The sequence below is a fragment of the Lactuca sativa genome, chromosome 7, assembly GCF_002870075.4.
Source record: "Lactuca sativa cultivar Salinas chromosome 7, Lsat_Salinas_v11, whole genome shotgun sequence".
In the NCBI taxonomy this organism is placed as follows: Eukaryota; Viridiplantae; Streptophyta; class Magnoliopsida; order Asterales; family Asteraceae; genus Lactuca; species Lactuca sativa.
The window spans coordinates 3,192,467-3,264,555 of record NC_056629.2 but is presented as its reverse complement, the minus strand read 5'-3'; the positions used below and the strand labels follow the sequence as shown (position 1 = coordinate 3,264,555).

Below are 72,089 nucleotides of genomic sequence, written 5' to 3'. Positions count from 1 at the left end.
TAAACGAACGAACATGAACAATGTAATTTGTTAAACGAATGAACATGAACAATAAAATCTCGTTCGTTTATCCGTTCGTGTTCATTTGTTGTTCGGCTAACTTAAACGAACGAACATGAACAGACCCTTGTTCGTGTTCGTTTGGTTCGTTTACAGCCCTAATTCCGGTCTATCCATGCACAACAACCAAGATTACTTTTATATTTAAGTCATACATATGAAAAGGAGATGATGATATTAGCAGTTTTTGTAGGAGGTGCACCAATCTTCTTGAAAGTTTTTTCATTTCTTGTCAACCATATGTTCCAAACGAGGCAATAGATCACCGTAGTTAGAATAGATTTCTTTTTTTAGGTAGTTCCCCAAGCAACCGCGAAGTCAATGAGTTCCCTTACGGATGTGAATCTCCTATTTGTAATCTCACACCATTTGAATATTCAATCCTGTACCACCTGAGAATATTCGCATGTAATAAAAATATGATCAATTGTTTCAGTCGCTTTGTTGCATAGCGAACATGTAGTATTTGTTATGTTAACTCCTTTTCTTGTTAGAGTGTCCGCCACCGGGATCCTACCCATTGAAGCTCTCCAGACAAAGCATCTAACTTTTAGAGGAATTATCTTGGACCAACAAATAGATTGCTCGTTGAATAAAAATGAATTTTAATTCAATTAACCTCCTCATGGCGTTAATAGTGTAGTCCCCTTTGGAGTTCAAGTTAAAGCTAAAGCCATACATGGAGGTGCCCTCTGTGTTCATTAAACCAATCTCTTTATAAATTTGGAGAAGTTCATGTAATTTTGTTAGGTCCATTGGTTCATATCTCCACATCCAAGAAAAGCCATTATTTGAGAGGCGATCTTCCAGTAGGCAACACTTAACCGACTCTAGTGAATACAAATGGGGGAATTTTGTTTGAAATGGCACATTACCACACCAAGCATCTTTCCGAAAAAATATTTTAACTCCATAGCTAGGAATAAAGTTAAAATCTCCTTACTATCTATATTTAGCTTAGAAATGGAATTTACAGCCTTGGATATATTGCACCATACTCCACTAGAAGATTTCCTTGCCATGTAGGATGCCGATTTTTTATGTAGAATATGAATACTTTCAATGACTTCTTTCCATAAACTTCCTCTGTCGTTCATCAATCCCCACGATCACTTTTTTAATAGAGTTGTGTTTTGTGTGAGTATAGTGCCAACCCCTAAGCCACCGACTGATTTTGGTGCGATGACTCTTGACCAATCCACCCAATGAATCTTCTTTTTTAGATCACCATCACCGCCCCATAAAAAACTCTGTCTGATCTTTTCAAATTCATCAATGGTTCCTTGTGGGGATTTAAAAAATAGCATATAGTAGGTTGGTAAGGAACCGAAAACCGATTTGACGAGGGTGAGATTCCCACCAAATGATAGCGATTTTGCTTTCCACATCAATAGTTTGGAACAGAGTCTGTTTAGGATCGGCTTCCAGTTTTTTTAAGTGCCATGTTTTCCCTCGACTAGAATGCCTAAGTATTTGAACAAAATGTTGCCTTTCAAAAAATCAAGAACACGAGTTGTTTCATGTAATTATGCGTTCGAGACTCGACTCCAAAGATACGAGATTTAAGGAAGTTCACTTTTAATCTGGACGACCTATGAAAGCATTTAAGAATATGACATAGAGTTCTATGCTTGAATAATCTCATTTCCAAGTGAAGATCGCATAGTGAACATAGAATATTTAATTCCTTAATGCAATAATGAATAGACATGGTGATAGTGGATCTCGCTGTTTCACCCCTTTCAATATATGAAATTACTCCGTCGGTGTGCCATTTACGAGAACTGATGATCTCGAAGAGGAAAGACAACCCATGATCTAACGTCTCCACTTGCTCCCAAATTGCATTTGTTCCATAACAGAGTCCAAGTAACCCCAATTAACCGATTCAAACGCTTTTTCAAAATCAACTTTGAATAAAAATATATTTTTCTTGCATTGCTTAACCCACAAGAAGATTTCATTCATTACCAATGGTCAATCGAGAATGTTTATTTCATGACTATAGGCTAATTGGACCTTATCCACAACCAATCCAATCACATGATTTAATCTAGTTGCAAGCAACTTGGTCACCGTTTTTTACATACATCTAATGAGGCAAAGAGGACGATAGTCGCCAAGCGACAACAGATCAAGTACTTTCGGAACGAAGGTGATGAACAATGAATTACAACATAGTGCAAGAGTGTCAGATACTTCAAAGTAGTTGAAAATTTTATGATATCGCCTTTCATAATGCCCCATTTCTCTTTTATGAGTTTGAATGTAAATCCGTCAAGTCCAAGCACTTTTTCTCCACCACAGCTCCAAACAACCGCCTTTATTTCTTGAATTGTGAATTCGGATACCAAGTAATTAACTTGGATCAAAGAAAGTTGCTTAAGGTTGGGATTGATGAGTTTTGGCCTGCAAGGTCACTATTCCAAGATTTTGGACGCAAAAATTTATGTACTTCCTACTTTATTGCTTTAGGATCAGAGGTCCAGTCATTGTTTATGTTGAGCCCATGGATTTTATTTTTCCGATTCTTGTGTTTGAGGGTGCCATGGAAGAACCCAAAATTTTCATCTCCATTCGAAATCCATTTGATTTTTACCCTATATTGTAAGTCTAGTTTAGCAAATCGTTCGGGCTCAATAATTTTAAGTTTGTTTTCACATCTGGTAATTTGTTCCAACTCAGATAAAATTGGAGATTCTGCAATCATTTCCAAACTCTCCACATTTTTTTTAAGTTATAAGTGTAGCCCGCTCCTTGGATGATTCCAATTGTCTCCAATTACATCTGGAGTTTTTAACATATTTTAGTTTGGTAGTAAAAAATTCGCCTGGTGCACCAAGCCTCGAAAGGATTCCCAGACATTATAGAAGATCATGTTGAAATCATCTCTCAATAACCACAAGATGAAGAGAGGGAATGGTGAGGGGCCAAAGTTGGCGACGGATGGTTTTAAGATTAAAGAGGAGTGATATGAGAAATCACTAAGGAGAGTTCTAATTGATATTATTAGGACAAGACATGATGATTTTTTTTATTAAGTTTTGACATATGTTGGACTGAGTTTGTAATTGATATTATTATGACTAATTTGTCAAAAATTGTAGTTTTAAAAATCATCGGAAACAAATAAATCTACAAATGAGTCATGATTATCTTGTCTAAACGATTGTTATGATTTTGTTATGCAAGCGTTTAGTATAAATTGTTGGAAATTTAAGAGGTTAATTTATAGGTTGGTAAATTACCTTTATACCATATATGTGAGAGGAATAATGTTTTGTGGCTTATAAAACTTTTCTAACCTTAAGCATTCAAATGTTTTAGTGAAGGTTAAGGATGGTTCAATTCTATATGTCCACATAGCTGAGCAGCGGATGTGGGGTTCACACTTTGAACGCCAAATCAGTCGTTGGGAGTCGATGAACTTTTATTTTTAACAGGGTCCGGGTAAGATCAATTTGCACCAACCCAATCAATGTTTGCCCTCTTTTTTCCTTTTGGATAAACACCAAGAAGCTTATAAACCTTCAAGATAGTGTGTTTCTTGGAGAGAAAGGCGAGATGGATAAAAATTAACTAAGTTAAGTCAATCTATTTGACACTTGGCAAGCCCTATTAAGGTTGTTGTTGACACAATTCCATGTTGTTAAGAGACTCCTATTTCTTTTTTTAATTAAAAATAAAGGGGGCTCCACTCTAAACCCCTATCCCAACCACCCCATCCCCACATACACGATTATTTATTTTTTTTATATTTAATATCTTAACTTTAAATCATCAAGAACTCAACAACCGCCACATATCATGTTCGCACATGCCCCCACTAAGCATAATCGTAACATTTCCAGCAAGCATAACCAGGCAACTGTTGACCTCCTATTCCTTATATCTTGATCTGAAAGTCAACAACTGCCAAACGAGCTTAGTCAGATCTGAGCACCCCCCCCCCCCCCAATCAAAACCCTCATAAACACTATTGATGAACATAAACTCTCCCTATTCTCTCATCTACCTTAAGATATAAAGCCTAAAATACATATGCATAATACATACTACCGTCATCATATGTACACATTCTCTCTCTCTCTCTCTCTCTATATATATATATATATATATATATATATATATATATATATATATCATTCTCATCTCGTATATGCCGAAAGCCAATTTTGAGTTTGATTTACTGGTTCTGATTTTTTTGTTTGATTTTTGGTTTAAATGGATTAGAATCTAGTTTGAATATGTTGATTTTCTAGTTTTGATTTGTGGTTCGAATTTTTGATTTTTGATTTACTGTTTGGATTTTTGGATTTAATTTTAAGTTTGAATGGATGTTAGATTTAATTTATGGGTTTGAAGTGTTTTTTCAATTGCAAAGGTAATAGTAATTATGCAGATATGGTTGTGATATACTCTGGTATCGGTGACCAATGGTTGTAGTCGGGTATTTGAACAATGAAGGGTGGGGGCGGGGTAAGATTGGTGAGTCCTAACTAGGAATGTTCCGAATGAATAACAAAATACATGGATGAAATTCTTAAATTGGGCAAATCACATGGACAAATTGTATATTTACTTTTAAAGAAATATTTAAATTGTACGTGTTAACTAGTGAAAAGTTGAAAAGTTTTGTATTGAAAGAATTTAATATCGGGAAATTGAGTAAACTAACCACTTTTTAATATTATTTTTGTTAAAAAATATGATCAAATAACACGTTACATTATAGATAAATAAAGACATAAGAATAAAGAGAAATTTTATTCCAATATTTGTGATGAAATCATCAAACTTTACAATAAATAATATTCACTATTTATGCTAGAGAAAGAAGATGAAAGGTGATGTATGATATGAATGCTCATTATAGTGGTGCATAATTACAATCATAAAACTCATAATAATGTTTGCTATTATGTTCACTAATCATGGAATATGGAGAATCCAATAGTCATTCAATAAATAATAATTCATAACACTCCCCCTTGAATGATGATTGTATCATGCCTCGTTAAAACCTTAATTGGTAAAACCACATGGGAAAAACCCTTTATTTAGGAAAAAGAGTACATGATTAATAATAGATATTGGAAACAATTGTCTCGTTAAAAACCTTTCTAAGAAAACCTAGTGGGAAAAACATAGCTAAGGAAAAGAGTACAATATGTTTCCAACTCCCCCTGATTAACACATCACTTGATTTTCTTGAAGCGCCGCATAGCAATTTTTCGTACCATCTTTTGAAATTTTGATGTAGGAATTGCTTTAGTAAACCAATCAGGAAAGTTGTTACTGGATTGAATTTTCTAGATGTTGATGCCACACTCCTTTTAAAGATCACGAGTGAAAAAAACTTTGGTGATATATGCTTGATTCTGTCTCCTTTGATAAATCCTTCCTTGAATAGAGTTATACAAGTTGTATTATCTTCATATAGTATGGTTGGAACATCCCTGATAGAAGTTAGACCACAATTCTTGCGAATGTGGCGAGTTAACTTTCTTAACCAAATACATTCATGACTTGCCTTATGAATTGCTATAATCTGTACATGGTTAGAATAAGCAGCAACTAAAGTTTGGTTAACATAATGTCAAGAAATTTTCTTACCTCCATAACTGAATAAATAACCTTTTTGAGTTCGAGCTTTATATGGATCAGGTAAATATCCAACATCTGCATAACCAATTAACTTTGCATTTGATGAATTTGATTAGTATAAATTCATATCCATTGTACCTCGAAGATACCAAAGAATATGTTTGACTCAACTCCAGTGTCTTCTTGTTGGACAATAACTATGTATTGTTAATAAGTTTACGATAAAAGATATATCAGGTCTTGTATTAATAATAATATATATTAGTGCACCAATAGTACTAAGATATGGTTCTTCGGGAACAAGAAGATTTTCATTTTTTTTTATGATGCTAAAATTGGTCCCTTTGGCATCTAAGTGTCTTACCACTATCGAGTTACTCATGGATGTGAGTTATTCATATAAAACCTTTTAAACACCTTTTCTAGAAAGTAATGTACAAAAACTCCAATTTTATGTGCTTAATTTGAAGACCCAAATAGAATTTAAACTTACCAAGATCATTCATTTCAAAATTTTCTTTCAAACAAGAAGTGACTTTTTCTAATTCTCTAGGAGTTCCAATTATGTTCAAATCATCTACAATAACATCAATCAGGGGCGTAGCTACCTTATGCTAAGGTAGGTCCTAGGACCTACCTTTTTTTGCTTTTTTAATACAATAATTATATATAAAAATACATAAGGAACTACCTTATTTTTTTTCCAAAAGACCTATATTTTCATACTTTTTCCGTTTCATTAATATAAGGAACCACTTTGATTTTAGTTTTAGATTCGCTACTGACATCAATGATGACTAATTCTTATTCGGATCTTTTATGAATACACATGGGCTTATGGATTATTTTTGTAGCCCCTTTTCAACAAAATGTACTTAAACAATTGGACAACATATAGCTAGATTGTTTCAATCCATACAAAGATTTATTTAATTTTACCGGATATACTTCTTGAAAGTTAGAAGTTTGTGCTTATGGCACCTTAAACCGTTCTGGGATTTACATATAAATATCATTCTGATGTAAGCCATATAAATAGGCGGTAACTACATCCATCAGATGCATCTCCAGTTTTGCATATGTTGTCAAACCTATTAGATAACAGAATGTAATTACATCAACCACAAGAGAGTACGTTTCTTCATAATCAATTCCAGGTCTTTGGGTAAGATCTTGTCCAACAAGTCTTTCTTTATATCTCACAACTTCATTTTTCTCATTTCTTTTCGCACAAATACCCATTTCGTGTCCCATTGTTCTTACTTTGTTTGGTGTACGGACTAAAGGTCCAAAAACTTTTCGTTGAGTAAGAGAATTAAGCTCTCTATTTATTTCATCTTTCCATTTTGGCCAATATTTTCAATTCATACATATCTCAATAGATTTAGGTTCAAGATCGTTATTTTCTTTATAATCGCGCACGGAACATGATATGAAAAATTATCGTCGACGTCTGTCTTATGTTGGTTCCATCTTATTCCTGTCATGACATAGTTTATTGAGATCTCATCATTTTCATTTTTTTCAGGTAACTTATATTCTTTTGTTATGTCATTGGGCTCTTCTATAGCTTCATTAATCTTTTCAAAAGATTTTGTTTTCTCTTTTGGACCATTAATTGTATTCGATCCATTTCATTTTCGAGGATTTTTATCTTTGGAACCAGATGATCTTCCACGCTTCAGGCATGCCTAAGATTCATTTGCAGTTGTAATTTTTTTCTTTTGGGATATCAATTCTAACTGGAGTATGTATAGCTGGTACATTAGACTTTGTTACTCACTTAGGGCCAGTAAATGTTTCTGGGAATTAATTTGCTACATTTTGTAAATGAATTATATTTTTTATTTCAAGTTCACATTGACTTGAACGAGGATCTAAAACTGAAAGTGATAATTCCTTTCAAGAGCTTTTATTTTCCAGCTTCTTTATTTCTCCCCCTAATGTTGGAAAATATGATTCATCAAAATAATTATCATCAAATATAGCTGTAAATAAATCTCCATTTGATGATTTTAAATATTTTACTATAGATGGAGATTCATATCCAACATATATTCTCATTCTTCTCGAGGACCCATTTTTGTGAAGTGAGGTGGAGATTTGGGTACATAAATTGTACATCCAAACATCCTTAGATGGGAAATATCTGGTTTCTGACAGCAAACCAGTTGAATAGGGGAGAACTTATGATAACTAGTTGGCATGATGCGTATAAGTGATGTTGCATCTAAAATTTCATATCCCCATGTCGATGTAAGAAGTTTAGAATGCATAAGTAATGGTTTTGCAATTAATTGAAGGCATTTGATTAACGACTCGGCTAAACCATTTTGTGTATGAATATATGCAACAAGATATTCAATAGTTATCCCAATCGACATGCAATAGTCATTAGAATCTTGTGATTTAAATTCTCCAACCTTTCAAGTTGAATTTTCTTAATTAGGTAATCGGGACAATGTGTCGTTAGGCGGACTATTTGTGCAAGTAATCTTGAAAAATCCAAATTACGACTAGAGAACAATCACACATGTGACCATCTAGTTGACATGTCAATTAAAACCATAAAATATCTAAATGGTCCACATGGTGGATAAATTGGTCCACATATATACCCTTTAATTCTTTCTAAGAAAATAGTACTTTCAATGATGGATGGGAAATTAATTTTCCAAGAGAGCATGCAACACAATACAATTCATTAGCTTGAAAAATCTTTTGGTTTTTCAAAGAATGACCACTTGAAATTTCAATTATTTTGCGCATCATAATTGATCCGGGGTGGTCCAACCGGTCATGCCAAACTTTGAAGTTGTTATCATACCTTCTATTTTTAATAACATGAGATTCGATCATTCTAGTATTTGTATAGTACAATCCGGAGGATAATACGAGTAATTTTTCAAAAAACACTTTTTTTACCCTAGATAATTTTTATAATATTGATATAATCTATATCAACAACATCAGTTGTTTCAACATGATATCCGTTGGACCGAATATCCTTAAAACTTAATAAATTTGTTGGTGAGTTTGATGAAAATAATGCATCACCAATAGTAATTATTGTACCTTGTGGTAATATTATATTCGCTCTTCCGGAGCCTTCGATAATTTTTGCATTACGTAATATTATATTCGCTCTTTCGGAGCCTTCAATCATTTTTACATTACCTATTATTGTATTTAAATTTGCTTCTCCAATTGATAAATAAGCAAAATATTTTTCATTATTAAAATTTCTCGTAAAAGAAATAAATAAAACATAAGAAACATTCGACTTAGAGAAATAAAGTCATATTTTATTAATTTGGGAAGATTGTGACGACATCATTTCTCATGAAACGAATATGACATAAAAACATAATAAGTGCCATGAAACAGAACAAAACATTATTATTCAATCATCATCCATATCACTACTTGTCCCTTCTGGGTAGACAAGAAAACCGGCAACGTCCAAATGTGTCATTTATGGTTGATCTTCATGAATATCATTTTGAATAAAATTTGTTTAGATACTTTTATTTATATTTTAGAGAAGCTTGATAAAGATCAACAAAATTTTTGGTAAGCGGCATGTACAAGACCAACGATCCGTCATTCCACATCAATGACAAACATTTTCAACTTTTTTTTTCCTTGACCACTTTTATCATTAGGATGTGGAATTTTGCTATTTTCCAACTTCTAGTGGTTACTTGTAATCTTGTTATTTTTATGATAATTATGATAACCTCCACGACCTCGGTTAGACCCACGACTATTATGATTATATGATGTTGCATTCACTTCAGGGAATGCACTAGAACCGGTCAGGATTGATCGGTGATTTTTCATCAATAACTCGTTGTTTTGTTTAGCCACAAGAAGACATGAGATTAATTCATATTCTTTTTTTTAAACCCTTCTCACGATATTGCTGCAGCAGGAGCATGTTGGTGGCATGGGAAGTAGAGAAAGTTTTCTCTAGCATAACATAGTTTTCCATAGTGAAAATACTAATCAAAATAAATACTTTTATGTTAAGGAATTTTTAGTCAAGAAATTCCATAAAATAAGTTGTAAGCATTGTACATGTAAACTTATAAAAAATACATATCTGAAAATGACAAGAACAATAAGGAGTTAGAGCTCTATGGTAGAGTTGTGTTGATAACGTGTTATAAAATATGATCAAATAACAAGATACATTATAGGTAAATAAAGACATAAGAATAAAGAGAACTTTTATTCCAATATTTGTGATGAAATCATCAAACTTTACAATACATAATATTCACTATTTATGCTAGAGAAAGAAGATGAAAGGTGATGTATTATATGAATGCTCATTATAGTGGTGCATAATTACACTCATAAAACTCATAATAATGTTTGCTATTATGTTCACTAATTATGGAAAGTAATTGGGGGAGTATGGAGAATCCATCAGTTATTCACTAAATAATAATTCATAACAATTTTAATAATAATAACCAGTGTTGTAAAAATCCTGACTAGGTCATGATTAATCTCTGATTAATCCCTAGGCGCTACTGACCGATTAGAGGGCGCCTAGTGATTAATCCATGCATACACAATGAGTGAACTCGTAGAACTCAATGAAATTTTAACACTTTGAAGAAGTTATATCTTAATAGAAACTATTTAAAGTATGATTAGTCTTTTATTAATCATATTAACCTATTTTGTTATGATATTAGTGGTATTTATGAACTTTTATATGATAGTAGTCATATTTAATTTTTTAAAATTCAACTAATTAGCAATTAATGGTCACCGATTAATCCCCCGATTAATCTCCGCCTAGCCGATTAATCCCTTAATCCCAGTCCACCGACTAGCTAATGTCAAACAATTTTTACAACCTTGATAATAACCCTTTTTGTTGTAACACCCCATTTATTAAATAAATAAATAGACGAATTAATAAATGAATAATATCCCTAAAAGCGGAATAGTGTAGCAAGGAGTTAGTTTTCGGGGTTAAGAAGTTATAATTGAAAGTTTAGGGGTTAAAAGTGTATGTTGCGGATGGGTTTCGTAAATAATTATGAAGGAAGGGGCTACTTGGTAAATTATTAGGACATAGTTTGAAGATATTTTGGAGGCTTAGGGGCTGTTTGGTAACTGTTGGACCTAATATGAGAGGAATTGTGGGAGTCGGGGTCTAAAAGGTAAGATTTGGGTTTAACTTGGAAAAAATCTGGTGGGGAGGGGCCGATATTGTTAAAAGGGACAAAAGTTTGGTGAAATACGGGTTACACCCATCACCCCCCTCATGCAGCCTCCATATATATATATTGGTGCACCAGAAAACCGTAACCCTAATCTGGGTAGCTGCCACCTCATGCTCCAGCCGCCACCATCAAGCTCGACCGCCATCATCTCGACTGACAAACGATACATTCCCCTCTACTAGAGCGCTACGGTCAGAAAAATGAACCAGGGGATATCGCACCACTGTCTCCTTTGTGGTGGCCGGTTGTTGCGAAATCGAGCAGCCATCGACTCGCTACTATCGTTGTTGTCACTTCAGGCGAGAAGAGAATTTGGGTAAGGGAATTAGAGTTGGGTGTTGCGGGATGTTTTTGTTGCTTTCGTTTCACAAAAAAAGAAGTACATTATGTGACTCCTTCCCTTTTCCTTCATGTGCGAAACAATGACAACTGCCAGTTGTCGCTGCTCGCCGCCGCTGTTGAGTGTTCCTGTATGTTGGGATTAATCAGGTTTATTTTAGACTATTTTAGTTTTTGGATTTAAATTGAACAAGCTTTTCTTCAAGGGCCTTAATGGACTCTGCATGGCAGGAACTTGAAGATCAAATGCATTTTTTATTAGGTTTATTTAGTAGTTTATTTAATTGGTGGTATGTGTTGTGTCATATTGCACCACGTGATATTAGGTAAAAGTAGTCAAATAGGACCTATTCTTTTGGCTAGTCTTTTGGTTCACAGGTTGTCACTGAAGAGGCTATTTATACCCATTAGTTTAATAAGTAAATGTAGCTTTTTTGTGTATCTCACTTCGTATACTCTCTATAATTGTTTATTGAAGCTTTTCCATTTTGCTTGCAACGTTAGTCTCACATACATAATACGTGAGTAGTGTGTGTTGTGTGTGTGTTTCTAAAGGACCTGATCCAACATTTGGTATTAGAGCGGAGATCGATTGAAGAGGGGATGATTTCATATCAGTAGGTTTTTCTGTGCTAGGGATCTAAAGGGTAGCGGAGACGAGTCGTGATTCCAGCCAAAATCAGCGGGCTTGTTAACCCAGTTTGATCAAAGAACAAAGCAGGAGGATCAAGAGCAATAGAAAGTGTTTATCAAAGGTTTAAAAAACAGACGTTGAAAGGCAACAAAAGGTGTTTGCAGGTAGCACTTTCAAGCAGTGTTTTTAGTTGATTATCAAACTTTGGTAGTGCAGAAATCGCAAGAATGGCTCCACCAAAGGATCAAACAGCGGTTGTTGTCAAGGAGAGCAACACCGTGACTCTTCAATGTCCGGTATTATCATCAAAAAATTACACAATATGAGCTATGAGGATGCAGTCTATCTTCAATGTTCATAGGGTGTGGGAGGCAATTGATCCGGGAGTTAATGGGGATGCCAAGAAGAACAACATAGCAATTGCACTTTTGTTTAAAGACATAACGGAGGAGAAAACTTTGTTAATAGGGAATCTCGGAACCGCAAAGGAGATGTGGGATGTTCTCAAAACCCGTCGTTTAGGTGCGGATCGAATTCGGGAGGCGAGAGTTCAAACTCTAATGGGAGAGTTTGAAAATCTAAAAATGAAGGACCAAGAGGTGATAGAAAACTTTGCTAATAAGCTGTCCGCATATGCTTCTCGAGCCGCCTCACTTGGGTCGGTTATGGAAGAAACAAAATTGGTTAAGAAATTTCTTAATGGGTTACCAAAACGTTTCATTCATATGGTAGCTTCTATAGAATAGGTTGTAGACTTGAAGACCATCGGTTATGATGATGTTGTGGGCCGACTTAAAGCTTATGAAGAAAGGATCAAAGTTGAGGAGATCCAACCCGAGCAAAATCAGGTTTTGCTTGCAAATTCTGATGAAAAAACAAAAGAAAAAGAGCATAGGTGTGAGCATTGTGGTTGTGGAAACTCGAATCGGGAAGACTATGGGCGTGGCCGAGGTGGAGGTCGGGGGTCCGAGAAAGGTCGAGGAGATGGTCGAGTACAACGGGACAAGAGCCACGTGAAGTGTTACAAGTGTAATGAGATCGGGCATTACATATCAGAGTGTCCAATGTGGAAGAAAAAGGAAGAACTCAACTTGAACTGGTATGAGGATGATGAGCCGACATTGCTCTAATCAAATAATATACATGATTAAGGGGGTGATTGTTGGGATTAATCAGGTTTATTTTAGACTTGTTTAGTTTTTGGATTTAAATAGAATAAGCTTTGCTTCAAGGGCCTTAATGGATTCTGCATGGCAGGAACTTGAAGATCAAATGCATTTTTTTATTAGGTTTATTTTGTAGTTTATTTAATTGGTGGTATGTGTTGTGTCATATTGCATCACGTGATATTAGGTAAAAGTAGTCAAATAGGACCTATTCTTTTGGCTAGTCTTCTGGTTCCCAGGTTGTCACTGAAGAGACTATTTATACCCATTAGTTTAATAAGTAAATGTAGCTTTTTTATGTATCTCACTTCGTATACTCTCTGTAATTGTTTATTGAAGCTTTTCCATTTTGCATGCAACGTTAGTCTCACATACATAATACGTGAGTAGTGTGTGTTGTGTGTGTGTTTCTAAAGGACCTGATCCAACATTTGGTATCAGAGCGGAGATCGATTGAAGAGGGGCTGATTTCATATCAGTAGGTTTTTTGTGCTAGGGATCTAAAGGGTAGCGGAGACGAGTCGTGATTCCAGCCAAAATCAGCGGGCTTGTTAACCCAGTTTGATCAAAGAACAAAGAAGGAGGATCAAGAGCAACAGAAAGTGTTTATCGAAGGTTTAAAAAACAGTCGTTGAAAGGCAACAAAAGGTGTTTGCAGGTAGCACTTTCAAGCAGTGTTTTTAGTTGATTATCAAACTTTGGTAGTGCAGAAATCGCAAGAATGGCTCCACCAAAGGATCAAACAACGGTTGTTGTCAAGGAGAGCAACACCGTGACTCTTCAATGTCCGGTATTATCATCAAAAAATTACACAATATGAGCTATGAGGATGCAGTCTATCTTCAATGTTCATAGGGTGTGGGAGGCAATTGATCCGGGAGTTAATGGGGATGCCAAGAAGAACAACATAGCAACTGCACTTTTGTTTAAAGCCATAATGGAGGAGAAAACTTTGTTAATAGGGAATCTCGGAACCGCAAAGGAGATGTGGGATGTTCTCAAAACCCGTCGTTTAGGTGTGGATCGAATTCGGGAGGCGAGAGTTCAAACTCTAATGGGAGAGTTTGAAAATCTAAAAATGAAGGACCAAGAGGTGATAGAAAACTTTGCTAATAAGCTTTCCGCATATGCTTCTCGAGCCGCCTCACTTGGGTCGGTTATGGAAGAAACAAAATTGGTTAAGATATTTCTTAATGGGTTGCCAAAATGTTTCATTCATATGGTGGCTTCTATAGAACAGGTTGTAGACTTGAAGACCATCGGTTATGATGATGTTGTGGGCCGACTTAAAGCTTATGAAGAAAGGATCAAAGCTGAGGAGATCCAACCCGAGCAAAATCAGGTTTTGCTTGCAAATTTTGATGAAAAAACAAAAGAAAAAGAGCATAGGTGTGAGTATTGTGGTTGTGGAAACTCGAATCGGGAAGACTATGGGCGTGGCCGAGGTGGACGTCGGGGGGTCCGAGAAAGGTCGAGGAGATGGTCGAGTACAACGGGACAAGAGCCACATGAAGTGTTACAAGTGTAATGAGATCGGGCATTACATATCAGAGTGTCCAATGTGGGAGAAAAAGGAAGAACTCAACTTGAACCGGTATGAGGATGATGAGCCGACATTGCTGTAATCAAATAATATACATGATTAAGGGGGTGATTGTTGGGATTAATCAGGTTTATTTTAGACTTGTTTAGTTTTTGGATTTAAATTGAATAAGCTTTGCTTCAAAGGCCTTAATGGATTATGCATGGAAGGAACTTGAAGATCAAATGCATTTTTTATTAGGTTTATTTTGTAGTTTATTTAATTGGTGGTATGTGCTGTGTCATATTACACCACGTGATATTTGTCACACCCCAAAACCGATGACGGCGGAATATGTTTCGGGGTGGAGGACGTCATGTACAGTATCATCACAAATGCATAATAGTAAAAACAAGAAACATACAACCATTGCATTACATAGTGAGTTTAATTACAAGTGTATTTTGTAATGTTTAGCAAACACCAAAAGTAATACAAAAATAAGAGATGGATCTCGTATGCTCCACCTTCTCCAAAATGTTGCACCTGTACCTGTCTATCTTTGACCTGAGGATACAAGTTATTTTGAAAACGAGTATCAGCATAAAGCTGGTGAGTTCATAAGAGTTTAATGTGAGTTTTTGTATAAAAAGCATTAGAACCGATAGTATGAAAAACTGCAATTTACATTCATAAGTAGTAGAAAAACCTAGAAAATCCTATATTTTCCAGAAATACATTGTAAGTGAAAACCTTTAAGAAACATGTAATTTTCATCATTGAAAAACCATTTATTGTAAAAGTATAATAGTGAATTTCCAATAAGTAATGCAATATGGTAGGTTATGCTTGAAGTCAATAATAGTGGTGCAAACTTCCTTTAGTGATAGATACTTGTTTACTTCGGGATATTAACTTAGCCTTTAGTTTAGTGTTTTAGTGTGGTTATAGTGTATTCCTTGTATGTTACCAATGGTGTGTATGATAGAGGACCCCATGACCTTCCCGGTCATGCATAGTGTAGTGAAGTAGCGACATCCCTGGGCCTGCACGACTCGGACTGAAATTAACAGTCGAGATGTAATAGTGTCTGCCCCGTATAGATCTATACATGTAGCGTCGCTCTCCTGTCGGAAAACTATGGGCGTAGTGTGTAGCGAATAGAGTATCTCATAGTGAGTTAGTGTGTTATCTTCGGGTTAGTACTTTCTCTTGTATTATAGTGTAGTAGTCTTTTGTATAGCTCATAGTGTGTTCTCTTATTAGTGTATAGTCTCGTAATAGTGTGTATTATAGTGTGTAGAGTAGTAGCTATAGCGAGTAGTAGTGGCCTTAACTATACCTATTATAGTTAACTTAGTGTGTATGGTTCTTGTCAATTTAGTGGTTTAAGCATCGGGAGAAATGAAATCCTCGTATCCAACACTAATATACATGATATATAACTAAGAAATCAACGACAGTCGGACGGATAACAACTACCCTAAGCCCACAATCAAACAAGAACAGGAAATAAGGCGAGTTATCGGTCCTAAGTCCTTCAAGTCTTACTTATATAAATATATTAGTGTGGTCACATTTTGTAAGAAAAATTTATTTAATAAAAATTCTTTTCAAAAGGAAACATTTAGAAATTTGTTTATTTATCCAAAATAGTTTTGAATGCGAAAATCCTTTTATAAAGCATAGTGGTAAATCACATGTGATTTGAACTACGGATAGTGAATCACATGTGATTAATTTCCAAAAACATGTATAATTGACTTGTATCCCCCCTAAAACATATAAAAACATTTGAAAGGTTCATTAAAGGGGTATGAACTCACCTGAAACCGAGTAAATCGGGTAAATCAGGTAAATCGGGTGAAAGTGTTGGTTGAGCGTTTTGTACCAAATAAGGACTTGTGCACCTTTCAAGACCCTAATATCATATGAAATATGTATTTTACAAGAAATTAATCATTTTGTTCTTTTCTTTAAAATATTTAGATATTCTAGCATTGATTCGGGGTCTTAGGGCTTAGAAGGGGTTCCCGGGAATTATACAAGGCCAAGAAGGGTTTACGGGGGAGTCCAAGAGTTTACTCCCTTGGAGTTTACGGCCCAAAGGCCACTCCTTGGGAGTTTACGGCCCTAAGCCCCTAGGCTTGGCCGTAAACTCTTGTTCTCCTCCAAAAATGCATGTTAAGGCCTTAATTCGATTCCCTATTTTTCTAGTAAATGCCTAGGACCAATTTGGAGGGTTAAAACCTTCATTTGGGTGAATTTAGGGGAGTTTACGGTCCTAGATTAGGCTTGGGCCGTAAACTCCATTTTGTTCCACAAAATGAATTGTTAAATGGTCCTAAGCACTCCCTTAAATCTTAGCTAAAATCTAGAATGCCTTAGGTGGGTTTTTGGGACATTTTGACATGGGAATTGGGTGTTTACGGCCTTAGCATAGGCTTGGGCCGTAAACTCCCTTTTAGGCTCTAAAATGTGTTGTTTTATGGCCTTAAACATTTCCTAAGATCATATCTAAATTCTATCATGCCTTAGATGAGTTTTTGGGGCAATAAAACATGGAAAATGGGTGTTTACGGACTAAGCACAAGCTTGGGCCGTAAACCCTCTTTTAGACTCTAAAAACTTATGTTTTGATGTCTAAACTCATCTAGGCAATTTCCTTAATTAGTATACAAGCTTAAAGGAAGGAAAAATGGGACATTTGGCCAAGTTTTGGGTGTTTACGGCCTAAGGGGCTTCCTAGGCCGTAAACTCCATGTTTTCTACTAATTCTTGTGATTTTTGTGTTCTAAATACAATGGAATATGTTTTGAACAAGATAGGGAAGAAACTCTTATGTTAGGAAGCCGGAATTCGTGGTTTTCGGGGTCGGGATCGAGTCTAGAGAGAGAAAGTAGTGAGAGAGAGTGAGAGGGTGGTAAAGAGTGTTCAAGTGGAGTACACTTCTTTTTTATATGTCTCGGGTATTGCACCCAGTACATGGCTACCCGATGCTAAAGTTTAACGGGGTTAAAACTTTTTACCCGGGTGAATTGGTTGAAAGGTAATATAACTTTATTTGGTTAAACGGGGTTAACACTTACAAGTTATATTTACTTATACTAAAATGATAATGTCAAGAAAATATAAATAAATAGATATTTATTTATTGACGAGTTCAAATATTTCGGAAATTAATACATAACGACAAATTCCGTTGGTGAAAACGGGATTATGTAACGACAATAAGTTTGGGTTGTCACAATATTAGGTAGAAGTAGTCAATTATTTGGTAGAAGTAGTCAAATAGGACCTATTCTTGTGGCTAGTCTTTTGGTTCACAGATTCTCACTAAAGAGGCTATTTATAGCCATTAGTTTTAATAAATAAATGTAGCTTTTTTGTGTATCTTACTTCGTATACTCTCTGTAATTGTTTATTGAAGCTTTTCCATTTTTCTTGCAACGTTAGTCTCACATACATAATACGTGAGTAGTGTGTGTGTGTGTGTGTTTCCAAAGGACCTGATCCAACAGTGTATGTGTGTTGTGTTGTATGTATTTTCGCATATGTGGGTGCTATTTTCTAGGTGCGTGATGGTGAAGTATGGCCGGAAAACGAACAAGAAGGCCACCATGGCAACCAACCATGGTGGCTGCAACCATTTCTGTTTTTCTGCCACCATTAGCCACCATGCGTGGGTGGTTGTGTGCGTTTATTGGTGTGGGTGTGTATATGTTTTATGATGACTTGTTGTATGGACAGTTTGGACGGAAGAAACCACTAGGCTGCCACCATCTACCACCGCCGGCCGCCACAAGGTGGTTGTGTATGTGTGTGTGTTTAGCTTAGTGTGTGGGTGTGTTAATTTAGATTTGCATTGTAAAATTGTAATCGTTAGAGGAATAATGAAAAAAACTCAAAACCACCACCATGAGGTTGTGGCTGCCGTCTCCTGCCACCACCGGCCTCCGTGTTGGGTGGCAGTGTGCTTTGCATGTGTTTGGATTACTTTTGGGATGCTTGGACTCGATTGGACTAGAACCTTAACCACCACCGTGAGGTGGTGACCACCGCCGTGAGGCGTCGTGAGCCCCTATTGACCACCACTACCCGAGGTGGTAGTGGGTGGTGCCTGAATAATGTAACCCTACTGGGCCTTATGAGACCCTAGTGGGACTAATGAAGCCCTAATTGACCTAAGGACTTAGTTTTGGGCCTATTGGGCTATGAATGGGTTGGAAACCCTAATTAGGGTTCAGAAAACCCTAATTTTGGATATATGGGCCGTGGACTTATCGGGACCTGCATCTTAGGCCATTGGAATGGAATTGTGAATTACACCCAATCACACCATATGATTATCTAGTAGAGTGATGGCGTAATGACCAAAAATTCTCAACCAAATTTTCATTTTTAATTTCATAAAAACAAATGTCATATCATTAATTTCTCGAAAATTAATCAACAATTTTTCAAAACAATTATTCAATTCCAGGATCCATAACATAGCTCCATATCTAAAGTGTGTGTACAATCAGGCCGGTGCCTTCTCGCGATCCTCTGAGGTACCTGAAACACATATACACATAACACTGCAGCCGCTCGAGGCTGTAACTGAATAAGATCCTCTTGGTCAATGTGTCTCAGTGGGGACCTCCAGTCCTACAACTCTGATGGACCTTCTTGGTCCTACTCTGTGAACTCAGAACATAATACAATTCACATAACACAATGTATAATATCACATAACTCAAGTAAGCACATAAGACCCTCTTGGTCACACATAACTATCACTCTAGGTAGAGTATAGTGAGAAGACTCAGATCGTAAAATAACAAGTAAAATCTGGTGCTCGAACTCCTCGATCTAGCCTCCGTCTATCACAAATATAATATTTCTAATCAATACACTACTTACTTCCTCATCCCTGGAAAGTGGGTAGAAGACCATTCTACCCCCTCTTGTCCTCTCTTAAACAGTTTGACCATACCCTAAGGTCAACTTCAGTCAACTTCAGTCGACGGTCCAATTTTGACCAGACTCGCCGAGTGCACTCGTGAGACTCGGCGATTCAATGTGTATCCTATGAATCCTCTTAAGTCCTCACTTGACTCAACAAGTTATCCTCCCAACTCGACAGATCACCTCTGAGTCACGAATCGCGAGGCAACCCGATCCGACTCGTCGAGTCATCTCATGGACTCGGAGAGTTATTTCCAATGCATTTCTCATATGACCTCCTGAGGTCAAATCTGGATCTCTAACTTATTGATCTGGCCTTCTAGCACCCAAAAGTCATGTAAAGGTCCGAACTTGGTGTCCATGTATGGTTTATTTTGCATAATAACCATAAAAACCCCATTAATGGCTTCCAAGCTTCAAGGTTCCATGGTTGCACCTCCAAGGCTAATCACTTTTAGAATCTTTGGACCTAACAAGGTCTAGATCTAAATCACAAGCTCAGAAAGAGGGTTTTATGCACTCACAAACCCCACCAAGAAGGTAATACATGCCCTAAATTGATAAGGAAAAGATTTACTCAATTAGGGAAGAAGGAATTTGAATTGATACCTCCAATGATGCTCCTTGATTGTAAATCGCGGATCTACAATCTCCCTTGGTCCTCCTTTAGCTTGGAACCTTCCTCTTCCTTGCAAAACACCCACCAAGAAGCTTAGATCGCTTACTCTCTTGGTCACAGAACTCAAGACTTGATTTGGGTTCTCTCACTGAAAGGGTGGCCGCAAATAAAGATCATAAGGTCCTTTAAATAGGTCTCAAACCCGGGAAATTAGGGTTTTACTCAGCAATGTTGACTCGGCGAGTCAGATGCCTGACTCATCGAGTCCATTCATTTAACTTGTCTCCAGGTCACAACCCTACTCGACGAGTTGAGGCACCAACTCATCGAGTCCTTCCAATTTACTCAAAATAAATAACTAAAATAACATACCCGTAAATCCGGATGTTATAGATGGACTTAATGGGTTAAGTCCTTAATGGGTTAACTGAGAAACACTTAACCCTAATCATCATTTTATGTGAAAACCCTAATTTCACTTGGGCCTTAAGTTAGGCCTTTCTATTGGGCTTTGGTGGTTAGGCCAATAATGGGTCACTCAAGAACAATTATATAGACTAGAATAATTGGATGGGCTTTGGGGTAAGGCCCATGTGAGGGGTTGGGCCCAATTTGGAAAATTGGGCCATAGATGGGCCATAAATTAGGCCTTGATGATCATGAGATATTGGGCCATTTGAATGCCAAATGTTTGGACTAGAATGAATGGTTGGGCCTTAGAATAAGATCATGTAAAGGTTTGGGCCCAATTTGGAAAACTGGGCCATATGTTGGGCTTTGAATCATCATTTACTTTTAGGCCTATAGGTTGGGCCTTGGGCTTCAATAAAGCTAAGCTTGGGGTAAAGTAGTATTTACCCCAAGTATGTACATATGGATATGTGTTGGAACCAAATTATTAATTGGGTGTTATTTTGATTTTAACAGATTTGGGAATTTGTCAGCCAGCATCCACAACTCTATCCGCAGGACTCCAACAGTGCGAGGTGAGTCTCCTCACTGTTTGTATGGGTCTAAGGCACCAATGCCAGCCCATTTAGTTCATGTATGGTAGGAAGACCTGGGGGTTAGCCTTAGGCAATATGTATGAAAGACCAAGAGGTGGCTCTTGGCACACTGTATGTTATTATGTATGGTAGGAAGTCCCGGGGGTTAGCCCTAGGCATCATGTATGAAAGACCAGGAGGTGGCTCCTAGCACCCTGTATGCTATTATGTATGAAAGACCTGGATGTCGCTCTTGGCACACTGTATGTTGATTAGCTAAGTAGAGTAGTATGTATGCTAGTTGTCTTTGTGATGCTTGCATGGAAGACCAGGAGGTGGCTCTTGGCACTTGTTTGTAAGACCCAGGGGGTGGCCCCCAGCTTGACAAGAAAGACCACGTGGTGGCCCGTGGCATAATGGCAAGACTATGTGTGGGCACATAGCACCTTATTTGGTTATGATATATGTATGGCTCATGGTTATGTATGGCATGTGTGGATCAGTTGTTATGTATGGTATGTGGTATCTGGGCAACTCAGTAAGCTTCATGCTTATGACTTTCAACTTTTGTTTTAGGTACTTCATTTTCAAAGGAAAGGAGTCGGCAATCGCAGTGCATCACACTATGTTTTCCGCACATCTTTGGGATTACACTCTGATATTGTTTTATGATGACATGCTTTGATTATTGACGTACTGGTTTTGACATGATATGTTATTATGGATGTTTTCTTATACTTTTTGTTTTATAATAACTTAATTCAAATGAAATTTTTAGCCTTGAATTTTGGTACATTACATTTATTTTATTTTTTTTGCAAAATGACCACTCGGTTCGGAATTGTACATTCCGGGCCCGATTTTATATTCGGCACATTTATGGTTAATGGATCTGAACCGAAAACGTGCCCCCTATAAATATCATTTAATCCATTTCGGATTTCATTTCTAACTCTTTATTTCGGATTACCAACATTGATACCACAAAAACTGAAAATGTCTTCTGATAACGGTGATGAGATGAATTTCTTATATGTAATTTTTCATTATGTTTATAATTATATGCCTTTATTTTATATTATACGTTAAAACATGTATAATTTTTGCATTTAGATAGGTATTATTAGTTTTCCTTTGAATTTTACTGGTTTAAATATAATTATAGGATTATATGTATGCTACATCAAAATTTCTCACCATAAAAAAATTCATTTTCACTAGAGTGGAACAAGTTCGAAATCTGAAAACATGTTCGGGATAATAAGAACCCCTCCTCAATACGATGAACATTCCAGAAATTTGTTTTGGAATTTAGGCCTGGAATTGCGTTCCAGATTGTTGCTTCGGAGTTATGTTTCCAGAATTTTGTTCTAGAATTATGTTCCAGAAATGTTTACTCAGTAATGTACTTCGGAGCATACATACAAAAATGCATAATTAATCATTCTTTTGATTGTATCACAGCAAAACATAAGATGCAGTTTTTACTACAACCTGCAAACTTCAACTTGGGCGCAAAATCATGGCTCATTTAAATAACCAACCATTTTTGGGGTATTGTTTAGGCAATCATATTTTGGTGATTATGTGAACATGCAGATGGGCGTAGAATGTCACCCTTTATTCTATAACGATCTTATATGCACATAATTTACTACTTTTGATCCAGTTGACCTACAAGAGCTTCTATTTCTGGTTAGTGAATATTGGATTTGCTTTGATAGGAAGACATTCTTCTTGGGCATTGGCTTGCGGTTCATGGAGTATTTCTACCCCAATTATGATTTTGGAGAGTTCATACAACTACTATTCCCATATGTGCCTCTTTCACGTTCGGTAAGAGTAGTTGACCTTATCCATGTGTTCAATAACTTACTTCATCAATTAAGTGATGCAGCCGCGGTAAGAGTCGTTGTTGTTTATGCCAGAGCAAGGATTTTTGGGGAAATACCCTCAACAACCGGTTACTATTGAACGTATGGCACTGATGTCTAATTTAAACAAGTTTAACAGGTATACAGTTTTTACACACATTATATCAAATCATACATATTCTTATTACATGTAATTGTTGACATAGGTACCCATGAGGTAAAGTGATATGGTATTTCACTTATAAACATCTATGTAGTGTCTTTGATAAGATTAAGGAGCATTTGAACCCCAATGCGCCAAGAATTGGTAGTAAACACACATATACTATGTAGGGATTTGTCTATTCATTTAAGGTATGTCCATTATGTTTAAAATGTTTTTACGCAACAAGTATTATAACTTTGTCAAGTTGGTTAGTTTTTTGACATCTTAGTTTTGTAGATTTGGATCATGGAGGCATTTCCCAACAGTGGTATAGTTGGTTCCCCTATACTAGGTATTATCCCTTGGGCAGTTGCATACCCTAGGATGAGGTGTCTGCACGTTATTGAGTGTGAATGTATTCTTGATGTTAATGATGTATGTAGCTTAGTTCACCTTATAATTTTTAAGTTCCTATGATAAAATAACTTAAGATTAACCTTTATATATTGTTTTATGCAATATCCCCCCAACAAATTGTTACAACCTACTCAACAGGAGCGTGCTGCTTTGTGGTGGATTGAGAGTGTCTCATGGATAGATGCTGCAAATTAACTTGATGTTTGAGTTATGGTTTTTTCTTGTGTGTGTTTTAAACAATTTCCTTATAACGATCTAGCAAAAACAACTTTATGTTTCCGAACAATGTAAAATACTCTAACTTCATACAAAAATCATCACGGGTTTTTAAGGTCAACGATATTATATTGTTTACTACTATTTTGACTAGTTTTAGCATTAGATTTACTCTTAGACTTAAGATTACTTCTGACACTTAAATTGGTCCTACTAGAAATTTCATTTTTTGTTGAATCTGGAAGAAAGTGAACATCACAGTTTCTGCTTATTTGACTGATCCTTAGACAACGATTTTATTTTTTATGAATCGGACCTTCGCCTTGGGATGGGATACGGTTATGCTTTTGTGGTCGTCCGGCTTACAATATCTCCGTCAATGGTGGTATTACAACCCTCATGTCATCCGGTTGTTCGTATTCAGCTGGAACTGGCACAAGAAACACAACCTCTCTATATGCTGATCAATATGTTTCCATTGTGAATTACGATGACACCCATGTATTGCAGTGTTGATATCTGAGTTCCTTGAATACCGCCATTACATGAGAATAAGTTATACCTAAAAATTGTCATTTCCTACATGGTCGCAATGAGATTCCAAGTTTACTATACAATTTTTCCTTTGATCAATCACTTTATATCTGCTTTGATCAATATGGTATACCTGAAAACCAGAGAATTATCAATCCTGTAAGATCACAACTTATGATTTGATGAGTTAAACACTACACACTGACCGCCAACGTCAGTTCCAGTGCCAACACCAACATAAGACCTTATCAACGTTAGTGTGAAAAAATGATCTTAGTGATCTTTTGTATATTAGGCAGTTATACACATATATATATATATATATATATATATATATATATATATATATATATATATATATATATATATATAATAGATATTTGATCCGTAATCTTAGTGATAAGGATCAGACCTTTACTTAGATAGGTATTGTAACATCCTTAAAACTTAGGCCAATTTAAAACTTTTTAAGTCATTCAAAAACCGATACTTATTACAAACATGTTTTCAAAATGGTTTAATGTCAGAGTATCCCATAATCAAATGATAAAAACATAAGGAGGAGCACGATCACACCTTCGCCTTCCCGCGATCGTCAGAAGTACCTGAAACAATAATCGATAAATGTAAGCTCGAAGGCTTAGTGAGTTACCCCCAAAATACCAACGCCATACAATCATAACCATATCATATAAAAAAACACAACATGCATATAGAGTCTACGGTATGACTGTAACATCCTGAGATTTGGCATGTATTCCCAAACCCTCTTCTATCTTTTCCTTGTCGTTTCTAGTCCTTGGGGTTGGAAGTGAAGAGTCAAGACAAGTTTAAGGACCAAGTTTGTAAACTTGGGACAAAAGGGAGTATGATGCGCGTACATAAGAGTACGCTAAGCGTAAGAAGACCGCCTTAGTACGCTGGACATATACTTGTGTATGCAGGTTGTACCAATGTTTTGATGAAACCCAAATGTTAGGGTTTGGGGCATATTTAAGCAACATAATGAGCACCAATACCCCTCTTACCTCAGCCTCCATAGATAGAACCCATCTTTCCCAAACCCTAGCCTCCATTTTGTGTGATTAAGCTCATTTGTGTGTTCTTGAATGCTTTAAGAGGAAACCATTGTATCAAAGAGTTGAAAGAAGAGATCAAGCTTGTAGATCTGAAGTTAGCTCGTGCTCAAGATGCTCCAGAAGGTATAAAGTTCCAAATGTTATGATTATATGATTAGATCTATCCATTTTTCTTTAAAAGACCCATTTCTTGTCCCAAAAACCACAAGGTGGTGCATGTTGTGTTTTGGACAAAAAGGACTGTCCTAGGCTCTGGAAGGGACCTTGAATGATAAAAATGAGGTTTCATTAGTTGAATGTGTTCCACGCATGGAAAATAAGGTCTTAATGGATTAAGGCCGAGCATTTAGAACTTTATGGACGTCCAAATTGATAAAGTTCACGACTTTCTGGACCCTAGGCATGATAGGTCTCTGGATCTGAAGCTTGAGCTTAAGTGCTTACGCCATTAAGTGCTTAAGTAAAGTTTTGGAAAATTGTCCGTTATGCCCAGCGTAGATCCCGTACGCCCAACGTACTGGGTCAACCACCCCGATGGTGGTCAACGATTAAATGAGTACGCCCCGCGTACGTCCTCTGTTGGGCTTTTGACCAATGGGCTTCAGGTTTTGCGCGGTTGATGGGCTAAAGGGAATTAGGCCTTGCTAGACTTTGTAAATAAAACATTTTGGGCTAGGTAGTGATAGTGGATCTTGGGGTTAGGCCCAATTAGGAGGTTGGGCCCAATTTGGAAAATTGGGTTGTTAATAGGCTTTTATATGGACTTTCAAGTCAAGGATTTAGTGTTTGGGCCTTGGCCCAATAAATAGAGTAGACTTAATGAATGGTCTGGACATTTATTCAAGAAGGTTATTTTGGGTATTAATTTGGTGTTTATTTTGTAATAGTTTGGGATTTCCGGTGAGACAGCAGTAAGAGATTTGTAGTATTTCAGCATCACTAGCGAGGTGAGTTCTCCTCACTATACTGACAGGGTCTATGAAATTTGGTCGGTCCCTCCGGATTGATATCTGGGTATTTATTGATATGTTGTATGCATATATGACTCGTTAGATTGTCATCCTGATAGATAGGATGGTATTATGTAGTATGTGGTATGATATGTTAGATCGGTATCCTGGTAGATAGGATGGTATTATATGTTATGTGGTATGATTCGTTAGATAAGTTGTTGTTTATAGACTGCTATATGATTATTTGTTATATGTGCACATGTTTATTTGGCGGTTGAGGCTTATCTGCTTTGTGCGGAGGCCAATAGACCTGGGCATTCCAACCGGTTGGTTGTGGGCTGTGAGTATTCCATCCCGAGGATGATTGGACTCCTAGTATGTGGGCATTCTAACCTGTTCGTTGTGGGCCTAGGGTATTCCAACCCGATGGTTGATTGGACCCATAGTATGCTTTCTACGATTATATGTATATTATCGTGGGTGTGGGTATTTTGGGGGTAGCTCGCTAAGATTTCGGGTTTACAGTTTCAGTTTGTTGTTTCAGGTACTTCTGATGATCGTGGAAAGGTGAAGGCATGATTGTACCGCTCCTCCTGCTGTTATGATTTCATGATTTGATACTGGGAAACTCTGATATTTAATATTTGAAAAAATGAACTATGTTATGTTAAATGATTTTAAGTGTTTTGAGTGAACTGGAAGAACATTCGTGTGAATCTAGTCTCAAATCTAGGAAAGATTTTTAAATGGTTTTCAAAATAAGTAAAGATTTTTAAATGATTTTTAAATGGTTCTCAAATCTAGGAAAGATATTTAATACAGTTATTTGATTATGTGATATGTTAGAACAACATGCTAGTACTAGGCTAGGGATCTTCAAGAATTGCTTGATAGAATTGCTTGATTACATGATACCTGTTAGCCTAGGTTTTTCCTTATATGAGATTGAAATCATTACTGTAGTTACTTGTGTATGTATCACGACTATACATAATTAAGATCTTATAGCCCAAGAATATTTGATTTGGCCTTATGATCTGTTCTTATTGATTAGGTCTTAGGGTAGGATCATATATTCAAAAGTCTATAGGGTCCAACGTTATGTATGGTTAGCATACACTAGTGCTGCAGGGTTGGTGGAAGTATCATGGATAGGCTAGTTGTGCGAGGCCGGTAGGCGATGTGAGACAGTTAGCTTTCCTTTGGGAGTGAGGTTGAGTAACCACCATATGCATGTACATTGTTAAGGTGTTGTGATGATACTTGAGACAAATATAGGTAGGTGTGGAAGGTAGTATGAGATCGTACTATTGAAAGCACAGGACCCATACGCGTAGGAAGGAAGTCACAACCCCTAGGGTTTAGTCGGAATTGGTTCCCAGTTATTTTGCAGATTGTCTGATATCTTCCTGTCATATTTTCAGTATGGTGGTTACGAGGAGCTTTGTGATTGGATCTGGATTAGGATCGGGACAGGGTGATCAGGACGCCCCAACAGCGCCTGAGATTATCGTCCAGGAGGGGCTAGTGTTGACAGAGGATCGAGTTAGGGAGATCATCCTTGAGGACATGGTCGAGATTGTCTAGGGTCTAATTCCGGAGTTGTTAGGGACTATCAAGTCTGCTATGATGGAGTACTTTGATGACATAAACGTAGCCCTTGCGGAAATGGCTGTCGCTGCAGCCACATCGACTGTATCTGGTGGGTTATGAGAAAAACATTGTTCATATGGTGTACATGCAAACCCTAATAGCTTTTGGATCTAGTTTGTCTAATGAACATGCAATTGAATATCCAAAGCTATAAACCCTAGATCTAGCATACAATTAATCATATTAACATAATATTAGGGTTTAGATCTTACCTTGATTGTTATGTAGCAATAACAATCTCAAATCCTCCTTTGTAATGGCTTCAGAAAGCTTAGAGTCACAAGTGTCACTCCTTTAATGGCTCACAAACACCAAGATCAAGAGGATGAAGAATGATAAGAGAGGAGGCACCCAAAAATGTGTAGAAACCCTAACGGATTAGTTGGCCACGTTTTTGGTGCCCTAGGGGTCCTTAAATAGTGAGGCTATTAGGGTTATCTAACAAGGAAACCCTAATTTGACTGCTTAGGCCCTAAGCAACCCGTGGACTCCCTCCTTAGAGGCCTTGGACGATTTCTAATGGGTTTCCCCATAGAATTCGTCCACTCCATCCTCTATGGGGTCCATTAGCCCAATATTCAACTATCACATAATTGACAGTTCTAGTCCCCTTTATTTAATTAATCTCTTTTAGCCACAAAATTAATTCTTATTAATTATTGACTAATATTAATTAAAAAATATGATTTCTCCTTTAATATATTATTCTCATAATATATTAATAAATCATAATTAATCATCTCTCTCCATAATTCATCCTATCAAGTTGCTTTGATGAAGGCAACCCAAAAGGACCATGCACCATCGGGTCAAGTACATACCAAAATAGTTATGGACTTAAACACTAATCCAATTGTCTCCCACTTGGATAAGTCTAATAACTATTCTGCGTATGACTTTAGATCCTGATCTGCAATCATAGCTTTCAAAAACCGCTGTCAATTCTAACCTTTTCAGATACACGTCCTTTAGATAAGGGATCATATATTCCTCCATTCTAGATATCGTATAGACTAAGACATGGATCGAAATCATTCTCTCTATACTGTTTTCCTGATTTCCTATTTATGATGACTGACAACAGACTACAATTGAACACATCAAATTAGTCCCATCTTGGCCAAGTGCTTATGTGTCATCACTAAATCATCGAGGAGCCCATAGATATCGCTTTCAACCCACTTTGGATAAATGGAACGAATAAACTTTGATTCAATGCTTGCTTGCACTCACTCACTGAATCACACACAACAATATGTTTTATGACACCAAGTTATTGGTGCGTTTACATATTATCAATGTGTAACCGACTCGCAAGATACAACTCACACATCTCGGTTTCAAGAATATAAGATATTATCGTCTCACCAATCACTCGTGATAAAATCCATGAAGTGATCCAAGTGAGCGTGGGTTTAATCCAATGCTCAAATCATATTCATAAGCACTCATGAACATTGCAGCAAACATTTTCTTATGTCTAATACACTTTAGACAATCCACACCCCAATTCACGAAAGTCTTCATTCATACCTACTTCCAACATATGAACGACTGTGGTCCATTCGAATAATTTGATTGTTCTGAACCAATTTAATTATTCAGGAAGTCAAAACATGCAAAGTGAAACACAAGAATAATACTAATCCCATATGGCCCTAAACTCTGGGTATAAATAAAAAATTTTATTTAATCACCATATTGATTACTCATTATTTGTTGTTTCAGGTAATCAACTTCTTACTTGAATTATTACTACACTTGCCCATGCTCTCAGCATGCACACAATGTTTACCTATGGTCCTTACTTTGTGAAATAGATCAAATGAGCACATCTCCAATCATACTCATTTCACAACTCCCAATTGTCACACCCCAAAACCGATAACGGCGGAATACGTTTCGGGGTGGATGACGTAGTGAACAGTATCATCACAATTGCATAATAGTAGAAACAAGAATCATACAACCATAATATTACGTAGTGAATTTAATTACATGCGTGTTTTGTAATGTTTAACAATCACTCAAAAGTAATTCAAAAATAAGAGATGGGTCTTGTGTGCTCCACCTTCTCCAAAAATGTTGCGTCTGTACCTGTCTATCTTTGACCTGAAGATACAAGTTATTTTGAAAACGATTATCAGCATAAAGCTGGTGAGTTCATAAGAGTTTAGTGTGAGTTTTTGTATACAAAGCATTAGTGTTAAAGATGTATCGCTTATGTTCATAAGTAGTAGAAACTTAGAAAATCCCAAAGTTTCCAAATAACAAATGTGATAGAATAAGTTAAGCCCGTGATCAATGATAGAGGTGCAAGCTTCCTTTAGTGATAGATACTTACTTACTTCGGGATGTGGTTTAACATTTAGTGTAGTATTTTAGAGTAGTAGTAGTGTATTCCTTGTATATTACTAATAGTGAGGATAATAGAGGATCCCATGACCTTCTTGGTCATGCATAGTGTAGTGATGTAGTGGCATCCCTGGGCCTGTACGGCGCGGACTGAGTTAACAGTCGGGATGTAATAGCGTCTGCCCCGTATAGATCTATACATGTAGAGTCGTCTCCCTGCTGAAAAACTCCGGGCGTAGTGGATAGCGAATAGAGTATCTCGTAGTGGGTTAGTGTATTATTGTTTGTTTAGTGTTTTCTCTGTTGTTATAGTGTAGTAATCTCTTAGTGTTGATCATAGTGCGTTCTCTTACTAGTGTATCGTCTAGTAATAGTGAGTATTATAGTGTAGTTAGTAATAACTTTAGCGAGTGGTAGCGGTAGCGACCCTAACCATACCTATTATGGTTATCTTAGTGGGGATGTTTCTTAGCACGTTAGTGACTTTAGCATTAAGTGCAAACAGTAATATTCGTATCCCACACTGATATACAGATTATATAAGTAAGAAATCAACGACAGTCGGACGGATAACTACTACCCTAAGCCCACAATCAAACAAGAACAGGAAATAAGGCGAGATACCGGTCCTAAGTCCTCCAAGTCTTATTTATATAAATATATCAGTGTGGTTACATTTTATAAGTAAATTGGTTTAATAAAAGTATTTTTCCAAAAGATCATTTATTATCTGACTTGCTGTTTAAAAATAGTTTGAAAAGGGTGAAACCCGTTTTTAAGGCATAGGGACAAATCACATGTGATTTGAACTAAGAGTAGTGAATCACATGTGATTAATCCTTGAAACTCGGAAATCGTTCTGTAAAACTTTGTATAAACATTTATAAGCAACTTGTATCTCCCCCCTAAAACATGTAAAACACTTGAAAGGTTCATTAAAGGGGTATGAACTCACCTGAAATTGCGGAAATCGGGTGAATCGGGTAAATCGGGTGATAGTGTCGATTGAGCGTTTGGTACCAAATAACCACTTGAGCACCTTTTAGGACCCTAATGTCATATGAAATATGTATTTTACAAGAAGTTAATCATCTTTTTCTTTTCATTATAGAATTTGGACATTCTAGTGTCGTTTTCGGGGTTTTAAGGCCTAGGAAGGGTCCCCGGGAGTGGTATGAGGCCATGGATGAATTACGGGAGGGTCCTTGGGTTCACTTCCTTAGAGTTTATGGCCTAAAAGCCATTATTTGGGAGTTTACGGCCGTAAGCCCCCTAGGCTTGGCCGTAAACTCTTGTGACACTCCAAAATGTGTGTTTAAGGCCTTATCTTACTTCCTTGATTTAGTGGTGTGTGTTTTGGACCAAGAGGGAAGGATTAAACATCCTAATTTGTGTCATTTTTAGGGAGTTTACGGCCAAGACTTGTTCTTGGGCCGTAAACTCCTATAGACCCTTCAAGATGAAGGTTTTACTTGTACAACATGGTCCCAAATGGCTTAGAAAAATCCTAGAAGGCCCTATAGTGAGTTTGGAACAATTTGGCATACATTTTTGGGGAGTTTACGGCCCAAGAACATCCTTGGCCGTAAACTCTTCATTTGGTATCCAAATGTGAAGTTTAATTGTACAACACACTTCCATAGGCCTTAGATAAATTCCTTTCATGCACTAGGGTAGTTTAGGGACTTGTTTGACACAAAAATTTGGGTGTTTACGGCCCAAGCTTAGCCTTGGCCGTAAACTCCTCTTTTTGTGCTCAAATGATGTTGCTTGATGCATCTAAGTGTTCCTTGGAGTCAAGTCTAATTTACCAAACATCCTAGAAGTGTTTTTGGGGCTTAAAACATAGATTTTTGGGGTGTTTGAGGTGTTTACGGCCTAAGCACATGCTTGGGCCGTAAACTCCTTTTTACATGTCAAATCCTTGTGTTTTAGTGTCCAAACCCTTCTAGATATATGCCTTAATTAGTATACTAACATACAAGAAGGAAAAACTTGGTCTTTGGCTTGATTTTGGGGGTTTACGACCTAAGGAGCTTCTTAGGCCGTAAACTCCTCTTTGAACCTTGATTCCTATGATTTTTGGCCCTCAAATTCAATGAAACATGTCTAGAATAAGATAGAGAATGAGTACTTACGTTTGGAAGTCGGAAATTAGCGGAATTGGGGTCGTTTTCGAGTCTTAGAGAGAGAAAGTAGAGAGAGAGAGTGGGTGTGTAGTAAATGAGTGTTCAAATGTTGTGCACACCCATTGCATATGTCTTGGGAATCGCACCCGATATACGGCTACCCGATGTTTAAAGTTAACTGGGTTAAAACTTTTTACCTGGGTGAAGTGGTTGAAAAGGTAAAACAACTCTATTGGGTTAAACGGGGTTAACACATACGAGTTATATTCCTTATGATAATATTAAGCCATGCATAAATTTAGATATTCGGATATTGATGATTCCAAATATTACATAAAATAACGTATAGTGACACGTTCCGTTAGTGAAAATGGGATTTTTAACGGAATTAGGTTTTGGGGTTGTCACACAATCTTTATCATAAGTATAAGAATATCAAATTCTTATTACTTATGCTAGATTCTAACATTTTATGCAATGATTCTTTCGTAAAGTCATCACTCAAAATCATCAAGACTTGGCCAATCTCTATCAGAAACAATTCTATAGATATGATGTCTCTCACTCAAAGTACATTCCTTTGAACATCCTTCTTGCATAAAAGTTTCTAATCTAGACATAGATTCTCAATATCCAATTCCCAATATGGAAACATTTCCATATTTGCCATATGACAATTCATTCTTAATAGAATCTTATCTATTCATAATAATGTCATCCAATACCATACTTCCAACTACTCATAAGCGACTAATCCTCAGCGAGCTTTGGATTGTCCTTTGATAGTTGTTTAATTATTTTAGTCAAAACCGATTCTAGTCCTTTTTCCCTCTAAATGCGCTAGACATTTGGAAAATTTTAGAATGGTCAAATATAATAGCACTGGCAATCAATCCTATACCCGAAGCGTATGGGACATGATGCATAATGTCTTACATAAAGATATGATACTTTATCAATCTTCTGCCATAATATTTTATGTGTCTTGTTCTTACAACTCGAATTATGAAGAGGGATACCGTAATCATAATAGAAATTTAAGAACACATTATGTATCCTTTGACTAAATTTATTAAAATTTCTCAATCTAAGCTTTAGATTTTGAAACGAAGTACAATATTCTCTCCCTTAATTATAGCAAAACAACTTTTCAACCCTTACGACTTTGCAAAGTATAACTCTTGTTTTCTATAATTAATATTGCTAAATTGCAATACTTGCCTTAATAATCATACAAGCACAACATTTATGCTCCCACTATCATGATGATTATTATCATATAAGCATAACACTTATGCTCCCACTAGCTTTGACAATTTTTATAAAACAACTGAACATCCAGAAAACAATACTTATTGAATTTCTAAAGTTCATATTTCTAATACCTAATGCTTTGATAATCCTTTATCAAAGCTTCTTAAACTTATACACCTTTGCTTTAGACAGCTCATATGTGTGTCTAAACAATTCAGACTAATTGTCAAATATCACAATTCGAATTATGGAAAGGGATACCGTAACCAGAATCGAATTCGAGAATACAATTTTCACAATCACTATCTTCTTAAAATCTCTCTTAATGAAAGCATTTCCTCACAGTCATTTTCATGAAGGAGGGAATCTTATGACACTTAGATTTTAATGGTGTATGTGTTCCTATCCATGCGAATTTGTCAAAACCAAAGTTTGCGACAAATCCAAACTCATGTGGACTGAACTTTCTCAATCTTGATTTCTTGCCTTATGGTAACACGAGTGCCCACCATGTCTTCCAAGTAGTTAAGCAGCTCACCCTTTCCTATCAATGTACTTTTCATTGATCAAGGTACTTGCCTTTTATGCGTTCAAATAAGAACTCATAGAACTCACATGCATAATTAGCCCAATTGGAATGGCACATAAACAAAATAATGTCAACACAGGAGGTTGTAAACCTCAAGTCGTGTGCTAGTGATGATTGATAAGGTTTATTCTTGATTTGTTCTTGAAACCTTTCAAGACCATTGAGACTCCCACTGACTCCTTGACATATAAGATTCTTTTGTCAATAAACATTTCTTGACAAACAAATATTCAAGAGTTAGTGTAGCTTTTATCAAGACAAAACACTTCACAAAATTGGTCCTAGTTGGTCTTTGTCTTATCCAAGACATCACAACTTTCCAATTTAAAATGTGCAAGAATAAGAAAACCTTTTTCAAATTCCATATTTGATGAATGTTATAAACCTTCTTAAGACTTGTCACTCAATGTCACAATCTTAAATCTAAGACTTGATATTGGAACAAAGTATGATTGACTTCTTGATTTAACCATTTCTTCAATTCTTGATTCCTCTTCTCAGACATACAATTGCACTAAGACTCACTTAGAGGATCAATTGAGATATGGTTCTTAATCATTAAGACCTATCATAAAACATAATAAAAAGTACTCTCCCTTCTTTTTATAATAGAGAAACTTTTATCTTTCTGCCTACTTGATTCTTCTTATTCGTTCTGCTATTGATTTAAACTCTTTCAATCAACTCGGAATTACACTTAATCTTATAAGTATAATCATATTTACTAAACCATTAGTAAATCATGATAAATATCTTTGTCACTCTTGTGGTGGACTTGATCAACACACAACCTTGTGTACTCGATCTCCTAGTCCTTCACTTGACACTTTGTCAACGAATTAGTCTAATTTCCAAATATGAAATTTCTCATTGATCATGCAGCCAAGTTGTATGATTCCAAGTTTCTGTCCAATTGAAACTTGGGCGATGAGAGACTTTCCCTATTTTATAAATTCTTGACCTTTCCACAAATAACATAATTAAGAATCAAATCCATTATTGCTAATAATAGAAACCTTCAAACATCAATTTTTCATACACGCCACTGCAAGGATAAATAAATAATATAAAATCAAAATTTATTTTATTGCGGAAAAATTTGTCCTTACAATGCAATTCAATTGAAAAACTATGTTGTTACATACTCCTAAGCAATCTATTCTAACTCCAAGTAGTAGCTTAAGAATATAATCTTCAAGTAATACGATCGAAATCCATTTCTTCATGATTAGATTCCGCTAACTTCTTCCCTTAAGCTTCCTCTCTTTTTCTTCGATCCTACAAAACATTAAAATGTAATCTTATCACATCATGTATTAAGAATCTAGAATAGGAACTTAAAAGAGTTAGTTAATGGATTTACCTAAAGTAGAGCCATACGTTTTGACTCTCCCATCTCTTAGATCTCTTAGGTAAATAGGGCAACTTCGTCTCCAATGCCCCTTCTCTTGGCAATAGAAGCAAATGGACTCCTGTGGAATGGTACAAGGAACTATCTCAGAATTTACTTTTTCTGGATCTCCAATGCCACCATTTTCAATGTCTATTGAAGTTTGGGAGTTTGATTCACCAGACAAATTTGCTCAACCAGCTCGCCAAATCATTGTTGATTCAGCAGCTATAAGCAAATAGGTCAAATCAATGAGGGTCACGTCATGATCCATCATATAGTACTCTCTAAGGAACCCACTATATGATTCAGGAAGCGACTGAAGAACCCAGTCAACAGCCAACTTACCTGAAATCTCGACACCCAACATCCTTAACCTATCAATGTGTGACTTTATCTCTGAGACGTGTACACACACAGGTTTTCCATGTTTACTTGCCAAAAGGGATTGAGTGAGCTTGAACTTTTCAAGCCTTCGAACTTGTGGGTTAGGGAGAATAATTGGAGGAGGTGGAGGAAGTGAAGCATGATCTCTTGTTCCCCGATCGAATCGTGGAATATCATCTTCATGTAGAAAGCTTGTTCCACAGGTTTTGGGAGGACCATAGTTGTCATACTTTGACATCTACAAAACGGTAGAAAATTCAAGTTAAGTTGATTAGGATCCTCGATGTGACACCCAAATGAAATATCGAGGCTAGGATTCAACACAATACTCTACAGCCTAGAAGAGGGATGCCGTAATCTAGTTGCAGAATATTTGAAGGTAGGTAAATGACGATTTACCAATTTCCACCATGAAAAACGAAAAAGAAATTTAAGTTTTAAATCTATTGAAAATTCCTAGATCTTTTGAGATTCAATGAACTTTTCAATGGCATGTTTAAATCTCGATATGCCCCTCGATTTGTGACTGGGATGCCGAGGATCATAAAAAAGGGTGTGAATAACCATGCAAACTTGCATGGTGCCCTCAATGTTAGAGTCACCTATTCGATGTGCCGGTTAACCACACACGCTCCACCTAACTATGACAAACAATGAGTCACCCTTTGCTACCTTTTCTTAGAACCATTTAGTGTGCCGGTTAACCACACACGCTCCACTAACGTCTTCGCAAGGGCACAAAGTGTAATTTCATGGAATTGCATCAATTCACTTTTGCCTAAAGTAACTAAGATTGGGAATTTTGTAAAAGCATTTAGTTACTTTTGTACTTCATTATACTTATAATGGAAGGTTTCTGTCCTATCCTACCCGTTCAGCTAACGACCCTCCACTAGTCAAGAGTGCGGTGGGTAAGAGTGGATACCCATTCAATCGCCATTTTATAGGCAATTTCCTTAAACACCCCTTATAGACCAGCTTCATGAATGAGGCCTACTAACTGTAAGACTGACTGTTTACTTATACATATATAATACTAGACTTTTAATGTTATATATAGTATAGGGTGTATTTTACACTTTTAAAATACTAGGTGGTCTAATTTAATAAATTATACTTTTAATTTAATTAAATGTAAACCAAAACTTTATGGGTTTATTAAATCTCTTTTAATTATACACTTTAATTAATTAATAAAACCATAAGGGTGTAATTTGAACTTTTCAAAATACTAGGGTTTTAGAATTTAACATTTTCAAAATTAAATGTCACTCCATAAGGGTGTAATCTCACTCCATAAGGGTGTAATTTGAACTTTTCAAAACCTTGCTTGTGTCCTACCAACCAGCAGGTCAGGTGTGCTCTGAACCTGCTAAGGTTCGGGGCCAAGGAATGGTGGAGATTAACGACTGGGTCGTACATTGACGATCAGAGAGCTGTTGTTACTTGGGAGCAGTTCAGGGATATGTTCTGCGCTCGTTACGTTCCAAGGGTTGAGCGGGAACGATTGGCTAAGGAGTTTTTGAGTTTGAGACAGGAGGGGGAATCAGTGACGGAGATCACCCGCATGTTCACAGAGAGGTCGATGTTCTACCCAGAGTTCACTTCTGAGCAGGCTAAGATGTCACGCTATCTAAGCATGCTCAATACTGACGTCCGACAGTTTGTGTCTACCCAACGGCATGATTCACTTCTGGAGTTACAGGAGGTCGCGAGGCGACATGAGCTAGAGATTGAGCTGCAGCTGAGGGAGCAATAGCAGGCCCGAGCACAGTCATAGCTGGCGCCGAAGCGGTCCAAGACCGTTGATACCAAGATTGGGGGACAGTCAGGCCGCACTTGTGGAAAGTGCAGGAAGACTCATTCAGGGACGTGCCGATCAGGGAGTGGGTGCCACCGATGTCGCAAGCAGGGCTAGCTGGCCAGGGATTGCAGGCAGCAGACTCTGACTTTCGGAGTCAGACTCTGTTACCATTATGAGCAGGTGGGCCATATGAAGGCTAATGTCCTCTTCTAGCCGCGAAGTCGGCGTAGGCTCCGAAACCGGCCACACTGAGGATTTCGGATGGGAGGCCAGTTAAGGCAGAGTCTCCAAAGGCTCAGGGGCGTGCCTTTCAGCTTACAGCTGAGGAGGCCAAGGCAGCACCAGATGTGGTTGCTGGTATGTTTCGATTCTTTATCTCGTTTGTTTGTTTCTTATATGCTTATTTGTTGTACCTGTGATTATGTACATTTTTAGTGAACTCCTTAACACTGTTTGATGTCATAATATTTTAATGAACCATAGGGAAACACGAAATTTCCCATTTCTTGTAACCGATTCTTTATAGCCATGTGTGACAGGCTTCATTTAGTGCACATTATAGCCTACCCAAGCTTTCTTTGAAATTAAATTGTCGGTAAGCTTTTTCAACCTCCCAAAACAAAATATATTGTTTTCTCTTGCTTGCCGATCTTTACTCTCATATTCATCAACAAATGGCCATAGCAGAGTCAATGATATGCATTTGTGAACACATATTGAATATCCATTTTAATTGAATTGGCTTTGTCTGATATGATAGCTAAAGACGGCATGTCCCCAATACATTCTTTGAGTCTTGATAAAAACCAAATCCATGACTCCCAACTTTTATTCTTTCCAACTCCAAATGTAATAGGGAGGATTTGGTTATTACCATACATGCCTACTGCTAGGAACATGATGCCCGAGTATTTCCCTTTATTGTGTGCTCCGTCAAAGATAATAATAAGACACAAACTTATTTTAAATGCTCCAACCTAAAAACCATTTACTATGACATCACTAAGTTGAACACACGTGTAACAACATTAAATAAGAATAAGTCATTGTGTAATAAATATTACCATTCAACCAATAGCCATGAAAAAGTATTAAATTTGTTGTCATAACTCGTCTTTATATGTGTAACCGTCCCTAGATTCTTCTTCTCCACGTTGTAACAATATAAAGGAAGTCTTTGAAAGCTTTCTCTAGGGGTCCCTCTCAACATATTTAAAGGATACATTTTAGCACTCCATGCTTACCAGTATGAAATACGTATACTAAGACGTTCATTCAAAGTTATTTGTATTTGTTTCCCCTGCAACACATTACCTGTAGTATCAACAAATATGCCCTTCAACAATTGACCCAATACCTTCTTGTTGGGTTGTTGATTATGGGGACATAGTTGTATGTTTGATAATGTGTGTTTCTCTGATACTTTAACCACTTGAAATGTATAAGTAATATTATGTTTTGTTTCCCATATCTGCCAGTCAAAATTATCCATAAAGCAAACAACTTCAAACCTGCCTTTTGTGGAATTTTTCACTTTATATTAAAAGCCTTCAGTAACACTTTTTAATCTTAACTTAAGATTAAGTTGTTCTTGTCTTTTAAATAGTTGGAATAACTTCATATAATCAGTATAATCATGGGTTGTGGCACCTTTATGTTTTTGTTGAGCTAGTTCGGGCAATGCTAAAGGTTTAGGCATACCCCAATGGGTGGTTTGTGTTTCTTCAAAATAAAATTAAATATAAATGGAAACTTTTCCTATTGTGATTTTTGGGGTTGTAAGGGCTCGGTTTCTTCCTCTCCACCTTCAGTATCTTCCCCTTCAAATTAAGTGTAACTCTAAAAATGTTCAACCGGCTCTCCATGTGGAATTCTATTACCATCATCAACAGGTATCTTTATTTTTGCATCATCATTTGTAGATTCATCAACATCAATTGTAGGAGAAGCATGAACAACAACATTACCTTTATTCATATAATCCCATCTATAGTGCCATTACAAAAAGGAACATGGTTGCTTGTCGAAGGTAATAAATTACACATTTGGTTACTTCTAGTATAAGAAGACCCATTTCCAAGAGAAAGATTTTCCCTAGCAAATCGATGAATACCATAATATTAGTAACAATAAACAATTATATTGTGTTTGGTGGCATACTAGTAACAAAATGAAGAAAATATCTGACATCGTTATTTTCTAGAATCTGCATAACTATATTTGATCACATACATTGAAGAGATAGATGTGTTTGGTTCTTGTCTAAATTTGAGGTAACATCCCAAAAATTTCCAGTTATATTTTTGTTTTTAATTCATTCTAAAGCATTCAATATTCATATCAAAGCAACTAAAAGTGTATCATAGTGGAAATAACATCATAGTACAAAATCCCAAAATCACATACTATGCAAAACATGGGCAGATGCAGTGCGATCATGTCGGGCCCTTCTCTTTTGAGATAGAAATACCTGAAACCATAACATAAACTGTATGCTCAAAGCTTAGTGTGTTTCCTCAAAATACCCCATCCCATACATACATAACACTCAAAACATAATTGGGTCTATTTCACCCCCCTTCAGTCTCTTTCAAATGGTACTGGGTATATTTCAACCTCTTCGATCTCTTTCAACGGGTATTGTGTCTATTTCATCCCCTTCCTTCTCTTTCAACTAATATTGGGTATATTTCATCCTCTTCGGTCTCTTTCAACCGATATCGGGTCTATTTCACCACTTACAGCTAGCATACATTCATATCAGCAAGAGTCACAGAGACAACAAGCGTATACAGGTATAGTATGAAATTGTCATGAAGACAACTATCAACCTACAAACATAATACAGTGGGTTGGCATTGGTACCTTCGACCCATAACTACAATGAAAGAACTCACCTCAATCTAAGGATAAACAAATCGAACTTGGCTGCTGAATCGTAAAATCCCTTCACTAAATCACAAATAATATAACCCTAATTATTAATTAGGTCATTAAACCAAACTGAGAGTCTAAATCCTTAATCTCGACTCATAAAGGTAAAAGGTTGTTTTATCCTTCCCTTATTGATCCTAACACATCTCGGTCCGAACCCAACTAGCCTACTGTCCAAAAGACACCCAAGGCCAAATATGGGCCCAAATCCATAAAGGCCCAAGGCCTAACAATGGCCTAACAAAGAAAAGACTTGTGACCCAAAAAGAGCCCAAAACTCTAGAGTCTAAGAGCAGCCCAATATCAAAGGCCCACTTTTTAACCTCCTGACCTCGAGGTATAACATTTCTATATGTAAAATATGATTTTGCCTGGGTGACTCGACGAGTTGGTGCCTCAACTAGTCGAGTAGAGTCGAGATTTGTCACACGGTTTAATGAGTGTTAGGCGTGTCAAACCCAACAAATAAAGGGGTACGATATACTCCTGAGTAACACTACTTTATTACACTAAAAAGTAGTACAAGGCAAGTAGGGACGATCCACAGAGACACGGGACAATCAGTCCATACCCTTTTTGTGTAAGGTACTTGTTCACAAAAGATGAAAGAAAAAGGGGGGTTTGATTGCAATGATTAGACAAATAAAGTAAAATCACAAGTAATTGGCTGAATGAGTAAATTAAATTCAGATATTATAAAGACTCCAACTTCATGTATGACTGTTCAACAATGTGAATCCAAGATGACAATACATTTGTTTCATTCTATCTAAATTGGTACTTGAAAGTGTTAACAAGCTCTAACACTTTCCATTCACCACAATAATTAACCAAAACAAGCTCTTTGATTAATCCTAACCTTACTAACCTAATCTAAACAAGCTCTTAGATTTAGATTGAAAGATTGCAAGAAGCTTTATGTGAATGTTCCCAACAACACCCAATACTCCTCATAAGCTCGGAAGTGTAAAAGTGTATGAATAAGATTTACATTAAATTCATTCAATAGAGATCAATTTAATGCTTGTTACTTGTTCAATTTCACAAAACAATTACGGATTTTGTAAAAGAGATAACTGGAGTGACCTAACCCTAATTCAAATGACCAATAAGAATCACACTTAGAATCAAACATTCGATTCAAGCAAAATCAAATTCATTAGATAGAAATTAAGAACAAACATCAAGTCATATGATTAGATTCACAAGTAGAAAGTCAAAATATGAGTTGGAGAAATTAGGGTTCTAGCCACACATGACTAGAACAAAACTGGAATTCTAGAAGATGAAATCAAGAACTAAAATGCTTACAAATATGAAATCAAAATGTTTCCGAATGTTTAACGGACAATCCTTGCTAAAACCTTCAATTCCTTCTCTCCAAAAATGCTTTTCTCCGCTCTCCCTGCTCCCAAAAATGGCCTAATTCCCATAATAAGAAAAGAGGAAAACGGCCAAAAAGACAGCTTTTAAGTTGAACACGCCCCGTGTCGAACTAGAGCAAATCAACACGGGTCGTGTTGAGTGTAAACCAACCCTTCAATTCTTGATTCCAAATTTGAAGTACGATGCTCAAAATGGTCCAGCTAGCCCAACACACCCCGTGTCCATATAGGTTGAATGAACACGGGTCGTGTTCAGTGAAGTCAAAATTGCTTGAACCGTCAAACACGCCCCGTGTTGCCCCCTGGATGCTCATCCAAACTTGATTTTTCTAATTCTTCCGATTCTCGCCCAATCGTCCCGCAATCTTCACCGACACTCCCTAGCACCTCCAAAAGCGCGCTCCAACCTCCGGTTCACCTGAAAAGGACATGAAGGAGTGTAAATAAGGTTGTTCAAGAAATTAACCTAAATATGCTAAAATGCAATAAAAACAACGCAATTGTGCTAAGGACATACATAAAAAAAGAGCTAAAAGCTGTGCAAAAAGGTGCACAAAATGCACCTAACAGATCTCCCCAAGCTTAGACCTTTCTTGTCCTCAAGAAAGAACAAGAAACAGATAAAACAGGACGATTTCTAGATGACAAAATGAAACTTAGAACGAAAAGGGGATGAAGGATCCTAAAGGTTAAGAACGAATGCATGCAATGTAATGCCATGAAAATTTAAGATATGTACAAAATGCACTTGAGAAACAAAATGAAGCAAAAGAAAAGAAGATTAAGAACAAACACAAAATATGTACTTTTGTAACTAAATAATGGTACGATCAGACTTTACATCAATAGGGCTCCGATCATTGATACCTTGGCAACCATCCTGTTTCCTTCCACATATCATAGACTCTCAATGTGAGGAAGACCCGAAACGGTGTAACCCAATAATCCAACCAAAGTTTTATTTAATCTTTATACCTTACTAAGCTTTATGGGCGAAAATAACATAGTCCGGATTTCATGTCCTTAAGACTAGATGGCCAAGAATCAGAATCGACGCATCCTTAAGAACCCGTCATGGCGAATCATCTTTCGCTGAAACAGTGAGCCCACCCGAAGGGGCCCAGCTCCTATGCTTTCACTTTTTCGAGAACCACAAGTATCATATCACACAGTTCTTCATTCGCCAGATTTGACTTGAATTGGCTTTTGGTTTGATTGAACTTTGATTTGTACTTCGTTTTGAATTTGGATTCTTCAATCTTCATTTTTGGAATTTCTTTAGATTTCTTCATTTTCGCATTTGAAAATCTGATTAGGGTACTAGATATGACAGTTGTACCCTTCCTTCTTTCTTGACTTTGTGGATCTGATGCTTAAGCTCTCTGTTACCGTGGGGGTAACGCGTGTCAACAAATAGGTCCGTGTTCCGTGGGTTCAGAGTTGCCGACAAAGATTCTTTTTAAACATTCAAAATCAAATCATCCTAAAGCTATTATTACCGCCCAAAAAAAGGTTTCAATATAAATTCTTTTTATTATCTAAGGCTAGGGTCTCGAATTACGGTGTTTGGGTCCCCTAGTTATGACAGCTGATTCTACGCTTCCGGTAACTATTCGGTCGCCTCGGAATTCTTCCCACTTCATGGAGCAATTGTATGTAAAGAGTGTCATCATCTCGTACAGTTTTTTTTTGAAAAACAAATATAGAATGCAAGGAAAATGAAAATAAGAAAATAAAATAGAAAAGAGAAAATAAGAGAGAATAAAATAAAAAATTTTGAAAATAAGAAAATGCATGCCTGTGTATGAATGAACCAAATATACAAGTCTACCCCTCCCCAAGCTTAAAGATAAGCATCGTCCCCGATGCTTGGAGAGGGTGGAACAACCTAAAACGGAGGTGGAGGAGGAGGATAGTAGTTGGGGTTTTGGGTCCAAGCCCAGAAGTCCTCCTCATGGTTGCGTTGACGCTCTTGATCCCGAGCGTACTGAGTGGTGAAGGTGGAAAAATTTTGGGTCAGGCTTGCAATATCTTGTTGGTAGATGTCGAGGCGGGTATGGATTGATTGGAATTCATCTATATACTGCTGATGATAAGACGGGGGTGCAACAAAATGGGATGAGCTAGCACCACCGGTGGGAGAAGCATGGTGGGCCTCCTCTTCCTCTTCATCATCATCATCACCATCTTCCTTGTTTTCTTCACTTTGCTCATCTACCTCGGTGGAGTATAAGTGGGGGAAGATGTATGGAATGATTTTCCAATCGGTCATGTGAATGGGATTTCAGAAATCAAGAATGCCTTTATTTTCTGGTGTGATGAGGAGCTTTGGATCATGATTTTGACCCACAGTCCAATGGTGTGTGCCATCGCCTGCCGAACGGAAGAGTCGCATGGACTCAAGGACAGTAATGGTGAGATAAGGCTCACCCGCCAATGGCTGATGGGGACCGGGGTATGGGGCCCGGATTTGGGCGCTCTTGGCGAGCATGTAGACAATACCCCCGCAAACAATCTTTCCCGATCGGGATGTGCTCAGTCGGATGAGCTTGTGGCACAGAAACCGACCATAATGAGGAATGAGGTTATTCTCGGGATGGGTCATTGCATAGAGGATTTTGAGTTCTAGCGTGCTGATGGTGCTTCGCTCCTCTCTAGGGGCGACGAGAGAAGCAATGATTCTATGGGCTACCATCATCACTGGATGGATAGGTGATGAGGCTTTAGCAGCGCTAGAGACATATGGGTGTAATTGGGTGAGTTGGGTCCACCATGTCAAGTCAAAGTATCCTTGAATTGGGTCAGTGGGGCCAAATGTGTTTTCTGTTGGGGCCCCCACAATGGCATTGATTTGATCCAAAGAGATCTCACAGTCTTGATTCATTAGACGGAAGGAGAGGATCCCATGGTCCAAATAAACTGAGGATAGAAACTCAGCTGTTGGGACTTTATAGCTCAATTCATGGACCCTCAACAAGCCGTGTCACCCTATGTTGCGAAACAGCGTTTTGACTTGATTGTAAACATGCAACTCTTTTAGGGATGGAACATGCGTGAATTTTTGGATGGCATGACCCCGTTTAAGGAATGACTCAAATTTTCCCTGTTGAATTGGGCCAAGACATACGACACCACAATGAGACGGGTCGGCTGGGGGTGTTGGGGACCTAGGTGGAGGTGATGGGGATCTAGATGGAGGTGATGGGGTCCTAGGCTTCTGACGGCGGGCGGATGATTTGGTTTGTCTTGGTCTTTTGGAAGATGCAGCTTCCATAGTCAAGTTTTGGGACAAATTAAAAGTCAATAGGTCAATATGTCAAAAAGTCAATTGTTGGCGGGTCCAGTCAACTTTGAATTTGGCCACCAAAATTTCGCGGGAAATTTGGTTTTCAAAGATTTCCTACTAAGAATCAAGTCCAAATATACCACAATTTCAAGTAATTTGACTCAAGAACACAAAATCCAAAAGTTAAGAGTTGGGAGGAATTTACCGAATCGTGTGTGGGATTGTGTTGTTCTTGATGGAAAAGATCTTCCTTAACCTACCCAAGCTTGCCCTTTTGAAGATTAAGACACTAAAACACCAAAATCACATGAGATTTTCGGATCTAGGGTTTTTCAAAACCCCCAAATCCACCATTAAAATGCAAGAAAATGGTGTTTAAGATGGAGAAGATGAAGTGTAGATGATGAAAATCAAACCTTTTCGTAGATGGAAGCCAAAATCTTGAAGAAATTGAAAGGTTTTGATGAAAATCGGACCTAAGATTTTTGTTGGGAGAGAGAGGCTGTTAGGAAGTGAAAGTGGGGATAAATGAGGGCAAGTCCCGATTTTTTTCTTTAAAAAGCACCAGAACTGCTGCGCGGACATGACCCGTGTCGCCGCAGGCTTAATAGACACGCCCCGTGTTGGGGGGTTTTATGCTGAGTTAAGGACGAACACGACCCGTGTTGGGTCTAAGGCAAAACTAAACACGACCCGTGTTATGATCTGGAGGAATTGGGGGTACTTTTTGCATGGACACGACCCATGTTGATTATAGGCCAAAACCAACACGACCCGTGTTGGTCTGTGGAAGAATTTGGGTCCTTTTTTACATGAACACGGCCCGTGTTCCATTAAGGCTAAGCGGGACACGACCCGTGTTGGTCCCTGGATGCTAATCCCCACTTTTTGAACTTGAAAATTTCCTTCTCTTTGAAATGAAATACTTTTGCATTCCTAGGTCCGTTTGGTGATTTTAAATCATGTTTAAATGCATTTGGAACATTGAAAACCAAAAACTCAAAGAAATGGAAATTTTTTTTAAATAAAAGACAGAAATACCCCCGAGTTGCCTCCCGGTTACCCGCCCTTGTTTTAAGTCGTTGGCTCGACTTTTCCCCCAAGTGTGCTTCAGTCTTGGTATGTGGGGTTCTCCAACTCGTCAACCTCTTCATTCTTCACCTCAAATCCTTCATAAAATAGCTTCAGCCTGTGACCATTGACTTTGAATGTTTTACCCGTTTGCTTGCTCGTGATTTCCACCGCACCATGGTCAAACACCCTTTTGACCATGAAAGTACCAACCCATCTCGATCTCAACTTTCCTGAAATTAGCTTGAATCTTGAGTGGTATAGCAACACCTTTTGTCCTTGTATAAAAGTCTTTCGGGAGATCGCCCTGTCATGGTATGCTTTTGTTTTCTCCTTATAGATCATGTTGCTTTCGTATGCATCATTCTGAATCTCCTCTAGCTCTTGGATATCAAGTTTCCTTTTATTTCCCACCTCATCTTCACTCATGTTGAATTTCTTTACCGCCCAAAAAGCTTTATGCTCAAGCTCAACTGGAAGATGGCATGCTTTACCAAACACAAGCCTATATGGGGACATACCAATGGGAGTTTTAAAGGCGGTACGGTATGCCCATAAGGCATCATCTAGCCTTAAGCTCCAATCTTTGTAGTTTGGGTTGACCGTTTTCTACAAGATGCTTTTGATTTGCCTGTTTGAGACTTCTGCTTGTCCATTGGTTTGGGGATGATAAGTTGTTGAGACTTTGTGTGTCACTCCATATCTCTTCAAAACAGCTTCTAGCATCCGACTGCAGAAATGGGTCCCGCGGTCACTTATGAGCGCCTTTGGTGTGCCAAACCGTGAGAAAATCTGTACCTTAAGGAAATCGACCACAACTTTGGAATCATTAGTACGGGTGGCCTTAGCCTCCACCCATTTGGACACATAGTCCACCGCTAACAAAATATAAGAACAACCAAAAGAGGACGGAAATGGTCCCATAAAGTCAATACCCCATACATCAAAAATCTCACATACTAGAATAAGGGTAAGGGGCATTTGATTCCTAGAGCTTAAAGATCTAGATTTTTGGCACTTTTCACAATGTGCACAAAGCACATAGGAATCATGGAAAATAGAAGGCCAAAAGAATCTGCTATCTAAAACTTTCCTAGCTGTCCTTTGGGGTCCAAAGTGACCACCACAAGCATAAGAATGGAAAAAATTAAGGATAGATTGTACCTCTTTTTGCTCAACACACCTGCGAATTACTTGGTCCGCACAGTACTTCCAAAGGTAAGGCTCGTCCCATATGTATCAGTTGGCTTCCTTCTTGATTTTGTCTCTTTGCCAACGGGATGAATCTGGGGGAAATTGACTTGTGACCAAGTAATTAACGATATCTGCATACCATGGTGCTTCTTTGGCTGCAAATAGATGCTCATCTGGAAATGTGTCACAGATTGGTATACCATCTTCGGGCGATACAATGCGACTTAGATGATCCGCAACCAGATTTTCCTTTCCACTCTTGTCTTTGATCTCAATATCGAACTCTTTCAAAAGCAGCATCCACCGTATTAACCTCGGCTTCGAATCTTTCTTCGTAAGTAAGTGCTTTATGGCTGCATGGTCCGAATATATGATCACTTTAGTTCCAAGGAGGTATTGTCGGAACTTCTCTAGAGCAAAGACAATAGCCAGAAACTCTTTCTCCGTTGTGGTGTAGTTGCCTTGTGCACTATCAAGGGTCTTTGATGCATAGTAGATGACATGATGTGCACGGTCAACCTTTTGCCCCAAAACCGCCCCAACCGCGGTATTGCTAGCATCGCACATGATCTCTAATGGAAGATCCCAATTTGGCGGTTGAATAATGGGGGCGGATGTCAACAAGTCTTTCAAACGATCAAATGCCTTCGTATATTCATCACCAAGCTCAAAACCGGCCTCCTTTTGTAGAAGTTGACACGTCGGCACCGTGATCTTGGAAAAATCCTTTATAAACCGCCGATAAAAACCTGCATGGCCAAGAAAAGAATGTACTTCCCGAACATTTGTCGGGTATGGTAAGCTCTTAATAACATCTATTTTGGCCTTGTCAACTTCAAAATCTTTTTGGGACACCACATGTCCAAGTATCAAGCCCTTGTCAAGCATAAAATGGAATTTTTCATAATTAAGGACTATGTTCGTGTCAATGCACCTTTGTAAGATTTTGGTGAGATTAATCAAACATTCATTAAAAGAATTTCCATAAACAGTAAAATCGTCCATGAAAACCTCTATGATATTTTTGACACATTCTAAAAATATGCTCACCATACATCTTTGGAAGGTCGCGGGTGCATTGCACAAGCCGAAGGGCATGCGTCTATACACAAAGGTGCCAAAGGGACATGTGAATGTGGTTTTCTCTTGGTCTTCCAGGGCAATCGGAATTTGATGAAAACCAGAGAAACCATCAAGGCAGCAATAGTGGGATTTCCCGGCCAATCGTTCTAACATTTGATCGATGAATGGCAAAGGGAAGTGGTCTTTGCGGGTGGAAGCATTCAACTTCTTACAATCGATACAAACTCTCCACCCGTTTTGAACATGGGTGGGTACCAATTCCCCCTCGGAGTTTTTGACAATGGTGACTTCGGCTTTTTTCGGGACAACTTACACGGGACTTACCCACTTACTATCAGAAATGGGGTAGATTACACCTACATCCAAGAGCTTCATGATCTCCTTTTTAACCACCTCCATCATAGGTGGATTCAACCTCCTTTGGGCTTCACGGGTTGGCTTGAAGTCCTCTTCCATCAGTATTTTATGCATGCATAATGATAGGCTCAACCCTTTTATATCCGCAATGGTCCAACCAATAGCCTCCTTGTATTTCTTCAAAATTTCAACCAACTCTTTTTCTTCTTCTCGTGCCAGCTTGGTCGAAATTATCACCAGTAATGTCTCTTCCTCTCCAAGATAGGCATACTTGAGATGGTCGAGAAGAGCCTTCAACTCAAGAGTCAGTGGTTGTACTATGGATGGGAGAAGTTTTGGATTGGAACTTTTTAGCTTCATGCGGGGTGGTTCAACTCTCATGGGTTGTGCTTTCTCCAAGGAATCGATTACTTCAATCAATTCATCCTCCAATGTGTACTTGTCAGCCAAATCCTTAATCCCTATCTCATCAAAGTGTTTGCTCAAGATGGTGGTTAGCACATCTTGGCTTGACATCTCAAAGAAATCATTAGTACATGAACTAATAACATCTATGAAGTTTAAAGAATGAATACCGCTAGGATAACGCACGGCTTCAAAGATATTAAAGTTAATCACCTCACCATCGAACTCCATTGTCAAAGCACCATTGGCTACATCTATTTTTGTTTTTGCGGTACTCATAAAAGGTCTCCCCAAAAGGATGGAGCTCGATTGTGGGGTATTTTCATCACCCATGTCTAAAACATAAAAGTCAGTGGGAAAAACAAGCTCATTAACTTGCACTAACACGTCCTCCAATACACCTTTCGGGTGTACCAAAGACCGGTCAGCAAGTTGAATGATAACTCTGGTTTTTGATAAAGGTCCAATTCCCATTTTCCTATAACTTGAATAGGGTAAGACATTAATTGATGCTCCTAGATCAAGCATGGCACATGGTACGAAAAGGTTACCCATTTTGCAAGGAACCGTGAAAACACCCGGGTCCTTGCATTTTTTTGGTAGCCGCTTTTGTAACACAGCTGAGACATTTTCACCAACCTTCACAGTTTGATTTCCTTTAAGATTTTTCTTAGATGTGCAAAGTTCCTTAAGGAACTTAGCATATCTAGGAATTTGTGTAATGGCATCTAAAAGAGGGATATTGATTTCAACCTTTCGAAAATGGCCATGATTTTGTCATCTTCCCTTTCTCTTTTGGTGCTTGCCAGCCTTGAAGGAAATGGAGTTGGTGTGACTTTCACTTCGGTCTCTATGGGCTTCTTTGACTTGGAAGTACTTTTCCTTTCCTCTTCTTTGATAGCTTCTTCCACCTCAATCTCTTTCTCTTCTTCTTCTTCATGCGGCATCCTTGGGCTTTCATAGCTTTTCCCACCTCTTAGAGTAATTGCACACGCATTGTGTTTTGGGTTCTTCTCCGTTTGAGAGGGTAGCTTTCCTTGCGACTCCATCTTACTCACGGATTGAGCAAGTTGTGATACTTATTGCTCCAAGCTTTTTATGCTTGCCTTGGTTTCTTGTTGAAAGCTTTGAGTGCTTGTGGCAAGGCTTTTCACTATGTCCTCTAAGGACATACTTGAAGAACTTGCTTGTGGAGGGGGTTGTTGTGGGTGCCTTGGTTGGTAATTTTGAGGTTGGAAGGGTGGTCGTTGTTGATTTTGAGGAAATGGTGGTCTTGGTTGATATTGATGAGATTGATTTTGCTGATAATTCCCTTTTTGATTGCCTCCCCGCCCTTGATTATTGTTCCATCGCTGATCACCTCTTGGTTGCTCATAACCTCTCTGATTTGCCCCATAATAGCCTCCCATGACTTTCTCTTCTTCATAATCTTCCTCTTGGAGTTGTGGGCACATATCGGTTGGATGCCCCACTTGGGTGCAAATACCGCATGGGCGGAGTGTGGGCTGCACACCTTTGTCTTTGGCCAACATCATGACTACTTTTGTGAGCTCGGACAACTGAGCTTCAATCTGAGGAGTTTGAACTTCTTTTACACCCAGGGGTGCATCCGTATACCATTCTTCGTCATGGCTTGAATGTTTGGAATCTTCAGCCATGTTCTTGATTAGATTTCGGATCTCAGTTAGGTTCTTATCAGACAAATATCCGCCACTAGAAGCATTGAGAAGCCTTCTTTCCATGGGGGTCATACCTTCAATGAAATACTGTAGGAGCTGATACTCGGTGATCCCGTGCTTTGGACAACGGGCGCAAAGTTTCTTAAATCTTTCCCAGTATGTGTGGAAAGCTTCTATTTTGTGTTGCTTGATTCCGATAATTTCCCTCCGTAGGGATGAAGCTTTCATTTCGGGAAAAAACTTGTCCAAGAACAACCTCGCAAGGTCCACCCAAGTAGTCACCGTCCCCAGTGGGAGGTCATAGAGCCAGTCTTTGGCGGCGTCTTGCACTGCGAAGGGGAACGCCCTAAGCTTGATCTGATCCTCCGTGACATTGTGTGGTTTGATACCCACACATACTACATGAAACTCTATAAGAAACTTGTGAGGATCTTCATTTTCTAGGCCCCTAAATGTTGGGAGTAAGTGAATGAGCCTGGATTTGAGTTCCAAGTTGGTAGCAGTTGGGTATGTGATACAAAGAGGTTGTTGAGTCACCTCTTGTCTTGACCAATGACGAAGATTTTGTTCGGGTGGTGGGTTTGGAGGACCTTGATTCCCTCCAGGGTTATCTGCCATGGCTTGAGAAGTGGGTGATGTTTCTGTAGGTGAACTTTTTAGGATATTATGAATAGGTGAAGAGGGTGGAGTGGTATTTATGGGTGAGGCTAATTGTGGTGAGAGTGATGGGCTTTCTGTTTCTGATGTGGATACACTTGAGAGGGGTATGTCCTCCCAAATGTTGATGACTGGGGGAGTAGATGATGAGGAAGTACCGGAAACCGGCTGCCTTTTACGAAGTTTGGGTTGCTTCCTTAACTTCTTTGCAGTCTTCTCTATCTCTGGATCAATTGGCAATGGCGTACCTGTACGAAAAGATCTAGGCATAAACAATTAGTAACACCGTGTCCCCGGCAACGACGCCAATTTGTTAGGCGTGTCAAACCCAACAAATAAAGGGGTACGATATACTCCTGAGTAACACTACTCTATTACACTAAAAAGTAGTACAAGGCAAGTAGGGTCGATCCACAGAGACACGGGACAATCAGTCCATACCCTTTTTGCGTAAGTTACTTGTTCACAAAAGATGAAAGAAAAGGGGGGGTTTGATTGCAATGATTAGACAAATAAAGTAAAATCACAAGTAATTGGCTGAATGATTAAATTAAATTCAGATATTATAACGACTCCAACTTCATGTATGACAGTTCAACAATGTGAATCCAAGATGACAAGACTTTTGTTTCATTCTATCTAAATAGGTACTTCAAAGTGTTAACAAGCTCTAAAACTTTCCAGTTACCACAATGATTAACCAAAACAAGCTCTTTGATTAATCCTAACCTTACTAACCTAATCTAAACAAGCTCTTAGAATTAGATTGAAAGATTGCAAGAAGCTTTATGTGAATGTTCCTAACAACACCCAATACTCCTCATAAGCTCGGAAGTGTAAAAGTGTATGAATAAGATTTACATTAAATTCATTCAATAGAGATCAATTTAATGCTTGTTACTTGTTCAATTTCACAAAACAATTACGGATTTTGTAAAAGAGGAGTGACCTAACCCTAATTCAAATGGCCAATAAGAATCATAATTAGAATCAAACATTCGATTGAAGCAAAATCAAATTCGTTAGATAGAAATTAAGAACAAACATCAAGTCATATGATTAGATTCACAAGTAGAAAGTCAAAACATGAGTTGGAGAAATTAGGGTTCTAGCCACACATGACTAGAACAAAAATGGAATTCTAGAAGATGAAATCAAGAACTAAAATGCTTACAAATATGAAATCAAAATGTTTCCGAATGTTTAACGGACAATCCTTGCTAAAACCTTCAATTCCTTCTCTCCAAAAATGCTTTTCTCCGCTCTCCCTGCTCCTAAAAATGTCCTAATTCTCATAATTAGAAAAGAGGAAAAACTACCAAAAAGACAGTTTTTAAGTTGAACACGCCCCGTGTCGAAATAGAGCAAATCAACACGGGTCGTGTTGAGTGTAAACCAACCCTTCAATTCTCGATTCCAAATTTGAAGTACGATGCTCAAAAATGCCCAGCTAGCCCAACACGCCCCGTGTCCATATAGGCTGAATGAATACGGGTCGTGTTCGGTGAAGTTAAAATTGCTTGAACCGTCAAACACGCACCGTGTTGGATTCTAAGCCAAACCCAACACACCCCGTGTTTCCCTGTGGATGATCATCCAAACTTGATTTTTCTAATTCTTCCGATTCTCGCCCAATCGTCCCGCAATCTTCACCAACGCTCCCTAGCACCTCCAAAAGCGCGTTCCAACCTCCGGTTCACCTGAAAAAGGACATGAAGGAGTGCAAATAAGGTTGTTCAATAAATTAACCTAAATATGCTAAAATGCAATAAAAACAATGAAATTATGCTAAGGACATACATAAAAAAGGGCTAAAAGCTGTGCAAAAAGGTGCACAAAATGCACCTAACAATGAGATGACTCAACAAGTATGTATGCAGACTCGTCGAGTAGACGCTGGGTGGAGAAACCCTGAATTTTAAGGGTTTGGGGCCTATTTAAGGGCACTAATAGCTTCACTGTGGCTCACTAACCATTCTACAACCCTGAGAGAAAACCCTAATCGCCGTTAGAGCTAGAGAGTGAGAGAATAGCTAAATTGGTGGTTGGTGGTGCATTCTTTGAAGGAGAAGTAAATAGTATTGAGGTTGGAGTAAGAAGAGACTTTGGATCTACAAATTCAGCAGAGTTTTCTTGAGGTAAAGATACTGACTTGCTCATCTTCTATTGAGATTTTGAAATGGGAGTTTTCTAGGGTTTTCTTCCATTGTTTAGAGTTATTGAGCCTTTTGTGTATGATTTGAGGTTTAAACCTCAGATCTGAAGTGTGGAGGCTCTTGAGAGCCCAAGGACCTAAACTTTATTGAGCTAGAGACTAGACTTAGATCACCTAACCCTTTGTAAGACTTTGTATTGGCATTTTTGGGCATATATGCCATGCATGAACATAAAGGCCGAGACTTTACATGGATTTTGTGCCTGTATGGACTAGATCTAGAGTCTAGTATGGTAGATCTGACCTTGGATGTATGAATGAGAAATCAGGTTGAGTAAACTCGCCAAGTCCATGAGCTGACTCGACGAGTTAGTTAGGGTTTTTCCCAATGTTCACGGCCATCTAATAACTCGGTGAGTTGGGAGTCAACTCGACAAGGTGAGTCAACCTCCACAAGACTTCTGAGGAAAACGAGGGGACTCAACAAGTAACATGGGTGCACTCGGCGAGTCAGGTCAAATATGGATTGTTGACTCGATTTTGACTTCTGTTGACTTTAGGGTTTGGTCAACATGATTAATGGAGACCATGGCAGGGTAAAATGGTCTTTTACCCATTCTAAGAGTTAGAGAGAGAGGGAGAACAACCATTGTTGTATTGAGTACGAGTGGAATATTAATTAGAGATAATTATTCTATGCATTAAGCAAAGGCTAGTTCGAGATTCCGTGTACGAGATTATACTTGCAAGCTTACGAGGTAAGTCTTCTCACTGCACTTTACCTAGAGTAGTACTTATGTGTGACCAGAGGGTCTTATGTGCTTACATTAAGTATCGTGATATCCTGCCTTATGTTTTGTGATTCATGATGTACATTATGTCTTTGTGATTCATGTTGTGCATTATGTCTTTGTGATTTATGTTGTGCATTATTCAGAGCTTACTGAGTTAGGACCGGAGGGTCCATCCGAGTTTTGGCACTGGAGGGTCCCACTAAGACACATTGACCAGAGGGTCTTACAGTGTTATAACCTTGAGTTGCTATTGAGATGTGTGTGGTATTTTGTGGGAACTCACTAAGCTTCGTGTTTACCGTGTTATGTGATATGTGTTTCAGGTACTTCTTTAGATCGCGGGAAGGTGCCGGCTCGAATGTACACATGAGAGAAAAAAAAAGTTATGTTTAAGGGTCCTAGATTATAAATCAAACAATTGAGAAGTTGGTGTTTTGTTAATTCAATAGTTGGGATTCTTGTGAAATACGTTATAAAAATTATGTGAATTTAAAATAAAAATTTTGTTTGAAAATTTGCGGTGTTACAAGTTGGAATCAAAGCCTTGGTTTGAGGGATTCAGATGCTTCTTTCGGTATGTCTTAACTCAAACTAAGGATTTGTTACATGCAATTCATGCATTCATTTTGTAGTTTTAGTCCATAAAAGTACATTGCATTTAGGTTTAAACTCATGCATTTTGCATATTTTCGGGATTTTTCATGATGCAATTCCATTCATACACTTTTGTGATATTTCAGGGAATTTTGAAGGAAGAATATTAGTTGAGATGATGAATAAAAGATGTCGATGAAGTTTCGGGACCGTTGGAGCATCGAGGAGGAACTTAAGAAGAAAATGAAGATTTTGACTTTACAGAGATTTACATGGCCATGTAAATGAAAGCTTTGAGTTTACACGGGCTGTGTAAACGCTTACTTATGAGCAAATTACTTCTTGTATTTACACGGCTGTGTAAATGGTTAGTTATAATTTACACGGTCCGTGTAAACGTGTAGCCAGTTTTAAAACAGTTGAATCATTTGTAAAAAGAGGACAACCAGTTGCAGGAGAAGTTAAGTCGTGTTTGGGGAGAGAAGAAATCGATTTTGGGAGATTTTGGAAGTGGATTAACATTTGGAAACACTTTAATTTGCACTTTGTAAGTTCAATTGAGGATTAAACTTGTTGAATTGTAGTTTAACTTAGACATGTGTGGCTGATTCCTATTTCAGTTCTGATTCTGAATTCTTAAGTATGTGTTATTAGGTTGTAATTTACATTTGACTTATGTTTAATATCTAGTAATCTTTGATTTGATCCTAATTATGTGTTTGAGGGATTCTCTTTTTCACTTGATCAATGAACTAGGGTTCCATTCAATCTAGTTAATCAAATTATGAAATTTGTATATGTTTTATGATTTGATGTTAGTAACATACACTTGATTGGTTGAATTTGAATCAAAATAAGTGTAATCAAAGGTTAAATGTTCATAATCCCAAGCTTAAGAAGAATGTTGAACATTGTTGGTAATTGTTGCAAGAACTCAATGTCCTTCAATGATTTGATGCAAGAACTTATTTGAATTGAATCAATTAAAGGAATTTTTATTTAAAGAGGATGTTTTGAATAAAATACTTTTGTCAACCTAGATATTAGAGTTTATTAATATCTAAATTACCAACCAAGATAAAACATAATCAAAATTATATTACATCTTTTAACATAATACATATGTAGGAACCGGAATCAGAAATGTATTCCTTTTACTGAAGTCCCGTATTCCTGTGGATCGGCCCTGCTTACTCTATACTATCTTTAGTGTATGAAGTAGCAGTGATTTGAGTTTTATTGTTATATTTTATCCCATTATTTGTTGGTTTGACAGCCAAACAAGATTTGAGAAAGATTTGAGAAAGATTTTCAAAAGAAACGATTTTTCTAAAATGAGTAAGAGAATCCAAGAGAAAAACGAGAAAGAGTAGTGTGTACAATCAGCCAGAGCCCGAACGGTGATTTCCCAAAATACCTCAGTTGTTTACTTTATAAGATATTTATGAGATATTTATGTGATATTCATGAGATATTCACGAGATATTAGAATTGCATGTTAGAGCATAGGCTAGGTATTCCATATTCTAGGGCTAGAGTTGCCTGATTGTGATGCCTTAGCCTAGGAGTGTTGCTATTTGTATGTGCTTTGAGTATGTGGTGAGTAAGATTATCTAGCGGGAATCACTTAGAGAGAGAGCTATGAGATGAGATATAATCTAGGAGAGATACCTAGATGAGCAATTGAGGAGTCTACCGATGAGAGTAGTTAGTTACCGCGAGAGGTAAGATGGCCTGAGTTCGGTGATGCCTTTTGAGTTGTGAATAGAGCAAGTGGAGTTGTATGCTCCAGTAGTGTTATGTGCTGGTGGAGGTTATTCGATGCCCGAATGTTGCTTGCTTCATGCTTTGTGGAACTCTTGGTGATGGGAGTCCGCTACCAAGTGAATATGACGATATTCAGGAGGTAGATGGCTGGCATCAAAAGGGTTATTCAGTAGCTGATTGCAGAGAAGTGTGAGAACCTAGGAACGCCTCGGGAAGTCAGACGAGTATGCTGATAGAGGAGAGTATTTGCTGGAAAGCGGCCAGGTATAACGAGATCGGTGATTGAGAAGGATGAGCAGCTACTTAGGAAATCTGGAATGATCCGTGTGGAAAGTATGGGTAGATGTGGCAGGTAGTATGGGCCCATACTACTGAAAGTAGAGGACCCATACTCTAAGTAAGGAGAACTGCAAAGGTTCTAAGTAGCAGAGTAAGAGGAGATAGCATGGTTTGTGTACCATGATAAGCAGCAAAGTAAGAAGAGATAACATGGTTCGAGTGCCATGGTTCGTAGCAGATTGGGAAGAGGTAACATGGTTCGAGTACCATGATTCATGATAGATAGTGCCTTTGACTTTACTAGTTATCTGGTTGTGAACATTGAGACTGAGAACGGGTATGATGGAGTGTGGAGACAGAGGGCCTTGTCGAACGAGTTCCATTGGGGCATATTTTAAAGGGAAATCGAGATAGTTTCTGGGATATTTACTGGGAGATGCCAGATGGAGTCACAAGACGTAGGAATGAATAGAGATGGCACCTGGTGGAGGATTACGTTTTAGGGTAAGTAATCGACCGGTGAATGAAAGGTCGCCTCTTGTGACGAGAGTTACATTAATTCCGCTTCCTATAGGTCTGATTGCAGAGTTTAGCGGTAAAACCCGTGGGGGTTGCATTTAGTTGCGATATTGTCACTAGATATTTGCGTAGCACACCTGTTGTGAGGTATTTCTTGTATCATAAGTGAGTCATCAGTGGGAACTAAGGTGAATAAGGACAAGATATGCCTCAGTTGATTATAGTGAGGCATATGTTAGTAGCCTTTTTGAGTAATCAAGAGAATTATGTTAAGGCGGTGTCTCTAGATGTTTACTTTGGACCTCTACTGTGAGAGTATGGTCTCCTAATCCTGTGATGATCCACGCGATGGAATGATGGTTGAGGAATCAGAGATAATGTGCGTGGTAGCTTATTATTTTCAGACTAAGGGTCACGACTAGTTCGGACAACCGAGGGAGTCGGTAGTGCTGGCATGCGAATTTGGGTAACTAGAGGCAGTCATGTTGGGAGAATTCTGAGGTTTTCGTCTGAGTTGCGAGATAATTGAGGTTGCTTGGTCTCTAGCGGGTTCCTAGAGTCAGGAGTGACGTATCTGGTGAAACAGTCTGTGGAGTAGACTATTGGTATGCCAATTGGTGATGGAACAAACCCCAAGTAGGGGAGAACCGAGTATTATGTTGGGTGAATCGGCGATTTATTCGAGTTGTGACTTAGAGGTATGGGTTATGAGTACCCGTGGTGCGGGTATACGAGACTCGGATAGTGATGGGCAAGGCCAGGTACAGAGTAAGATGATGCATGGGTTTGTGTTCTTGGAAGGATGGGTGTATTCCCGTTAGGTGGTCGTTGGTCAGAGAAAATCTATTGATTTCACGGATTTTTTTTCGGGATTGCCATTGTGGAGTTCAAGGAAGATGGGTCATTAAGGTCTGAATTCGATTTCTGAAGTACCAAATAGATGTATGGATTGTTTTCCGCGTTTCAGAAAGGGCAGCAGTTGTTTTGGCAACCAATTTCATATTCTGTACATGGATTTGATCAGAAGATGATGAAGTTTCGGATTGTCGTCAATGAGTGTTGATTCATTGATGATTCCTCTGTGTTTCAATTGAAAGATGGAGTATTTCAAAGTAACACGATGTTCAAAAGGAAGATCAATGGTGGAAGCATGACGTTGTGAGACTCCGGAGTATGCATCGTGGTACCCGAGTACGATGTTGTGAGTGGGAGATCAGTGGTTGAGACAATACATCATGAGGTTCTGTGATGATGTACCGTGGTATCCGAGTATGATACCCTAAAGTTTGGATTATCTTGAGACTTGAGTTGTGAGATGGCTAGCGGAGCACCAAGTGACTATTTTTCCAGAGGGAACCTATCAGTTAATTGCCGCTAGAAAAAGGGAATTATCCAAGAGTATAACAGTACCGAGGAAAGTGCATTGTCTACTAGAATTTACATCAAAAATGGTGGTGCTTAATCTGGGTGGGTGTGTGTACCTGCCTACGATTGGGCCGCAGAGCATGAGTTAGAGTACCCAGTAGCGGGTTACTTGAGGATGAGATTATGGGGTGATAAGAGAGTGAGTGGGTCCGAGTGTGAATAATCACTTGGAACTATCGGGAAGGACTGTAGGGTGAGTCCCTGGAGAGCGTGAGAGTGTCGTGAAACTGCGGGGTGCTGTAGTTTTCACTAGTCAGGGAGCGAGTATTGTGGAACTGTGGGGAGCCGTAGCTTTCACTAACCAACAAGTGGGAGAGAGAGCATTGTGGAATGGCGGGAACCGTAGCTTTCTTTGGACAGCAAGGAAGTTTTTTGAAACTGTAGGGAGCCGTAACTTTCACTGGTCGAAAGACGGTATTGTGAGACTGTGGGGAGCCATAGCCCTCATGAGTCAGTGAGGGAGTGCCTTAAGATTATGGGGAGCTGTAGCACTTACTAGTCAGTAAGAAAGAATGTTGTAACCACGGGAGCCGTAGTATTCACTAGTTAGAGCATGATGCAGAGGAGTTCATAGGCTTGGGTAGCCTTATCCATTGAGTCTTTGGGAACCTGGTGGTTGAACCAGGGGAGAGACTAGTGTCTCCATGATAATGGGTAATCGTTATCTTTTGAGTTAGGAAGTGGCTGGCAGAATCGGAAGGAAATGGAGAAGTCACGCAAACATGGGTTCGCGGATCACAGGTTGTAAGTTGAGTCTCAGATTGGTGACGAGTGGTCCCAATTCAGTTGTCACGCCAGGCACTCGAGCTCAAGTTTACCCTAGTCGCGTACTGAGTTACCAAGATGAGATTTTGAATGTACTGGTAAATGTTATTCAGAGTGGTAGTGGGTTTCTTTTGGATTAGATGTCTAAGCCCATAACTATTATTGGTATGTACTTGACCCGAGAGTAGCATGGTCCATTTGGGTTGCATATCATCAGAACAATTTGTTAGGATGGACTTTTGAGAGAAGATGTTATACATGATTTATTAATATATTATAAGATATAATATATTAATATGAAATCATATGGGTTAATTAGTATTGATCAAGAATTAATTTGGTGATCAAAAGAGACTAATTAAATCTATAGGGACTAATTATGTTAATTAGTTATATTTATATGTGTTGGGCTTATGATCCATGTTGGACGAAGTTTATGTATGGATACATAAAGAGTTGGGCCACATGAACCATGCATCATAAAACCCATGGGTATGGATTTGGGTTATACCCATGACCCTAGAAATCCCACATATAAATACATCCATTCATAGCCAAAATCGCCACTTGCAAGATACTTGAGGATTCTTGGAGTTCATGGTGGTTTTGGGTGCATGGAGATTCTCTCTCAAGTTCATTCTTTGTTCATGATGTGTTGTGATTCCACTTGAGGCTTCTACACTATTGGGTCTAAGCTCTTAAGGCTAAATACATCAAGACTTCAAGCTCCACCATAAGGTATGTTATCCTAACTAGATTCTATAACAATTGTATGCTAGTTTTAGGTTTAATACCTCGGAAACACCATTGCATGTTAATTAGTGAAAACATAGATCCAAGGTATTTAGGGTTGCATGAACACCTTAGGCGTGTTAGAATGCTCAAAACCCAACAGTGGTATCAGAGCCAAGGCTTGTTTTCAATTATACTTGATGCAAACTGATTTTTCGAAGCCAAGAATTGTCCAGACCACAAAACTCGAAGAGTTTATGCATAAAACTCGACGAGTTCATAATATTAGGCATGAACTCGATGAGTTCCTCAAGGAACTCGACGAGTTTTGGGTCCTGATAGCTTGTTGTTCGAGTTTTGGTGCTGGAATTGGTCTAGAACCATTACCTTGACCAGTTTTGGACTTATAAAAACCTGTTTTTAATGTGGTAATGATTATGTTAAACCAATTTCAATGCTATAATCAAAGTTTCAAGTTTTATATATGTTTATGTAATTCTTGAAAATTGTTGATTATGAATGTTCATGCATATGAGTTTAGTTAGATCATAGGAATTATGTGCAAATTGTTTGTTAGTGTAATTTTTGATCTTAATGAATTTGTATGGACTCCGTTACTTGTCCTCAAGTTATTGTTTACCAAAAGTTTTTTGTTTTACCTTATTTTATGAGTCAATTTAGATTAATGAAAAAAATTATGTGTTAGTTGTTTTCAATCCAAATTAATCTACAAGTTGTTCATAAAAGGTGTTTTTGTAACTTGTCCTCAAGTTATATGAAAAGTCACATTTTTGAATGTTAAAGCTCATAAAAATTGTTGTATCAGCCTTAGCAAGAGAATCAGAGGGGCAGTGAGTATTTGTGTCTGTTATTCGAGCAAGAATTAGCATGATGATATCTTGGGAGGGCGGTATGGTAGGGAGACAGACCACTAGAGTCTTCAAATTCTGGAGAGTCGGAATAAGTACCATAATGGCAGACGGGTCTGTCCTTTTTGGGATTGGGAGTTCCTGTTTGGGGTCAGATGTCTTTTGAGGAACATTGTTGTATGGTATGAGATCCTTTTTGGTGGTACTTATCGGGCTATTAGGTTTTGATCTATGTGATGCTAAGGCGCGATTTCGAGGGCGAAATCAAATTAAGTGGGGGAGAATTGTAACATCCTAACTTCGAGGTATAACATTTCTATATGTAAAATATGATTTTTCATGGGTGACTCAACGAGTTGGTGCCTCAACTTGTTGAGTAGAGTCAAGATTTGTCACACGGGTTAATGAGCAGACTCGACGAGTCTGTATGCCGACTCACTGAGTAGATACTGGGTGGAGGAACCCTAAATTCCTAGGGTTTGGTGCCTATTTAAGGAGACTTAGAGCTTCATTGCGGCTCACCAACCATTCTATAACCCAGAAAGAAAACCCTAATCGCCATTAGATCTAGAGAGTGAGAGAAGAGCTAAATTGGTGGTTGTTGGTGCATTCTTTGAAGGAGAAGTAAAGAGTATTGAGTTTAAAGCAAGAGGATACTTTGGATTTACAGATTCAGCAGAGTTTTCTTGAGGTAAAGATTCTTACTTTCTCATCTTCTATGGAGATTTGATATGGGAGTTTTCTAGGGTTTTCTTCCATTGTTTAGAGTCATTGAGCCTTTTGTGTATGATTTGAGATTGAAACCTCAGATCTGAACTGTGGAGGGTCTTGAGAGCCCGCGGACCTAAACTTTATTGAGCTAGAGACTAGACTTTGAGCACCTAACCCTTTGTAAGACTTTGTATTGGCATTTTTGGGCATATATGCCAGGCATGAACGTAAAGGTCGAGACTTTACACGGCTTTTGTGCCTTTAAGGACTAGATCTGGAGTTTAGTGAGGTAGATCTGACCTTGGATGTCTGAATGAGAAATCAGGTTGAGTAATCTCACCAAGTCCATGAGCTGACTCGGCGAGTCAGTTAGGGTTTGTCCCGATGTTCACGGCCATGCAATAACTCGGTGAGTTGGGATCAACTCGAATAGCTAAGTCAACCTCCACGAGACTTCTGAGGAAAACGAGGGGACTCAAAGAGTAACATGGGTGCACTCAGCGAGTCAGGTCAAATATGGACTGTTGGCTCAAGTTTGATTTATGTTGACTTTAGGGTTTGGTCAACATGAGTAATGGAGACCATGGAGGGGTAGAATGGTCTTTTACCCATTCCAAGAGTTATAGAGAGCGGGAGAACAACCATTGGTGTATTGAGTATGAGTGGAATATTAATTAGAGATAATTATTCTATGTGTTAGGCGGAGGCTAGTTCGAGATTCCGTGTACGATATTATACTTTCTAGCTTACGAGGTGAGTCTTCTCACTATACTTTATTTAGAGTGGTACTTATGTGTGACCGGAGGGTCTTATGTGCTTACATTAAGTATCATGATATCATGCCTTATGTTTTGTGATTCATGTTGTGCATTATGTCTTTGTGATTCATGATGTGCATTATGTCTTTGTGATTTATGTTGTTCTTTATTCTGAGCTTACTGAGTTAGGACTGGAGGGTCCACCCGAGTTTTGGGACTAGAGGGTCGCACTGACACACATTGACCAGAGGGTCTTACAGTGTTATAGCCTCGAGTGGCTGTTGAGATGTGTGTGGTATTTTAGGGAACTCACTGACCTTCGTGCTTACCGTGTTATGTGATATGTGTTTCAGGTACTTCTTTGGATCATGGGAAGGCGCCTGCTCAATTGTACACAAGAGAGAGAAAGAGTTATGTTTAAGGGTCCTGGATTATAAATCAAACAATTATAGAGTTGGTGTTTTGTTAATTCAACAGTTGGGATTCTTGTGAAATACATTATAAAAATTATGTGAATTTAAAATGAAAATTTTGTTTGAAAATTTGCGGTGTCACACACTTAGCCCCTGATCGAGTACGCTAAGCGTACCACTAGTATGCCCGACGTACTAAGTTGCGACACCAGAATCAGGAACCCAGACGCGTATGCTTTCGTACGCCCGACGTACGCCCTAGTCAGCCAAAAACACCCATTAAGCACTTAATGCTTTAAGTCCAACATCCAAAACACATATCTAACTTCGAAATAAGGTCTTAATCCATAAAGTTGCCAACTTTATGCTATTGCATGACTTAAAAAGGCATAAAATTCATTTATAGCTTCTATACTCCATAAGATAAGCATTAAGTATTTCATGGTTGGACCAAAACCATCAAGACATGATTTTTATGAACAAAGGACCCCAAAAGTACCAATAAGTACAACACAAATCTTCTGGAGTAGCTTTTACTCATAAAACCCAACGCACTCCAAGATGAATAGAGAACCTCGACTTGTGTGCCTCCTCCATTAAAACCTGACTTGCTCCAACCCAATTTCGTACCCACACCCTCCGATGAAGGTTCAATAATCCCTAACTATCATAATCAAAGGAATCCACCTACCCCACTATGTACTCCCACTGTCCTCTTTGCATATGAGCTCTCTCGCGCGACAATCTCCTCTTCGTGCTACAAAAACCACGTTGTCACTAGGTCTATAGAACAAATATCCAAAAGACTTATGTGGGTAACCGATGAAAATATATCTCTCACTTCGAGGTTTAACATTGTCGTGCGTCTCTCATCTAACGAAAGCTTCACAACCCCAAAGCTTGACATGTGCTAACAAGGTAACCTTCTCTGTTCACATATCATTAGGTGTTTTGGAAACCTTCTTAGTTTGGAAAAGATTAAGAATATGGGCGGCGGTCTCTAAGGCATACCCCCAGAATGAGATTGGAAGTGAAGCTCGACTCATCATGGAATGAACCATGTCTAACAATGTTCGGTTATGCCTCTCAGCCACACCATTAAATTGTGGTGTCCTAGGAGGTTTCAATTGTGAAATTATTCCACATTCCTTGAGGTAGTTGTGGAACTCGATACTAAGATACTCAACGCCTCTATCGGATATAAGCATCTTGATCTTCATACCTAATTGATTATCAACTTATTATTTGAACTCTTTGAACTTTTCAAAGGTTTCTGATTTATGCTTGATTAAGTAGATATAGCCATATCTGCTATAATCATCAGTGAAATTCGCATAGAATCAACTTGCATCCCTTGTGGTGGATCTGAATGAGATCCAACAATCCTTCACCTCTTTCACAAGAACCAGTGAAAGGTGATTTTGTCATATTTGCTAGTAAACAAGATTCGCACATATCATCTGACCTTAAGTCAAATGATTCCAACACTCCATCCTTTTGGAGTTAGGTGATGCGTTTCTTGTTAACATGTCAAATATGACAATGCCACAACATGCTTTGTCTATTCCATTAGATGAATCAATTTGAAAACACTATTACCTAAATTGTCTTTAATCATCACAGTTTCATACACACCATCACAAAGTAAAGCTGAAAAATAAAAAAAATACCATTTTTATAAGAATAAATAGATCCATTCTCATATTTAAAAGAGTATCTAAAACCTTGTTTAAATAAAGAGTGAATGAAATAATGTTATGTGTCATTTCTGACGGGTAGCAACAATTTATCTTATCCAAACCTAACCCACTACTAAGCACTAATCTATAAACTCCAATCTTGGAAACAAGTGGAGATCACCTATTTCACATGATCAAGTTCATCTTTCCATGCTCCACATCCTCACTTTTTCTTATCCCCTACAAATCAGAACAAATGTGAAAACCACATCCTGTATCAAGGATCCAACAATGAGAATATGATGAGTTGTTATATAAGATAGTGTAAATACCTGCCGAGGTTGGCTTCACCTTGCCATCCTTAATATCTTTCAAGTACTTCAAGCATCTTTGTTTCCAATTCCCTTTGTCGTGGCAATAGAAAAAAGTAGCCTCTTTGGGATCAGAGGCAGGGGAGCGTCAAAACTTGTCTTTCCTTTGGGTAAATTGCTTGACAACCCGGCTTGGGACTTTCCTTCCAATTCTACTTTGGTGGACCTTTCCTCTTTTTCCCTTTTCCTTGCCCAATGGCCAAAATTGGAGCAGCAACAGGAGTGCAAGTAATACCTTTTCCCTTTATCCCTACTTCAGCAGTTCGCAGGAGGTTCTTGAGTTGAGCTAATGTGGTCTCTTGGTTGTTCATGTGATAAGTCAAGATAAACTGATCATAACAACTAGAAATGAGTGCAAGACTATATCAATACCTAATTCCTCATCAAATTTCACATTAAGCTTTAGCAAATGTTCCATGTATCGTTGTATTCTCTACAAGTGGCTACTGACGGACTCTCCATCTTTCATCTTGCTAGTGATGAGGGACTTTACCACCTCGTACTTTTCTTGACGATTCGTTGATGGTACTTTTCCATCAAGTCCATGTTCATATCGTATGGCCAGTAATCCTCATAGAACCTTTGTAGCTTGGGAGTCATAGTCGCCACCATGATGCAATAATTACAGTGTTTCCTATAGTCAGCTAGTTCTACAGCAGTTGCTTTAGTTTCATCAATCTCGAGAAGTTCTCTGTTGAGCATATACTCCTTGTCCATGAAATGGAGAACCATTTTGATCTTACGCATCCAATCGTTATAACTGGTGCCATCAACAATTACCCTTGAGCAGATGTTTAACAATGAAAAGTTGTTGTTGGAAGAGGAGGAGGAACTGGAAGCATCATTTGGAGTAGACATTTATCAAAGAAATATAGTTTTGGTTAGATAATAATAATCCTCAATATAACACCCAATTGAAATATTAAGGCTAGAATCCAACTAAATAATTCACAACTTAGAAAAAAGGATGTCGTAATCTAATTGTAAATTATATAAAGGTAGGTAAATAACGATTTACCAATTTCACCACAAAAAACGAATTTGAACGAATTAGGTTTTTAATGAAATTCCTATATCTTTTGAGATTCATTGAACTATTCAGTGGCATGTTTAATCTCAATTATGCTCTTCCATTTGTGACTGGGATACCAAGGATCAAAAATAAGATGTGAATAACCATGCAAATTAGCTTGGTACTCTCGATGTCATTTATGATCTCATTTTAATGTGTCGGTTAGCGACACACACTCCATTAATCAATGGTAATTTACGAGACACCCATTACCACACTTTATTAGTCCCTATTAGTGTTTTGGTTAACCACTCACACTCTACTAACGAATTATAAAGTGCAATGTGCAATTTCATGGGTAAGCATACAAATTCACATTTTTCCTAAAGTAACTAAGATTACGATTTTTTTATAAAAGGAATTCAGTTACTTTATAATTCATTATACTTATTAATGAAGATTATTTGTCCTATCAAACTCGTTCAACTAACGACCATCCGCCAATCATGCAAGCGATGGGTGAGAGTAGACACTCATTCAACTACCATTTTATAGGCAATTCCCTTATACCCCCCTTATAATTTTACATATAGTATAAGGTGTATTTTAAACTTTTCAAAATACTAGGCTTAACTACTGAATTTCAAAAATTAAAAACATTTAATTTAAAATTAAAATTAAACAAAAATGATTTAATAATTATCTATTAATTAACCATTTAATTAATTTATTAAGTCAATTTAGGATTATCCAGTTAAATTAGTCAAGATAATTTAATCCTAATCCTTCCCGCGATTTCAAAAATAATGGGTAGGGATATATCCAATTTTGTAGTTATCCTATTTAACTTATATAAACTCATAATTATCAAAATTTTAGCAATTTTCAAAAATTTGGACTTGGGGAGGAAGGCAAGGATTTTAATCCTTACCTAAATTTCGAAATCTTAGGGGGCGAGAAACCCTAAAATATCAACACTTGTAGAGCAATGCAAAGGGTTTCAACCGTTTCCTAAATTTTGAAACTTAGGTCCTAAGAAACCCTAATTTCGAAAATCCTAGTCCATTAGGGTTTAGTTGCCATAAACACTAATTTGATCAATTCAACCATGACAATCAATTCAATAAAAAACAAGTCAAGGCTCTCATACCACTTATAGGTTGTGAGCAAAACAAACAAAAACTTATGTGTGCATGCAACACTAATTCTTGATCTATGTTTTCTCTAATTGAACATACAAGTTTGAACATCAAATAAGAAACCCTAGGACTACTAGTATATTTTTGAAATTACTAACTAGGGTCAAGTAAATATACCTTGATTGTTATTGACAAATAACAATGCACCCTTGTGTTGTTGAAGCCTTGAGAGAAAGCACCACAAATGTCATGCCTCTAGTGGTTCATATCCAACACTAGCAAGAGGATAAGAGACGAGATGGGAGAAGAGAGCTAAGAATTTCGACAATCTCTTAGGGTTTCTAATGCCCAAAAATCCTTAGGGGTAAGGTTCTATCTATAGTCCAACAAGGATGCCCTGGATAACCTTAATCTGAATATAATAATAATAATAATTCAAATTGGTAATCATCCAGCTCCTTATTTATCCACATGGGATAATATACAAACCCAATACTGTGCTACTATCAATTCAAACGTACACCAATTATAGTTATGGGCTTAGACACTTATGTAACACCCCCTATTTTTCAAAACAACATTTAATGCTATGGTTTAACCCAAAGGCAAGGTTTAACAAAACTAAAAAAAATGTAACAAATCATCAGAGTTTAAACGCAATTTCAAAAAAAAAAATATTTTGGGTGTTACTAACATTGTATCAAAAAAAACATAGCAAGCAAACTAAGATTTACAAGATCAAATTAAAGTGTAACTTATGCTCCAATAAGTCTCCCATGGACTTCATTACTTCTAGATCACTTCACACCTTTAGCTATCACCTAAGACACATGACATTTAAAAAGAGATACGTAATACAAAATGTCTCGTGAGTTACGTGGGTTTTAGACCTTAAAAAATTTCAAGTATTTTCAAAAAATTTCATTTCTTGCATAACATAAATTATCATTTCATATCATAACATTAATTTCCTTTCTCATTCCCAAGGCCAAGGTGGAAAGAACAAATCAATCCACCACTGTATCATAATAGGACATCTACTTCGCAACGGGGAGGTGCCACCCTAGTAGATTCCTCTAGTGCCTCTTCTGAGGTATCATGGTCCGGACGGTTTTCATTGCATCACTACATTCTTTCCTTTTTCTATTGACATATAATCATTGAAACATATTCAAAAGACAAACTTAAATTTTCAAAACATTTTCCCATAAAATAGCTTAACATTTAGCCATCCACCCCAAAGTGGAAAAGTCCACACGTACTCCCCTAGTTCTCCAAATGTAGATTAGATAGTCCTCTTTTAGTTCTTTTTCTTAGATCAACACTTCTCAAACACCAGCTATATACATAACGGTGAAGGTCAACAAAATTACCAAAACACACTTATAAGATTTTTAAGATTTAGATATCCCCCATAAGCTTATATACTTCCTATTAGCTTATATATAAAGTTTGAGGGCAATCGGAGGTCATTTACTATGTTTTCTACGAAAATCATACATTTCACAGAACCTTTGACACGGCCTATTTCATTTTGACACGCCCCCGTGTCAAAACTGCAATTCACTATTTTGAGGAGAATTTTGCTAAAAGTTTTGTAACTTGTTTCCTAGACCTCCAAGGGCCACCAAACTTTACCAAATTGTTATTAAATACTAAATTAAGGTTATTGACTTCTCAAATACTCAATTAACCCTTATCCTCATGATGACTTAATCATTAAGACCTTTATCAAAATGCTAAGTTCATAATACTTACAAACACTCAAATGAAGGGTTAGGCGTTCAAGTTGATCAAGAACACTCTTTAACCAATATGACTTATTCCCAAATCATAATATATCATTGGGTGTTGTAAGTGCTTAACATTACACAAATCTCATGTTAATTCCTTAATGGAGTTATGGAATGTCCAATTCCATTCCAATTTTTCCGTTTTGCCTTTATGCCCAATAACACCATATTTTCAACTAGGAATCATTCAAATCTTCATGTTATTGCATTCAAATAATATTATTAGTTCAACTCATGTTTATGAGTAGCATATACTCATCAAATACTCACAAACAAAAGATTCCATTGTTTTCATCACATTTCACTCAATTCTATTCCAATTCTAGCATAACATGATTCTACCATCATGCTTGAATTTGAGCATTCTAATTGGATTTGTTGTTATCAAATATCATCTAGTTCATAGAATCAAATCTCATTTCATCACTAGTTGCAATATTCCAAATTTTGATTTTCTAGGGTTCATGGAGCTTTTTATCTAAATCATCAAAACCATCAATGGAATGATTAGTTTGAGATTGGAACCATCAAAACCACCCAAAGGGGGTTATAAATCAAAATCCTAATCATCAAATCTTACTAATATCAACATTGGGGTTTCACCCTCTTCACAACTTCGAATTTTAGGGGTGCTAGGAAGAGTTTTTTTTACCTTGCTAGCCTTGATTCCTTCTTTCATTTGCTTAATTTCCCAATTCTCCTCCCGAATCACGCACGAAAAGTCAAGAAATGAAGTATTCACCATTAGATCTCTCTATGTCTTGCAAAATACTTCTAGAAAGAATGAGGGAAGTATGATTACATCTTATTTCCTCAATACTTCACTTATGGTCCCTCTAGGTTGAGCATTTTGCTAGTTAATACCATTACTTTGCATTTTCCCAACCCTAACATGTTGTTTGACATATTTTATCCACTAATATCCTTATTTCATTTTTAAATTTAGTTTTAGGATGTTACAACCTAATCCAAAACAAAGTAGGGTATGCATACCTTTTAGTTATTGTAGTAAATAACTAATCAAAACCTTCTTGAAAGACTCTTGGAAGTAAGCGCCACAAGTGTCGCACCTCTAATGGTTCATACCCAAACCCTAGCAACCAAGGCACATAAAGATATAGTTCAGAGAGGTATAAGTTTGGCCCTAGCATCTCTAAGAATGCTTGGACGAAAATACGAGGCTTAGGGGTATTTATATAGTGTACCAAGAAACCCTAGATAAGTCCCAAAACAACAAAATAACATTATCTTACTTTTGATATTTATATGATTTTATAATCATCCTCCAACGATAATTCTAGATCATCTAGAACCATACAAAAATGCCTAAGACCTTTTGAAGGTTCTGGAATGCCTCTTGTTCAACTATTGAGCAGTTACACTTTAACCCCTGTACTTTTAATTAATCTCAAAATTAATTTCAATTAATTTCTGATTAATTCTTAATTAAATATTACTATTTCTAATTAATATGTTGTTCTCATAATATATTAACAAATTATTCATTTGATTTCTAATTAAATTATTAACCAAGTAATAAATTAATAAGCCAATCTCTCTTTAAAAGTTATCATATTCAATTGTTAGGTTTAAGGACAACCCAAAATGATTGTGCTACCATCAATTCAAATATATATATATATATATATATATATATATATATATATATATATATATATATATAGTTATTGGCTTAGACACCTAATACAACAGTCTCCCTCTTGGATAAGTCTAATAACTATAACTTCCAAACTTATCAGAAAATTGTAGCTTCCAAAAGCCGTTGTCGAACTCTGACCCAGTCATTTACGTGTCCTAAGATACGTGAACAAATATTCCTCTGTTCTAAAAGATATCGTACGGACATGAGACATGGATTATAATCAATCTCGTTGTCCAAGATTTTGTTTCCCGATTTCTCATTTATGACGACTAATGTCATACTGCTAATTAAACACATCAATTTAGTCTAGGCTTGGCCAAACGCTTTAGATGTCGACACCAAATCATCGAGGGGTCCACAAATATCGTTTTTCCTATTAGGGAAAAAGGAACGAATAAATTTTGATTTATATTCTTGCACTATTTACTCATCAAATCACGCACTACAATACGTTTTATAACATCAATTTACTTGTAACATCCCAAAATTCGAGACCAAATATTCCATTTTTGATTAAGTTATTATGAAACCAATCAGTATATAAACATCCATATTATCATCTTATATCAAATGAAAAGTGTAAATAATCAAAACATGTTAATATAAAACAATATCATAGTGTAATCCCAAAGATCTCATGTGCGGAACCATAGTGTGATGTGCTGCGATCGAACCGACTCCTTTCCTTTGAA

General features: G+C 37.6%; 3 protein-coding genes across 3 annotated transcripts; 1 reads left to right on the top strand and 2 right to left on the bottom strand.

Moving 5' to 3' along the window:
* Positions 1-12,113: 12,113 nt before the first annotated feature.
* Positions 12,114-14,580, top strand: LOC128127104 (uncharacterized). The gene is made up of 5 exons (XM_052765459.1): positions 12,114-12,182; positions 12,228-12,569; positions 12,633-12,985; positions 13,758-13,842; positions 13,888-14,580. Exons 1-5 carry the CDS (start codon positions 12,114-12,116, stop codon positions 14,578-14,580), a joined length of 1,542 nt encoding a protein of 513 aa, XP_052621419.1.
* Positions 14,581-46,623: 32,043 nt separating this feature from the next.
* On the bottom strand, positions 46,624-47,103 carry LOC128127103 (uncharacterized). Its single transcript, XM_052765458.1, has one exon. The coding sequence runs from the start codon at positions 47,101-47,103 to the stop codon at positions 46,624-46,626; it is 480 nt and encodes a 159-aa protein (XP_052621418.1).
* A 720-nt stretch (positions 47,104-47,823) lies between these two features.
* LOC111894566 (uncharacterized) lies at positions 47,824-50,672 on the bottom strand. The gene is made up of 3 exons (XM_023890636.1): positions 50,377-50,672; positions 49,186-50,329; positions 47,824-48,654 (listed from the first exon to the last, which is right to left on the bottom strand). The coding sequence occupies exons 1-3, from the start codon at positions 50,670-50,672 to the stop codon at positions 47,824-47,826; spliced, it is 2,271 nt and encodes a 756-aa protein (XP_023746404.1).
* Between the last annotated feature and the right edge of the window lie 21,417 nt (positions 50,673-72,089).

What these genes read in the sequence shown, in the direction of transcription:
- LOC128127104 (XM_052765459.1), top strand. Translation starts at nt 12,114, where the DNA reads ATGGCTCCACCAAAGGATCAAACAGCGGTTGTTGTCAAGGAGAGCAAC. An exon ending in CCGTGACTCTTCAATGTCCG is followed by an intron (nt 12,183 to 12,227) that starts GTATTATCATCA and finishes ATGAGGATGCAG; the next exon opens with TCTATCTTCAATGTTCATAG. An exon ending in CCGTGACTCTTCAATGTCCG is followed by an intron (nt 13,843 to 13,887) that starts GTATTATCATCA and finishes ATGAGGATGCAG; the next exon opens with TCTATCTTCAATGTTCATAG.
- LOC128127103 (XM_052765458.1), bottom strand. Translation starts at nt 47,103, where the DNA reads ATGTCCCCATATAGGCTTGTGTTTGGTAAAGCATGCCATCTTCCAGTT.
- LOC111894566 (XM_023890636.1), bottom strand. Translation starts at nt 50,672, where the DNA reads ATGGAGTCGCAAGGAAAGCTACCCTCTCAAACGGAGAAGAACCCAAAA. An exon ending in ATCATGGCCATTTTCGAAAG is followed by an intron (nt 50,330 to 50,376) that starts GTTGAAATCAAT and finishes ACAAATTCCTAG; the next exon opens with ATATGCTAAGTTCCTTAAGG. An exon ending in CCATTTCTGATAGTAAGTGG is followed by an intron (nt 48,655 to 49,185) that starts GTAAGTCCCGTG and finishes ATGCTTGACAAG; the next exon opens with GGCTTGATACTTGGACATGT.